This window comes from Saccostrea cucullata, unplaced genomic scaffold (genome assembly GCF_032062105.1).
Source record: "Saccostrea cucullata isolate Sc308-1 unplaced genomic scaffold, CSIRO_AGI_Scuc_v1 ctg875, whole genome shotgun sequence".
Classification (NCBI taxonomy): Eukaryota; Metazoa; Mollusca; class Bivalvia; order Ostreida; family Ostreidae; genus Saccostrea; species Saccostrea cuccullata.
This window is the reverse complement of record NW_026941560.1, coordinates 1-62500: the sequence shown is the minus strand read 5'-3', so window position 1 is coordinate 62500 and position 62500 is coordinate 1. Positions and strand designations below refer to the sequence as shown.

At 33.7% G+C, this 62500-nt stretch overlaps 2 protein-coding genes across 3 annotated transcripts; both read right to left on the bottom strand.

The window, feature by feature from the left end:
- Window positions 1-11027: 11027 nt before the first annotated feature.
- Window positions 11028-15910, bottom strand: LOC134258051 (uncharacterized). The gene is made up of 6 exons (XM_062740611.1): window positions 14913-15910; window positions 14687-14833; window positions 14442-14499; window positions 14234-14273; window positions 12700-12868; window positions 11028-11315 (listed from the first exon to the last, which is right to left on the bottom strand). The coding sequence occupies exons 1-6, from the start codon at window positions 15768-15770 to the stop codon at window positions 11148-11150; spliced, it is 1440 nt and encodes a 479-aa protein (XP_062596595.1). The 5' UTR covers window positions 15771-15910; the 3' UTR covers window positions 11028-11147.
- Window positions 15911-24353: 8443 nt separating this feature from the next.
- LOC134258047 (probable N-acetylgalactosaminyltransferase 9) lies at window positions 24354-41558 on the bottom strand. 2 transcript variants are annotated; one of them, XM_062740604.1, is made up of 11 exons: window positions 41205-41558; window positions 39162-39328; window positions 35939-36116; window positions 33079-33279; window positions 32073-32190; window positions 31524-31611; window positions 30879-30976; window positions 30338-30472; window positions 29831-29938; window positions 25375-25503; window positions 24354-24622 (listed from the first exon to the last, which is right to left on the bottom strand). In XM_062740604.1, exons 1-11 carry the CDS (start codon window positions 41531-41533, stop codon window positions 24470-24472), a joined length of 1704 nt encoding a protein of 567 aa, XP_062596588.1. In that variant the 5' UTR covers window positions 41534-41558; the 3' UTR covers window positions 24354-24469. The 2 variants fall into 2 exon arrangements, with proteins under 2 accessions (XP_062596588.1, XP_062596587.1); XM_062740603.1 differs by lacking the exon at window positions 33079-33279 and adding an exon at window positions 34758-34961 and having other exon boundaries at window positions 24355-24622.
- Window positions 41559-62500: the final 20942 nt, after the last annotated feature.

Here is a 62500-nt window from a genome sequence, read left to right as displayed (position 1 = left end):
TCTTGGCGGGGATAAAACTATCCCAGTAGGTCTAGAGACAAGCTTACTCGAAATGAGACAAGTTCACGTACACATTTTAATCAGAAAAGCTGACATAGACCTATATTATGGCTTAGGAGAGCTTTGAAAAGATGTTTATTATAGCTATCGAGAACAAAAGGATTACATTGAAAAAGGTTGAATATTGGAAAACCATAATCGGATGGTTACCGTGTACCTTACCCAAGAGAAGAAATCAGCGTCTGGCTAGAAAGTAAAATCACTCAATTGGAATCGGGGTATGCATAAAATACCGAAACTCTCTCAGCACTCAGAAGCAGTTTTGTGGTAAATATTTTCTCTCTAAGAATCAAAATGATGTTTCAAAATTGATATTGTTGTTAATTTCAGTTCAAAAAGAGTCTCAAATTTGTATCAAATACATGTACAACTGCATTTTTATAAGCACTGGTTTTGATGCAAAACTTATCAATGATTTTAATAAATTTTGAACACGATGCATTTTCTAAAGACGTTGTTGTTTCTGCTGGTTGTGAACTCTGAATTCCTAGTCTGTACTGCAGAGATCTACGTGTCCTCAGACTTCGCTCACCAGCCTCGTTTTGACGATGTGTACTTACCCACAATTCACCTGATGGCCACACATAGTTCTGTTACTTTACTGTGGTGTGTTGTGATTTGTAAAAACGTTCCCGGATGTTCATCTGTTCGTTATCACGTGACAGAAAGAGAGTGTCACCTGTTGAATTTCTGTCTGATTTGCAACATTGGGAAAACAGAGATGGCCTGGCGATATTTCTGTCAAAATCAGCCACCAACGATTTTATATGGTAAGTGCACCTTTCTTTTTTAATTAAGTTTCAGTTATTCCTATAAAGTCTAAATTTACCTGTAAATAAAAAAAATGTCAGATTACCTTGCGATTTTCACTACTGATCACCTTGTAACTAACAATCTTTGAAAAAGAAAATCCTGTGAGAGTTTTCCCTCTTATCAGAAGAATTCTAAAAATAAAATCGTACGCCTGATTTCTAACTTTCATCAAAATTGCAAGGTGGTCTAAAATTTTTGATGTTTTCTTCGCTTATTTATAGTTTTGATATTTTACGCGCCAGGAAAACGTCAGAACCGGCACCATTCCTGGCACTTAAAGTATCAAAATAGTAAAAAACCAAGAAAACGTCAAATATTTTGGACTAATAGCATAAAAGAGACTGGTCTACATAACTGAATCTTGTTATTACTAATTACTTTTATCATCAATTTTTCTTGAACTTCTCAGACCATACTAAGGAACGAATAGCCTTTCATACTTACTCAGGCGACGCAGTGAAGGGATATGGCGACCATCTTATTTTCAACAAAATCCTCACTAACGTGGGTCAAGGTTACAATTCTACATCCGGGATCTTCACGTCACCTAGAGACGGCCTTTACATCTTGCCATGGAATCAACAAAGCAAGAACTATAATCACTACACCACAACATTTCTCTTCGGTAGAGGTCAGCCAGTAAGGAAACTGCAGAGTCGGTTTGGAAACCCAGCGTCTGACTTCGTAATGATTCGGCTACGGGTCGGGGACTCGGCGTATGTCTGTAGCGATTACAGGAACACATTTATCGGCGCTACCTCCCAGTTCTCAGGATGGATATACGAAGAATCAGAAGGTAATAAATTTGTATTCTTATCGCAAACTTTAAAGGTGCATGGATACAAATTTGAAGTTAATGACTCAATGTACAGTAATCAAAATCGAATGGTAAACGCAGTGGATTTTGAGCAAGGTTTCCGAAAATTAAGATTTCTTCATCGTCGGAAACCCACGGGTGATCTCGTCTTTACTTATCACCCGTGGGCAAACTAGCTGAAATATCGCCGTAAAATATACTAATTTGTTGTTTTTAGTCAACCAATCAGAAAGTTGGAACTCTTCAATTTTGAAAGATACGTTTATTACTTCGCTATTTATGGTAAATATGTTGACGCTCGTTAAAACGTGCGAAGTTTGATTTAAAACAATAAAAGTCAATTCGTACAGGTCACTGACATTAATATCCGTCAGATATTATGAAGGAGTACCTCTTTCTAACTGCAAAATGCACCGGTGAGTGGATTTATCAGCTGTGTTAACTACGGAATGAGTTTTTTTTAATGTTTTTGGCAATGCCGAACATGCATACGTAACGTGAACTGTGATTCGCATCGCGACTCTGTGATGCGGCCAATCAAATGACCCATGCATATTTAATTACATACGACGATTTTTCGGCGAGTTTGCCCACGGGTGATAAGTAAAGACGAGATCACCCGTGGGTTTCCGACGATGGATTTCCTTCTGTTTCTTGAGGAAACAAGTTTCATTACCCTTAGTTGTATGGGAGTATAATTTAATTTTGGTTGTAACGCGTCATTTGATTGGATAAAAAATTAATTTTTTAAAATTGAATTACCTGGGTTGCCTACGTCACAATTATTAACGTCAAAAATGTATCAATCCGCTTGACATTACGTTTTAAAATTTGTAAAAATTTTTAGGACTTGTCTTGTTTCCTATTCTTAATGATTAAAAATTAATTTATAAGGAATGAATTAATTAGCAACTCAAGATTTATAAACTTGTATAACCCGGGTTGAAGCAGTTTAGGTTTTTATTTATAATCCACTTCACAGCTTGGGTTGCTATTTAATTAATTCCTGAATTAAAATCCCCGGAACCTCCACACAACTAATTAGAATACACCTTTTACGATGTCTATTGCTTTACTTCCAACTTTACTCCCAACGTTTGCTTTCTACAATAAATTTATACCTCTTTCCTTAAATGCTTTCTTCTATAATATCAACCTTAAGGATTCGGTCAGTATAGTCTTCTGAAAAAGCATCAGTAAGCAGACTTTTTAAATTTTAAAATAAATAAAGATGAATATAAATAAGCAAGTGAAAACCTGAAATATTAAGACTTGTTCATTGCTGTTTGTAATAAAGCAATGCATGTTCTATTTTTAGATTCCTGTGATGTTCTGTTTCATGGCATTGCAAAAAATGACAATGAAAATGCCACCCTTTTCTATGAATCTTCCTTGATTCCTAGAAAAATTTATTCCGAACTGACTACGGAGTCAAATGGCACGTGTGTTCTCATGTCACAGACGGGTGCTAACAGGGGAAAATTGTCTTATGTACGTTACGTCATTAATGAAAATGACGTCATGAACAGTGTCATTGATGGCAGGCCTGAAAATGACGTCGATGTTTCCTTGGTAACGGTACAAAAGATTAATAATAAAACCAGCATTTAGGTTAGAAACGACAAAACGCGCTGTTATGATTGGAATTCTTTGACGGCGTTTTGTCTCTCGAAAGGTTTGTATCCTGTGAAGTATTATAAGTTATCCAGGTCCAGTCAAGGGTGTACGGGGATTTACTCCGTGTTTTATTCCATACATCCCGAGGCCGAAGGATGTATAGAATACAGCCCAGGGTAAATCCCCGTACATACTTGATTGGACCTGGATAACGAATTAATTTTCTATGTACCAAAATAAACTCTTTGTAAACATAAATCCAATCTACTGTGTCTCAATCTATCGATCAGATTTTCCACGTTCTATACAATGCATCATGACGTCATGTCATTTGTTTTTCATCATAGAAAAAACTATGCATTGTGGCGTCACGTTTTATGTACCCCTCGCTCAAGTCGGATATGCACGGAAATTTACACCCGTCTCTGTTACCAATCAAAGCTTGTGTTACAAGCTACATAGGAAATAAAAGTTTTATGTTCATAAATTCTTCATTGTTGAGATTTGCATATAACTACATTAGTGTTTAAATGTTGTGTTTTATGAAATACTTCGATCATTTGCAATCTTTTAAGCATAAAACTCATTAATGTTAATGCAAAAAGATTCATATATCTTAATATTTGTCTCCTTCTATAACAGAATCTGATTCTGACTAATATACTCAGCAAAAAAAAAAAAAAAAAAAAAAAAAAAAAAAACGCAAATTGTTTTACTCATAAAAGAAAATTTGAAAAAAGTAGATGGAACAACTACCTTTTTAATTATTGGATACCTGTGATCTATTTAAAGGACAACATGGTGTTTTAAACCCCAAGTATTGAATTATTTCCCTTGAATAATCATGTTTATGAAAAAAGTGTTTTTCTTGATTTCTTGTAATTTTTGGGTCTATTTGCGTTCATATTTTGGAATTAAAGAAACAATAAGCACTATCATTAAACCCATATTTAAGATCTAATAACAATGCTGATGCTGCAATTTTACGCCTGAAACGCAACACGGGCTAACTATGATGATAACCGAAGCTACGCAAGAGGAGATTGCAACTGCATTTAGTGCATCAAAATGACATCAACTTGACTTTTCAATTTGCAACATAGGACATGTTTGATTTTTATCACAACATACTCTAAAATAACTTAAATAAAATAAGGTTTAAACTGAAAACTTAGCTTTTCATATAAATCTGAATATGCGTTTCTTTTTTTGTTGAGTATATGTTATGATAACACTTGTATCTATCCTATATATCTATGTTAGAATATTTCTGTCCCCAACATGCAAATTAAATTATATCAATTTGAGATAAAAGATACCACAGAGTCGGACACGTCTGTTTCATACTTGGATATTTTACTTAAGGAATGAAGCTAATTTCAACTTATGTTATACGATATAACATAACTTGGGGCAGTTTACGCTTTATAAACCGCGAAGCGGTTTATAAAAAAGCGTAAACTGCCCCAAGTTTTGTTATATCGTATAACATAAGTTGAAATTAGCTTCATTCCTTATAATTTAATTTCAGTGTAGACAATAAGACAATTTTTCCTCCAGAATAAGGCTTCAAACTGAGCATTATTTTAAAAGTAACGTCAAGCGGATTAATACGTTTTTGACGTAACTCATTGTGACGTAGGCAAGTTATGTTATCCAAAATATTATATGTTCCTCTGAATGATTCAGCCAATGAAATTGCTTGATACAAGTGAAATTAAATTATTTTACGTTTATAGTAATCTAACAACCAAGCTCTATAATAAACGCGATGACGTTAACTTTTCTACCGTCAACTTCCCTTACTTATGCAACAATATACCTTCATCACCTGCATACAGAGTGTATATATTTCAGTTGATACGAGCATGCTCCACGTATGAACAATTTCTAAAGCGAGATAACTTATAGACAAGCAAGTTGATGAAACAAGAATATCAGTAGTCTCGATTAAAGTCACCATTTCTTAAGTTCTATGGTCGATATAATGACCTTGTCAGCAACTACAATTCATCATTGATTCAAATGCTGACTGACATTTTTCATACTAATTGCATACATACGCAGAACAAATACTTACGTATCGAATCAACTGAGAGATAAATTCCGTATGTAGGTATATTGCTACATAAGAAAGAAAAGTTGACGATTGTAAAGTTAGTATCCTAGAGCTTGGTTGTAAGATTACTATGAACGTCTTTTTCAAGTAAAATATCCAAGTATGAAACAGATGTGTCAAACTCTGTGGTATCATTGATCTCAAGCTCATTGGGATTTATCGTATTACATAAAATAGGAATTGCTAGAATTGTTAGTTGCCAATACGTCGTCGATATATCTAAATGTCTACTTGAATGCCACAGCAAATGTGTTTTCTTTTCATGTATAGTATAAGATTTGAGACTTTTCGCATATAGTATAAGATTTGAAACTGCTTTATATGAATACAAAAAAAGTCTGGTAATAACGGGGCACAATTGGTACGAGGTCCATGGGAATTCTAATAGATTGTTGGAAAATCTGGTCTTCAAAAACAACATAGATATTGTCCATCAGAAACTCAAACATCTTTTTGATGTCAACTTCAGAGTACTTTTTTGTACCGAATCAGAGTGTTTTTTAACAATATTGTATAATTTTGCAAATGACCAATGACAATGTTAGTGAATTTACGAGTTTTACATTTTTATTGAAAAACAGCTGTCAATGGCATTGTATAAAAACGTCTTGACTTAAATTTATCTTAGGGAATGATTGTGTATAAAGTTGAAAAGTCGTCCGTAACTAAGCTATTGATTTTTGTAAAATCTTGTGATTTCAAATTGTGGAAAACTTCCTTGGAATTTTTAAGTATCCACATCTGATTCAAACCACTTCTTGAATATATCATTGCACACTACTCTTGAAGTTTCTCCTTCACTACTGTCAATATCTTAATTTGTAAGGAGTAAAAAAAGAGGCTTGGTTGAGAATTTACTGGAACCCGCTATATATCTTTGTTTTTAAGGGTTTTTATGAAGTTTAGAAATCCAAATAGATATGGCAGTTCAAGTTTATTTTGGTTTTTTAGGATATTAAAAATATTCAAAACTGATATGATTTTGAAGAATTTCTTCCTTAGAAAGGGAATGTATGATACAAATATCTCAAAAGATACACATGATTTTGACTCTAAGGACTTTAGATACAGAAAATCTTATCAAAATAAAATTGGAACCGCGCAGCTCGCATCAAGATACTGTGAACATAAAACTGTTAACTATGAATTGTAGATCTGTAAAAAATAAGACTCTTGCTATTTCTGATATGATAGTTTCAAACAAAATTGACATAATGGCTATCACTGAAACTTGGTTGGGTAGTGATATTGATAATGTGGTTTTGCAAGAGCTAGTACCAGAGGGATACAAATGTATCCACATACCTAGAACAAATCGAAAAGGAGGAGGGGTTGCAATGATTTTTTGCAAAAATATTAAGGTAGAACAAATTAAGTCAGACATTGAATTTTCACATTTTGAACATCTTGATTGTATCATTTCTTCTCGTGCAACAAATTCTCGCATCTGCATTGTTTATCGCCCACCTATATCAAAAACAAACAATCTGAAAATGCGAGATTTTTTCGAGGAATGGTCCTTATATTTGAATCAGCATGTCATCGCACCGGAGGAGCTGTTCATGACAGGTGATATCAATTTGCATCTCGAAAAATCTGACGATCCGACTTCCAGACAATTCCATGCGATACTCCAGGAGTATGGTCTTGTACAACACATATCCGCTCCAACTCATAAGCATGGGCACACATTGGACTTCATTATTACACGTGAAAATAGTCATATTTTGACGAATCCCCCTACTGTTGACGACCATTTTCTTTCCGATTTGCGGGGCTTATCTACAGTTGATCATAAAGGAATAAATTCATCGCTATGTCTGTCCAAACCACCTAAAATGCGGAAATCTGTGTCGTTTAGGAAACTCAAAAACATTGCTATTGATAAATTCGGAGAAGATGTCATAACTTCATTATCGAAATATCATCGTGATTTATCACCTGATGAACTCGCACAACGATATGACACAGATATGAGAGCTCTAATTGAGCAACATGCTCCATTACAAACAAAAACCATTGTTGTTAGACCAAATACAGAGTGGTTCTCTGAAGAACTTCGCGATTCAAAGCGAGAAAAACGCAAAGCTGAACGCGTTTGGAGACGTACCGAATTGACTGTACACCGTGACATTTTTCGAGAAAAATGTATCGAACACTCAAAATTGTTGTTTCTAAGCAAGCAGTCGTATTATTCGAACAAAATTATTGAATGTGGGTCGGATAGTAAGAGTTTATATTCCATTACAAATAAACTCATGGGTAATACGAATGAAACACCCCTTCCGGAATGTATTAGTGACAATATCTTATCAAATGAATTCAGCAAATATTTTGTGTCTAAGATTCAGAACATCAGATCATCTTTGTTGTCATCAAATTCCATGAATGACCATCATGCCGATGCACTGTCGTCTGATGTGCCATTTACGGGTGTCCCATTGAATTCATTTGAACCGACGTCTGGTGATGAGATCAGGAAACTCCTATTGTCTATGCCACCAAAATCATGCGCACTAGATGCGGTGCCAACATCGATAATCCGAAATTGCGCTGAACAATTCGTACCTTTCATCACTGAATTGGTGAATAAATCATTAAGTCTATCTGTCATGCCGAAGGAATTCAAACAGGCTATTATTAAGCCATTATTGAAGAAACATAACCTTGAAACGAACGAACTAAAAAACTATAGACCTGTTTCGAATTTATCATTCCTCTCAAAGGTTATTGAGAAAGTCGTTGGAATTCGCCTAGAACATCACCTAGATTCAAACCATTTGCACGATACTCTACAATCTGCATATCGTTCTTATCACTCAACCGAAACTGCACTGTTGCGTGTTCACAATGACATCGCTACCGCCTTAGACAACAACTCTTACGCTGTACTTGTCATGCTCGATCTTTCGGCCGCGTTCGATGTTATAGACCATCAGATTCTTTTCCATCGTCTTGAATACTCATACGGGATATCCGGTTCTGTGCTATCATGGATAAAGTCCTATTTAACTGACAGGAGTCAGAGAGTTTCGGTAGGTGCAACCTTATCAAATGCGGAATCGCTTTAAATCGGTGTGCCTCAGGGCTCGGTTCTTGGACCCCGGTTGTACTGTTTGTTTTCGAAACCTATAGGAAATATATGCAAGCGTCATAAAATGCGGTATCACTGCTATGCAGATGATACCCAAATATATCTCGTTATTGAGCCAAACGAAGACTTGAATAATGTGGCCTCATCTCTTAATGCTTGTCTAGTCGACATAAAACAATGGATGTGCACCAATCTTTTAAAATTAAATCATGAAAAGACTGAATTGATGTTCTTTTGTCCAAAACATAAAATAAAAGACGTTTCTACATTCAATCTTGTCTTTGGAGAGAGCTCAATTAGTGACTCTCCTTTTGTGAAGAACCTTGGAGCCTATTTCGACCAGACTCTAAGTATGGAGAAAAACTGCACTTCAATAGTTAGAACATGCTTCAATAATATCCGGAAAATCGGTCGCATCCGTCCGTACATCACTGACGACGCATGCAAAACCTTGATAAATTCACTTGTGACTTCCCGGCTCGATTATGCAAACTCGTTGATGTATGGCATAAATAAGCAACTTGTGAATAAACTGCAAAAAGTCCAAAATACTGCTGCGCGGCTGATAACTCGTACCAGGAAATCTGATCACGTGACCCCAATCTTGAAAGATCTCCACTGGCTCCCTGTCCAATACAGAAGTCAATATAAAATACTTTTGTTTGTATACAATGCATTGAACAATCGTGCTCCAAATTACTTGTCTGAGCTTCTCAAAATATACTCTCCTTCCAGGTCCTTGCGTTCACAGTGTTCTTTTCTTTTGGATGTTCCTAAAGTTAGAACTGTTACGTACGGCAGTCGTCGATTTGACTACGCCGCCGCCTCACTATGGAACTCTCTCCCTCTGTGTCTTAAAAATTCCAAATCTGTTTCCGCTTTTAAAAAAGGACTCAAAACTCACCTCTTTGAACGAGCTTACGAGGGAATGTAAATATTGTTTTTATAGTGATATATATATATACCTAATGTAAAAGGACACTGAACTGATCTTAAAGTTTTTAATATTTTTTATTTCGTGCTCTAGTGATCGAGTACAGGTTCCTTTAATATTTATTATTATTATTTTTTAAAATGTTTCATAAGTTGTAATTTTTTTAGAGTGACTCCCACGCAACGTAATTTTTTATGGCCTTTTAGTACACATAAAGTCTTTTAGATATCCTATTTTTATGCACAAATATGTATCATGTATTTTTTAAAGTAATTTGTTCGCCAGTTTGTAAGCTTATATCTATTTTAATGTGAAGCGCACTAGAGTGTCATTATTATAATGCGCTATAGAAATTATTGTATTGTATTGTATTGTATTGTATTGTACTCATTATGTAACTCCAACGTGTTGATACAAGTAAAAAGAACACCAAAAAATGGCTAGAAAATAATTGATTATACGCAATTAAAAAAATTAACTAACTAATATTTGGGATGGAGCTATGTGTAGAAATATGTCTTTAATTCTTTACTATATATAAAATACATGTGTATAGACTAATGCAAATCAGCTACTATATATCAATTCCTTCAAATTTGAAAAAAATAATTATAATTGCTGTAATTTTAAAAATGCATAAATTTACGTTTTTAAGGCATAAAGCATATCAGATGACGCTTAACAGTCTAAATTTTATTTTGGTATACAGGCTATCCAGCCTTGAATGTTTGGGTAGCAGGGAAGACAGTTAACGATTTGACAGATAATTTCGAAAAAGCATCAGTTAACGACAGGGGCATATCTAATGAATCGGACGGGACGGTTTACGCTCCGCGGAAGGGAATATATTTCGTGAGTTAGACTGTTCACTCCTCCAACGATACGACTGTTACGTCATCTCTTGTTTCCGGTGATGATATAATCCGTAACCTGACTACAACATCACTTCCGGATCTTCACGCGGTGACCACTTCTATTTTTATTCTTCAATTAGAGAAAGCAGAGACTTTGACAATTAAAATATTTTAAAAGGCGAAATCGGATATTTTGGACTTGACTTTACCGGGTTCATGATTAGACCTATTGATTGAGCTCTAAGATCTAGAGAGTACTTCAATAATTACAGGTATGTTAAAAAGCAGTAATAATTACTAACATTGTGTAGTTTATGAGTGACCTTTTTGAAATTATGATATATTTAAGTGTGTTATAATTATCTGGATTCTGAATAAAAGATATCGTATTTTCTGTCGTGGTTAAAAGTTTCACAATTTGCAAATGTTGATCGTTTGATGTTATAGAGAAATTGTGATTCTAGTAAGATCAGATTTCAAATAAAAATGGGTATAAAAAAGAAATTACTTGAAAACTATTTTTTTTTTTACATTTTCTATTTTTAGAATTTTAATTTTAAAATTGGTCTATTATACCATTATATGTTTCAGTATATTACTTACATAATCAATTCTTGGAAGCCAGTAAATCAATATGGTAAGAAGATGCCAACCGGTTTCCAAAGAATTATCTACACATTTTATTTAAAAAAATCATGAATAAACTAATGACAAAAATACAAAATGCATCACTGATTTATTGAGAGTTCAATATACATGCATCACGTTTTTCGTTTCATATAATATAATAAATATGTTTTCCTATGAAGATAAAGCTCGGACAAACTATTTGTTTGAATTTAGGGTTCATTTGTCTCGAGTGGTTTGTACTCATGTGTCCGTGACGTCATACGATGACGTTTGATGAAAAAGATCACAAACACAGCAAGTCCTACCACCATCACAAAGACAGCCGTTCCGAATCCTGCCACAGCCACAGGTGCCGAGCGTATGTCAACAAAACCGCTCTGTTAATTACAAATTTAAGCATTTTTTTTTAAAAATCATCATTTTAAATACATAACCAAAATTCCAAAGAATGAACAAAGAACGATTTCTAAATTATGAAAATGAAGAAAAATATTAGAAATCCTCCATTCTGCATGAATCATAGAAAATTCAAGCTGAAAGAAACCCCGTTTTTCTCATATGTCCTCTTAAATGGTAATTGTGACGTATTGAATTTGGAACATGGAATTCTCTTACAGGTAATTTACAGCACACACGTCTCCTTTAAATAGTTTATGAAATATGATTTTTCAAAGGATTTTACAAAACATACCCAAAACTGAAATGGGAAATGGCTGTGGAAACTTTTTTAAAGGAGAATTATCCCTGTAGTAATTTATTTTGAGACTTTTTCTGCTCTCAACATTTATTGATATATTTATGACGTCATATATTCAGAAGGGTCCTATTTCATACTATATATTTCTCATGATTCATCACATTCTTTAATTCATGCTTAATCAATTTCAACATTTTTTTTTTGGCTTTACCATGAAATATTTTCAAAAATCATATGAAATGTTTCCTCTATATATTTTATATCTGAATTCATTATCTTTTGTCATGTTTGTATATTCATGACAGGTTTTTTTTTTTTCATTAAAAACTTTTAAAATACATTCTAAAATAAAGTGATAAACATGATAGGAAATGAAAAGTAAAATATGAGGAATATTTTTATGTCATAATTATATGCATTTTAAATGATATAGTTAACAAGATGTGAAGGAAAAGTGTGATATGATGAAATTATTTCTTTATCATATGTATATACTTCTAAATAATGTGATAAACATGAAATAAAAAGTATGATATGAGGAATATTTTTCTTTGTCATACATTTATATGCATTCTAAATTATGTGGTAAACATGATATGAAATGAGATATATGATATGATAAAATTATTTCTTTGTCATGTTTATATACATTCTAAATAATGTGGTAAACTTGATATGAAAAGAATGATATGAGGAATATTTTTCCTTGTCATAATTATATACATTGTAAATTATGTAATAAACATGATATAAAAAGTATGATATAAGGAATAAATTTCTTTCTCAAACTAATATCTATCACATTTAGATGCATCCTTTATTATGATATACACATGACAAAAAATGAAAAATATGATTTGATGAAATTATATCTTTGTCATATTTCTATACATTCTAAATAATGTTGTAAACATGATATGAAAAGAATGAAGAATATATTTCTTTGTCATAATTATATGCATTCTAAATAATGTTGTAAACATGACATGAAATGAAAAGTATGATATGAGGAATCGACGGAAATTTATTTTATCTAAAAGATTCATTTTAGACAGACCGCTTACCCCTGGGGCCTCGTAAGCGTCAGTCTGGGCCGTGGGAGGGGTGGCGATGGGTAGTGGTTCATCATCAATCATAAAAACCATGTCACGTGATACACAGGTATTGTTCTCGTAATGACACATGACCTTTAATTCATCTACGTCATCAACAAACCATAACCATGGTTTAAAGCTGAAATGAAAATATAAATCATGGATCAAAGCATTCTCAATCATAAATACATTGTTTACAGGAAACAAATATTTTTATAGCTAATTAGACTGTAAGTTCAATAAATAATATTCTGTATTTCCGAGAATTGATGAGGTTATAGATGCATGATATACACTGTACAAATGGTAATTTAGAAATACCTGCATGTTCCAAATGCCAAAGTGTATTTATCATTATGATCAGAACCAGAGAAACTTATTTCTTTACAAAATATTATAATTAATTTATAAGCAAAAATTTTATATATGATAAAAAATGTTCTCTTTTAATTAATACATCTCCGTAACATTTTTATTCAATTTCTAATTGTTTTTAGAACACAGTTTTGATATGATGGAAAATTAGTATTCATATTGTGTGCTTATATTTTTCTTTCTAATGTTTTCCTTTTGGGAAATTTATATTGACCTGACAAATAATCTATACAAATGCAAAACGTTTAATGTAGTGAATTCTTCATCCTTTCTCTCATAAACCTTTCATTTTTTTGGCATATTTTGCTTACGACTTTTGGACTTCCTCCCTAAGCCGTTTTTAAGAAAATAGCGTATAAAACTGTTTTTGTGTTCTTGCAAATTTTTGCTGTTCTTAGGCCTTTGCAGTTTTGTCAAGGACTTACAAATTTGTTTTGAGGGTTCAAACAAGTTTCATGATCTGTTTTAATTTCAGAAAAACTTGGATAACAACAATTTTTGATTTTTTAAAACTAATTGTTTAAATTTTCACTCATATTTCATTAAAAAATTGTTTACATTAAAAACCCTTTACTTAAACTACCCCCGATATGATGTTTATCACATTTGTTATGTAACTAACATTTCATTTACACTATCAATGCATTTACTACAGGTACATAGGTTATATAATTTTTGTTAATTGAAATCATCTTTTAATGTGTGTAAAAGTAAAAATAACACAAATATATTGAAATAAAATTTTAACAACTCTAGGGGATTTTACTCAATTTACCTCCATTTTTAACGCATCTGATCCCTTGTTTTCCTCTCATGTTTGGGAAAGTGGTCACATGTTTCAATTCATTAAAGATTCATATTTCAAGTTTAATGTCATTGAAAGGACTTTTGAACGCCCCTCGTATTTTTACTTGCACTCGTTTTTAATTGAAATCAAAATTTTAAATTAATAAACTATAATTTTCCTTAAATCCACTTATAATTATCTTGTGCTAGTAATTTTTTATAGAATATATTGTTAGAAAAACTATGACGTAATAAATGTCGTAATGCTGTGAAATATCATTAAAACATAAAAACTTTCAAAACTTATTACATTTGGTAAAAACCATCTGTACTTAAAGTTTACCTTAATATCATTCCATTTACACTATCATCATTTTCAAATGCTGTATTCAAATAAAAATAAAACATGTAAAAAAACAAAACCCATTCTACTTTTGATCAAAAAATTAAAGGACATAAATTGATGTAATAATCTCTTGAAATTTTCTTTATCTCCATCTGTTTCATATAAATAAATGAGTATATAAATAAATTGTTGGAAAAACTTTCACTATATATATATGCTTCAGTAGTTCGACATTGATCATTTTCAAATGCAGTATTTAAATCCTGTAAAAAGCAAAACCCATTCACTTTTCAAGAAATCACTACATAAAATTGATGTTACAATAATTTTGATTGAAAAACCCCCACTAGAATACATTAACTATACATTCATTTATAATTTTTATAAGGTTATCTGTTTATTTTTCGACTTTTTTGTTTAATTTAAACCAACCGAGAAGTAAAATAATACCTGTTTATTGTTCTCTTTTCTCAGAATATCCATTAATGTCACGTGTAAAGCAGCAAGGATTTGTGACGTACATTGTATATCCGATGATGACGTCACTTCCCTAACAGAGCACATCAATCTTACACTCTCAAACATAAAGCTCAGTCTCTAAAGGGAATAAAATTGTAAAATTGATGAGCTTTTTCTGAATTGAACAAACTGTTATATTTATAAGAAATAAACTTACCGGTCCAATGGAGCATGACTCAAAGTGCTGGACAGCGCTTTGTAGACATTTCAAGGAGACTTGATCGCAAGCCTCGGCAAACATGGCCGAATTCATAACCATGTCGGCTTTCTCCGTCATCTTAGCACGGAATATATCAAATTCATCTCGAATGCACCACTCACCGCTTGCACAGTTTAGCAATAACTCGGTCATTACGTCATCAGAAAACAAAACGTAATACAAATCCCAGATGTTGGCAATTTTCACCAAACTTGGTAGGTCGTCATTACAAAGAGACTGTAAAATGTCTCTTGCTGCACAATTCTGAGTAACGTCTGTCGACTTGAGTGTTGCTGTGCTTGATAAGGTATTGGTGTTTGGCGTACTGTTGTCAGTGGCAGAAGTCTTAGAAAATATATCTTGAACTTGGCTTTGTAATGAAGCGCCAGTATCGTTGGTTATAGATCTATTGGCGTTATTTAGAAAGGATAACAAGGACTGTAAATCGTCATCATTTGAATCACTTCCTCCCGTTCCCTCAGTCGTCATGGAGACGGTCCAGTTGAGAAATGCCTGTGACGTTGAAGTTGAACTGGAAATATTTAAAGTGAAAGTAGTATTCGAATTGATCGTTGTTGACGGTGACACGTTTGTCGATGTAAGTGGCGGATTGGGTGTGGTGGAGGTGTTTGAAGAATCCACATTCTGTTCCTTCTGTAAATCGTTAAAAACTTGCTGAAAGAAACTCTCGTCCCCTGTGTCTTCGTCACAAACAACAATCGGCGGATCCAGAAACAACAATCCTATAAAGTAAACCATCCACATTCTCCGGCGCGGATCCAGTAACAAAACTCTTATAAAGTAAACAATCCACATTTTCTGGCGTGTGTCTTTGAGTATTAAGGGGTAAAGTAATAAAGCATTATAAATCCTTACATAACATGTCGGTTGTTTGTGCGACTTTAACTAAATGCGTGATATCTAAACACACTTAGAACATGAAGAGCAAGAGCAGCAATGAAATCAACTTGAGATGTTCATACAAATTTTTTATTGACAAGACAGATCAATAGATGATAAAAACAATCCATTGATTTGGTTCTTTATACTTAGCATGATGTACGTGTAAACAATACAATGTAAGGTCGCTTCTACTGATTATTACACATTTTCTGTCAAAATAATTCAGCGCCGATGTCTGATGTCATTAATACTAGTAATAATTTATATTTGCAGAGACAAGTATTCAAACTTTAAATTGTTTCTTGTAAAAAAACAACTTTGATATTTTCTCCTTTAATCGGATAATATTGATTTCACCTTGACTTTGGGAGAGATAAAAAGCGTTCGAAAAGAAAACGTGTCGCCTCAATCAATTCCACGACCACTAAGTCTCAGCGATGACACAGTGAAGTCTTTGTAGAGATTTCACGTGCGGCAACACATGGGTTTAATCACAAAAACCTGCACAGTGTACAATAATGCTAGAGCATTGACTTGGATTTCTGGTTTATATTATACATCTATGGCATGCAGTTTGCTGATTTTGAGCCAAATGGTCCTATGCTTTTATATATATCATAAAATACAAATGTAAAAATATAATTATCAAATTTGTCCCAAAATAATTTTTTAGATATTCAAGTGGTAGTTAGAAGAAGATTTCCTCATAGCCATTTTTTTCTCTAATCTTTTACCCTTAAGGTAGGATTCTTATCTGTTTTCTGACTAGATGAATTATTCAAAGTATATTTGCACATATGTCTTATATATTTAGGTTAAGAAATTTAAAAGACAGTATTTTTCTTTCCTCGTCACAATTGTACAACTTTAAATAGAAATGGTAAACTGCGTTTGAAATCTAGCAGGAACTACCATAAATCTGGAATTTTTTATGTCGATTTTATTTTGCGAATCTGGGTTAAAATGCTGTTTATTAATTTTTACGTTTCAAAATTTGCGAATGACCACTACTTTGTTTATATTTTCTTAATGTTGAATTATTTTTAAGTAAAATATTTTTGCGAATGCAATGAACTCGCAAATTTGCTAAAAATTTATCTACTGCAAAAATTTCCATTACGGTATATGCTTGGCGGATGGTGGGGGATGAAATATCTACTTTTCTGCCTCTCAAAATCATTATAGAAATATGAAATTAGTTATATATAATTTTTACATAATCAAAGACTTGAGGAACTTTTCAAATGTAAGTTAAATTAAAAATAAGGGAGTCAAGTTTCAAAATATATCAAATACGAGCGCTGTTCAATAAATAATGTCCTGAACTCTATGACATACAATACAGATACCATATGACATTAAACTTGACTTTCATTCATTATTGAATCTTTACTGAATTTATAACAGCTTATGTGACCACTTTAATTTCATCGCATAGTTTCATCGTGAGAAGTTGGGAAACAAGGGCTATTCGAGACACTGCATTATAAATGAATGGTAAAGAATCAGTAAACTAGAGTGAAAATAAAGGCTACATTAAAGCTGCTGTAATACTTGTTAATAATCCCAAAGAAATATTCACTGTCACAAATATGTGTCATTTACAGCAACCGGTGCCTGTTTTATAGACAAATGAGCAGGTGGATTTCAACGATAAAAAATTATATGATGGGCATCAAAAATGGGTACTCCCTTGCCAACAAAAATTATAACAACTTATGCACTGTTTGCCAAATTTCAACAATTAATATTTGATTAAGTATGATTGACTTTAAGACACATAGCAGATTTGATAGACATCATATCGGGCGAAATTTACACTTTTTTTAAAGAAACGTTTGACAGTAAAAAAGCTTGGTACTCAAAGGTCATCCTATATTTTGAAAAATGAGTAAAAATGACAGCGTGTACGAATGTCTTAATTATTTTAAAATATCAGTAATTGTAGTTATCCACGTTTGTTTTATATCTATTGCTTAAAATCATCAAAACAAAATTTACCATAAGATGTACTTGATAAAAACGGCGAAGGTCTGACAAAAGCAAAGGTATGCAAGAGCACAAAGTCAGGTTTATATGCAATTTTCTTAAATATTACACTGTAGCGATATTAATTGTTGTTCAAATTCATAATTGGGGAGACAGTTTAATATCTGAAGGAGTCTAGAAAGCAATTTTTTGCAAAAAATTGAAGTTTATTAGAGGAAGGACCCAGAATCAGGAATCCACTACATTGAACGTCTTCATGACAGCGTCCATACCCGCATGCCCTGAAGAGTAAAGGGGTTTTCGGGATAAACAGAAAGTTAATGTTTTTTCACATTAACAATATTTGCAAGATCTTTGACCTTTTGACTTGTTTCTATTACCAAACTTGAAAAAAAACCCAACTTTTTAGAAGTCAAAAACAAGTTTAGGAAATCATTGGATCTGCCATTTTCCAGTATACTAAGGGTCATACCAAAAAATGAGTTCTAAAAACAATCAGAAATTGGATAAAAAATGTTACGGACATGTGTTTGAATCAAAAGAGATTAATAAGTAAAATCATGAAGACTAAATCATTGAAGAGCGTCATTTGCTTCTATCGGAGAACCGAGGACATTATTTATTGAACAGCCCTCGTTAATATGATTTTTCAAGCAAAGTAGAATTAAATTAGCTTTTAAAAGCTTCCAATCTAAGAACAGATTTGAGGCAAAAATCCGAAATAAGTGTTTTTTCTCATTTAGTAAACAATAAAAAAAAATTGTTTTTGTATCATTTTGTATTTTTATGTGACAACTTTAAAATATGTGAAAATAAGAAAAAATTAAATAGAGGAAGAAGATAAAAGAAACTAATATATCCTAAAAATTAAAGAAAAATAGAGAAAAATCGGATGAGTCAATTTCCAATTTAATAATATTAATTATGTCGATTTGGTAATATCATCTTATAAGACCTATATGGTAGTATTTTTATAAGCAAAAGGAAAAAAAAATCAATCTTTTGTAAAACAACTATAGGGATCGCATGATTGGCAACAGTAATTTTTTTATTCTTAATGTCCAGCGAAAAGTTCGTGACCTTGACCTAACCTTACCTCTAATACAAAAAGGACAAATTTAATCTCACTGATACTATCACTTAGTGAAATCGTCTTCTTGATTCTGTGAAAATTTCATTAATTAAATACACGAAATATAAGTAGAATCCTACCATAAGTACATGTAGAACCCATTTCTCAGGGGTAGCCAAATTTACCCCTCCTTTTCTTCTAGACAATCAATGTTACATTTTAAATGAAAATCACAATATATTTCTAATGAAAATTAGAGTGATGTGCAAATTTAGATCGTCACAAATCCACTTAGATATTGTCAATCAGAAACTCAAGCATCTCTTTGATGTCAACTTTAGCGTACTTGTGTGTGCAATCAGAATGTGTTTCAACAAAATAATATTGTAAATGTCCAATGACCAGGTCAGTAAATTTACGAGTTCCATTTTTATTGAAAAAGCAGCTTTCAATGATATAAAAAGTCTGGACTTTAATTTATCTTCGGGAATGGTTGTATATAAAGTTGAAAAGTTGTAATTTTTTAAGCTGTTGATTTTGGTAAAATCTTGTGATTTCAAATTGTCCAGAAGTTCTTTGGAATTTTTGAGTATCCACATCTCATTCCTATCACTTCATGAATATATTGTTGCACAGTTCTTTTGAAGTTTTTCCTTCACTTCTGTCAAAATCTTAGTGAGGAGTAACGAAAGAGGCTTGGTTGAACATTTTCTGGAACCCGCAATGTATCTTTGTAAGGATTTTATGAAGTTTCGGAATCCAATATGTATAGGGTACTTTAAATTCATTTTAGCTCTGTGGAATGTTAAAAATATTTAAAACTGACATATAATTTGGAAAAATTTCTTCCTTAGAAAGGGAAGTATGAGTATAAGTAGGATTACCACTTTTAGAACTAAATCCAAATTCTTCTAAAATACAATTTATATAATGAGCCTTACAAACGAAGACAATGTTGTTACCTGCTTTGGCGGCAGGGACCAGTACGAACTGATAGTATAATCTCCTAAATTCTTTTTTCACCTCTGGATTAATGAGTACAGAAGGATAGATGGTTTTCATATCCCCCCATCTTCTAATATGCGACATTAACATGGGTCTGATACATAAAGTCCATTCTGACAAGGTGTCAACGTCTATTTTTTCACATCTGGCCCATCGTCTGGAGTAATTTTCAACAGAATCTACAATATTTATGAAATTCCGCTGCCAGTTGAAGGGTCGGGGTTCCCTATATTTAGGACTTTTTAAAATAAATAACCTCAGGCCCTCATTAATTTTTTTTAATATAGTTTATCCAAAATAAGATTTGATTCAATGATCACCAGCGATCTTGCAACCAAAAATACACAAAAGAACGAGTCACATATGGTGTTTCAACATTTATTATAGTTCCCATGTATAATAAATTACATGTATTTGTGCATTTTTAATCTATGCATCACAAAACCATATATATATATAATATTTAAAATATTTATTAACATACAAAATCACTTCTCAAATGATGATATAATTTAAGTTAAAAACAACTTTCAAGCAACTACTGGCAAAACTAAGCAACAATAAACATTCTTTCAATGAAAGGAAGCAGGGAGCTTCCATTACAGACATTTTAATAACACACTGTAAATCATTTTCACCCCACATAAACAATGGGTGTTATAAATAAATGAATAATTGTTGTGATGGTGTAAATGCATATGTGTAGCAAAACTGAATGGCACAAAATTTTTGGGAACAAATCAAAATCAAGAAAATAATTTTAAATTGACCCAGGATTACCAGAAATCTGATGTAGAGTAAAAAAGGTTGAATAAAATATTGTGCCAATTTTAGTTTTATATATAATTACAAAAATATGATTGTTTTTAATATTGAGTTTTCATGACAAAAGAGCAACAATAATAATAGAAGAAAAAAAAATACAGTGATTGAGAGAAAACTGAAAAAAAATATCAGAAAAGGAAAATATGTGATATGTTTGCTGGCAATGGATTCAGACATTGTAAAAATATAAATAATCTAAATTTGTTTTCCATAGAATACAGGAAATGTTATACTATGTTTGAGACATAATTCAAAGCAAATTATCAAAAGAAAAGATCCCCCCCCAACAAAAAAACGACTCTCTGCCACAAAAAAACCTTTTGATTAAAATCACAAACAGAAAACAAGGATATAATCAAATACAAGCAAATATGGACCATGAAAATATGTGATGATTTATCATTTTTAAGAGTTGTCTTTCTTTTTTTCCTAGCAAGGGTTACATGTACTCCACCTTAAATATTTTGTAATAAATAGATGACACCATTGTGACTTTTCCAGTTAGCACAGATGTAACTGTACATACGTATATACAAAAATGCATATGCAATCCATAATACAAATACCCATATATATATTACATGTACAAATTATCATGTACAGACAAATTGAAATAACAGCTAGTCTTTATAATATCAAAAATAATACAAAATATGAGACATCTAAAAATTCATTCAACTCCACTACATATTTTGAATTTAGATAATTATAAAAATGGCAGATACCAGTGGCTTAAGTACTGCAGCAGTACTTTTTTCCGCAATTACTATGTACCCGGTTTTCTCTACTTAATATAAATGTAAATATAATGAACAAACAAAAATAATTGTTTTCCAAAATAACCCCGTGGAAAAAAGTACGTCTAAGTAATCAAAGTACAATTTTCTCTATAAAAATTTCAACAAACAAAAAAAAAATCTTTTTCCAAAACGGTGGTTGAGCAAATACAGTCAGTGGTTTTATACTTGAGGCAAAACGGAATTCAATGATCACAAGGGCACGTAATGGGTAACAACAATTATCAAGGGAGTCCCTATCACTCCCCTAGTAAACAACAAATTACTCTATAAAGCACACACACAGTCTCAATCCGAATAAAAAAACTCGGACAATGAAGAGCTTTCAAAAATATTGATGTCTGAAATCAAATTTAGATCGATTTATTGCATGAGATGCAATATACAAATGGAAGCAATGGGAAATGCAAACTAAGATGTTAAAAAGAAGAAATAAATTCAGATCTGAAAGCATAACTCTGCTAATGCAAAGTGAAGGTTAAAACATGAGACTGCTTTCATTCTATATTTGCTGTAGTTTGGAGAAATAAGCATACAAGTAACATCCTTTATCTAAAAATTTTTGAAACCATTCCAAAAATTATCTTTCCTTTAAGAAAAGCAATTATATTTATGTGACCCTTTAAACAATTAACACCAAAAAGTATGAAAAAGTTCATAATCAACTTTAATTAATTTCCAATTTAAAGAGAAATTGGAATTCAAACAGTTTGACTAAGATAAATCTATTCTATATTATTACAAAATCTTATTTGCTGACTGAAATTTATAACATTTTGTGTCTAAATGAAAGCTGATGTAGTTTTGTTTTTAATATCCACTACAAAACTTTAAAACAATTTCAAAAATAATTTTAGTTTTCTTTTTTAAGTAGGTAACAACATGTAAATGATTCAAATCAATATGGTCTTCAAACTTTTGTACAGTAACTGTAAAAAAAAATTAATACAAAATCAAAATAACTTTAAGTACAACAGAGAAATAACAAAATACAATGTAATACATCTGTGTATATATTTGCATACATTAACAGCTCATGTAATTTCTTTTGCCCAGTGAGCTTTACTGCGTAGTAAATAGACTGTTGATTTACAGATCTTCTACTTATATACAAAGATACATAGATTTAATAAATACTCCACTAATCTTAAATACACATAATGAATGATTATAAAATACCCACAATTTGTGCCCAGTGGTATATAATATGCTTGAATAATAATAAAATCCTCTAAACAAGCAGAAGTTGCTATTTTAATCATCTGTAAACTTTATTATGTTTATATCTGATTAAGACAAAATAATTATGGTTTTGTTTATATTGTACTGCTTGTGAAAAGAATAATTGTATTTTGACAATGCTATTTTTGAATAATGCTGACTAAGAAAATATTTTTTTTTATAATTACATGCATGTATAACTCTATAAATGGGTGAATATCACATTAGGCATATACAACTCCCCCTTCCATGTTTTCTACCTTTGCTTGCGACCAGCGCTAGCAATCTAACAACCAATTCCAAACAAGGCTACCTTAAAGGAGATGGGTGGTTGTGGCCATTTTTAGAACTTTCTTGATCTCCTTTAGAAGAAGAGCTCCATGTAAATATAATAATACAATAATAATAAAATTTTGAAATTAAATGTATGTACTTTTTTTGCCAAATGTACATTATATTTAAAAAGAATTACTGTGAAATCACTAATTTTTGTGGGGGTTCAATTCCATTGTTTTTGAGGTATGGAGAGAGAGACCCATAAATTTATGACCACCATGAAATATAAAATTTCATATGCATTACTACTAAACATTTTCAAAACACAAATCCAGATCCCCACAAACCAATATACACCCCCGTCCCCAAAGTTCGAAAATTTGACCCCACTAAAATATTTGATATTACAGTAAGTTATATCTGATGGTTTATTTGTTGACCTTCCAGCCACATTAACACTGACTTTCTTAACTTCTCACTTCAAAACTATCATAATAACTGTTTTACTGGAGATGTGGGAAATTTCAAATTTTCCCCAAGTAGCCCAAGCTTGATAAATACCTGAAATTTATGGTATCTATAAAGAGATATTAAACCAGTTAAACCAACACCTAAACAATTATTCTGAAAAGGTTCAAATTGTATTCAGATTTTTTACATACAGATAACGTTCAGACATAGGATAATTATCTGTATGTATCTGGATTTAACCCATAGCATGATCTAGATAATGATAATTGTTTATAATTATCTGAACTTAACCATATACATTATCTAGAAAATTTTCAGCATAACAAGATAATTATCAAGTATCTTGATTTATCCTCATGATAAAGATAATTTTCAGATATCAGACAATAATCTAAAAGTATAAAAGTTTAATCCTATGCATCATTTAGATAATGATAATTATCTGTAAGTATCTGGATTTAATCCCATGCATTATTTAGGTAATAATGATTATCTATAAGCATCTTGATTTATCCCTTTGCATTATCTAGATAATGATAATTATCTATAAGTATCTGGATTTATCCCTATGCATTATCTAGATAATGATCATTATCTATAAGTATCTGGATTCACCCTATGCATTATCTAGATAACGATAATTATCTATAAGTATCTGGATTCACCCTATGCATTATCTAGATAATGATAATTATCTGTAAGTATATGGATTTATCCCTATGCATTATCTAGATAATGATAATTATCTGTAAGTATCTGGATTTATCCTAAGCATTATCTTGATAATGATAATTATCTGTAAGTATCTGGATTTATCCTAAGCGTTATCTAGATAATTATCTATAAGTATCTGGATTTATCCTAAGCGTTATCTAGATAATGATAATTATCTATAAGTATCTGGATTTATCCCTATGCATTATCTAGATAATTATCTGTAAGTATCTAGATTTATCCTATGCGTTATCTAGATAATGTTCAAACGTCCACTTCTGTGAGTCTTTGTTGTTACACTTTTCTGTAAACACCAGGCCATTGTTTTTAACGTCTTTTTTATCTAGACACAAAACGTCGCCACTAGAGGATGTTCCTGTTATTATCATTTTGTCCTGCAAAAAACAATTCTCCAAGCTAAAGCACTGAAGTATCACTGTCTATATACATGTATTTCAACAAAAATAACAAAGACATAGGAAGCAGTGTATTTGGCTTGTTTAAATGACTAAATAGGAAAAACTACAATTTAAACAGTATCCACTATAAAAACATAATCTTGAAGTTTTGCAGGAAGTCAAAAATTATTTAAAATTAAAATATCTTTCTGAATAAAACAATCTAACCCTCTTTTAATATACTTCTTATATTTAATTAACTTTATTTTTACATCAATTTATGAATAGCAAGTCATTTATGGAATTTTTTTAGGTTTTGTGTGAGTTATTGTGTGTGAATCACACAGACTTGTCACATAGGTATATTTCATGAAGCGCGCTAGAAAAATATACCTATGTGCAAGTCTGTGTGATTCTCACACCAATAATTCACACTAAACTTAAAAACATTCCTTATATTTACATTTTAAATGTTTTGAAGCACCAAAAATATACTCAATATTCAAATTTCTCGCTGTCCTATGTCGTTATACTTTTACTAACGTCCCTGCATGTTCATTGTGACGTCAGGTTAGCACACATTTCTTCATTTACATTTCTACGTGTGAGTATACACGAAATTGGTTTTCAAATCAATTTTGCAGTTGGCTTAGTAGAAAAACACAGCAAATGTAAATATTATAATATGTATCGAGATCCTTTTCCTTTCAATTTTTACCTTGGCTAACCTTTCACCTTTTGACCCCTACCTTATCATGTTTCCATTTCTGATTGGCTGACCCTGTGCAGGGTTCTAATGGCACATGACCTCCCTCTGATATAACACTCAGACACGCCTCTTCTCGCCGCAGCTCATCATTTATACTCAAGGAGAACACCTGGAAAAATCAAAGGACTAATCAGACTTATACATGGGAAAATCAAAGTACTTAAAGTACTGGAAGACAGGGCTACGCACTGCAAATACAAATCAACAGTCAATGCTTTTTAATCCCTTTACAATACAATGATACACATTAACTGGCTGGGTCTTAAGGCAACATGTGTTTTTTTGGACCCTAGCTGCAGATCTGTAGCATTATGGTTTTATATATTAGTTTTTGACCATAACGCTACAGATCCAGCAATGCAAAAAATGTGCAATTCACGGCACAAGATTTTTTGCACACCATTTAGGAGAATTTCTTCCCTTTCCAACTTTGGTAAATCATTTACCTTACACCCCCTAATTTCAGACACATTCTTAAACCAATTTGTATATTTTATCTACCTCTAAACCCTTTATAGTCGCCTCTACAGGCAACAAACTGGCTTGAGTTGAATTGTCAGAGGAATTGCAGAAAATTTTAATTCAAGCAAGTTTATCACTTGTAGAGATGACTATAAAGGGTTGAGAGGTAGATAAAATACAGTCAAACTTGTCTTAGCGGCCACTTGAAATCAGCGGCCACTCCCGATGAACGGCCACTCTCGATTCCCCCCAATGGTTTTTTCTATATAATTGTACTTGAATAAACGGCCACCTGCGTAACGCGGCCAGCGGCCACTCGAATCCTGGCCCAAATCGTTAATTACACTGCAATAAGCGGCCATTTTGTCCAACGACTCGATTTTATCACGTGATATTTCACATGATTTAATCAGCTGTGACGAAGGTGGATTTTGGCTTGGGCAATTAAATACTGGTCTGTTTATCTAAACCTATTATACAGATTTGTGTTCAAATTAAATATTTTGTTCTCTATTATCATTGTTTGTCTTTTTTACTCAATGTTGAAATGGCTTCGCCAACTGTAAAACGGAAAGTTTTAACTTTAGTAGAAAAAATCAAAGTTATTGATTTAGACAAAAAAGGTGCTTCTTCCCGCAAGATTGCGACAGAATTAAATGTTGGGAAAACGCAGTTTAATAACATTTTGAAAAGAAAGACCGAATATATGGAGGATTTTCAAAATAACGTTGACCCAGAGAGAAAAGGGCGGAGACACGTCACTGGAAATGAAGAAGTAAATGATCTGTGCTGGGAATGGTTCAAGGATGCAACTTCGCGTAGAATAAATGTAACGGGACCTCTTCTACAAGAGAAAGCGTTGAAATTTGCATCTGATTTAAAAATTGAATCATTTAAGGCATCAAACGGATGGCTTGACTCCTTCCGTAAAAGACACAGCATTACTTTCTCTACTATGTCTGGTGAATGGGGGGATGTAAATTTACAAACAGTTGATGATTGGAAATCAAAACTTCCCGAACTTTGTAAAAACTATGAAAATAGAAATATTTTTAACATGGATGAGACAGGATTATTTTTCCACGACACTTCGCGACAAACTCTCTTCATTAAGGGACAAGACTGTGCCGGAGGTAAACGATCTAAAGAAAGAATTACAGTTGCTCTGTGTGCGTCAATGTCTGGCGAAAAATTAAAACCCCTTCTTATAGGTAAATCCCGACAGCCAAGGTGTTTCTCTAAAATCAAACCAGAATCACTGCCTGTGACATACAAATTTAACTCAAAATCTTGGATGAATTCCTATGTCATGGAGGAATGGCTAAAACAGCTGGACAGTTCAATGCGCCGCCATTTTTTCTTGCAACGCTCCATCTCATCCTAATATTAAACTATCAAATGTGGAGTTACAATTTCTCCCACCAAATACGACATCTAAAACTCAAACGATGGATATGGGCATAATTCAGGCTATGAAGCTAAAATTCAGGAAAAGACAGGTACATGTACATATAATTATTTTTCTTCTCGTGATCATGTTTTAAATGACCTTATAATCCATCTTTATCTATAAAACACATTATGTTTAATTTTTAGAATGCCGTAATTTTATCTTAGGAATGTGCAGTAGAGCGGAACCGTTTTACTCAATTAGAATTTACCGCTATCTTTACACTGTGTCGCTAGCTTTTAATGTTTTTGTAAGAGGGGGTGCAGCTATTATTATAATGAATCGAGAATTAATGTTGTTTCTGTTCATAATTTTTTTTAGATGAAGCACATGATTAAAGAGATGGATAAACACCCCGACATTTGTGGTACCGAAATTCTGAAACACATTACGATACTGGACGCAATCTATTGGGTGCATAGTGCTTGGGAAGAGGTCCAGACTTCAACAATACAAAAGTGCTTCTCAAAAGCTGGTTTTCTTTGTGAAAACATTGATAGTGATGATGATTTCGACGATGACGATGACGTGCCGCTTTCAGTTTTAAAACTGGCACATGACATGTTTGGTTGTTAATTCAATGACCTATCTGAGATGGATCAAACACTGTCAACCTGTGACAATTCAGCCAAGGACTGGGACAGACCAGCTACCGATCTGTTGAATACATTGGAATCTGATGGTAGCGAAAGTGAAAGTGATTCTGATAATAAAGAAACAAATTGTTGCTCTGTCACTGAATTTGCCCAGTTTCATGGTAACACAAGATTGTTGTCATTTCTCATGAGTGCATGTGAATATTTGAATGACATGTCTTTGAACAGTAGCAAACAGAAACCAATTACCTGTTTTTAAAAAAGAGACACAGTGACACAAGTGGTATTATATACATGTATATACCTGGCCATTAAAATGTACCCTGTTGTGTAATAAATTACAAATTTCTCCATGTGTTAATTTACTGGCTCCTAGAAAACTGGATTTAAAGGCCACCTGTGATAAACTTTTGCAACTTCCCTAAGGTGGCCTCTTAAAACAAGTTTGACTGTATACAGATGTACTTAAAAATGTGTCTAGAATAATGAAAGGAAAGGTAAATAGTTTAACAAAGCTGGAAAGGGGAGAAATTTTTCCAAACAGTGCATAAAAAATCTTGTGCTGTAAATTGCACATTTTATGCATTATGGATTTGTAGCGTTATGGTCAAAGACTAATATATAAAACCATAACGCTACAGATCTGCAGCTATTTGGACCCAAGAACCAAATTGTTTGCATGAGGTGATTGGGTGGACGGCAAAGAGTTTGGTTCTAGAGATGGACATAACACATTTTTGCTGTTCCATTTTGTGTGTTTTGTTCTTCCTTCAAACTGAAACCATCACTTTGTATGGGCCTGACAAACTACAGGTAACTCTTGATGGCTCGACATCTTTTCTAAAAATATGTTTTTTTTTCCCTATATAACTAAGCAAATTTACTCTTGATTTCTCGAACTCTTGATCTCTCGAAACCCTTGATCCCTCGAAGTAAAATTGCAGTTCCGCTGTGCATATTCTATTGAAATTCACCCTTGATACCTCGAAGTGGCTATGTGTATACAAAGTTACATAATTAGCAACTTTACCTGGACATTTAATGACCCCAGGCAGAAGACGCGGGTCTCGTGAAACGGGATGTTTATTCAGGTGACACTTATTCTGCAAGGTGATAATTGATTTATAAATAATCTTATGGTGCCTATGAGCTATCAAAATAATAACCATCGTCTGTATTACGATAATTCAGAAACGTATCACTAAAATTGTTTCACAATTGCAGATCATACATTATTGACAACTTTCAAAGTTTAACGTAATATGAAAATTCAGAAACATCCTCGCTGTCAATTAGACGACTTTTGTTTTACAAATACATACATACATACAAGATTTCGTTCAATGCACATGTTTGCCACTTTGGAAAAGTCACAATGTTATGTACCACGCGACGCTGGTAAATGCCGTTTTCATATAACGAATGAGTAGAATGATATCCGTATGATAAAAAAAATAAAAATACACGAACTGACGATGTACATTTTTTGCTTCACTCAGTTTAATAAATATTCATCTTAAATACGAAAACATATCGTTGTTTAGTTTAAAATACGGGTAAAAGGTACAGACTGCATGAAAATCATTACATCCGGTATGACTAATTTTAAAACCTGTCAAACAAACCCGGAGAAATCCGGACTCTTGAAAACTCGAACCCTTGATCTCTCGAAGTTTTTCCTTGGTCCCGCGGACTTCGAGGTATCGAGAGTTACCTGTAAATACCTAAAAACATCAGCAATAAGATGTGTGTTCTTTCTGCCAATCAGAAAACGTACCTCGATAGGGCTGGCCCCATCAAGTCTTAACTCTAATATCTTTCGACACCTTGGAGATATCGACATTTTCCAATAATTCATCATGTTGCAATAACAAAATTTACCTGTTTACAATAAGATGCATGTTCTTTCCGCCAATCAAAAGACATACCTCATTAGCGCTGGCCCCGTTCTGACAGCTGTATAGCCCCATATCAAACACAGTCTTCTCGTCCTTCTGTAGGGTGTCCAGACAGAGGTTACTGGACGGATTCCTCACCTGTTAATTACACACACACCTTGATATCACAAATATCCTCTTTAGTTAATTACAAACACTCTTTAATGAGAAATAATATTAGAAATTTTACCTTATCTTACCCATCTTTTAAAATAAAAAATGATCAAGCAATGAAAACATTGTAATACATATGATTGTATATCCATCATGCAAGAGTACATATATATAGACAGTTATTCAATTCATGAATTCAAAGTTTATACTTCATCTTGAGTATCTTTTTTAAATTCCCTTATAATTTAACATATTTTTAAAAATATGTTTTTCCTTTCAATTTACATCTCCATGGACGATGCATGTAAAAATTTCTGCTTAGAAATTAGAAATAGGAATTCAATAGTGATAAAAAGTGTATAATTTTTGTATCTTTCTGTTTACCATTCCCCAGGCGTGCACGTTCTCGTCTGGTATAAATTTTTCTGGGTACACGTTGTCTAGGTACCACTTGAAGCTCTTACACTTCAGCCTCTTTCTGAGTTCTACACGTTCTGAAATATCTCCGTAATCCTGGCCCTAAAACATATTCATAAACATCATTATCACATTAAACTGAATTTTAATTGTGGTGGAACAGAACAGACATGTACCTCATAACCTTGGCTTTAAAATTTGTTCTTTAATACTCTCTCATAACAATTATAATTTTTGCAAATAAAACACTAGTTTACATTGCACAACTTTATGATATTAATTTTGTATTATGTATGCATTGACAACATCATTAGTTTTTTCCCATCATTTTACTGTATCATTGGAATTTTAAGTGAGACACAGATTTAGCAAATTAAAACTATAGCTTAAATTATACTGAGTTCTAAGAATTTGCTCCCATTTTAAATTCACCCATCTGAAAGTAAGGCAAAAGGGGTGAGTATAAAACGAGGGTAAAATTTTCCCTGTATACAGAATATCTTCTCACCAGCAAGTCTTTTCTGTGAGTATAAAACAGTCTTTTATATTCATCCATCCAGACCTCCGCCAATCTCATAGAGTTAATACCATGTGTGTCCTTATTCCCTGTCATAACAAAGAGACTGTCAATAAAAACAAGCGCCTTATGATACAGTAACAGATAAAATTCAGAGTCTAGTACTTCATTACCAGTGATATCTAGAATTGATTCATCAAACCTGACTTTATCATTAACGATACCCTTTTCAGAGTGTATGTCTTTACCATTGACATGAAGAATTTATCAAACCTGATTTTATCATATTAAATGATACCCTCACACCTGAAGTTCAATGTCTGCCATTTTCAGTAATTCATGCAAGTGATTTTACAGAACAACAGTCAAATCTCATTATCCTGAACTTTTGACCAAGAAAAAAAAACACTTGATATCAGAGAATTAAAGGTATTGACAGAGGTTTAAAAAGTCATTTTGACATGTTCATGGTATTCAAGTGTTCCAAATACTGACAATTAACTATACCAATTTCTTCATGTTGTGTTGAGTTTGCTTGCAACTGAGCAATTAACAAGTTTCGTCAACCTTTCAGATCAGAGGCTGGCCATTGTTTAGCTACACATTACATGATATTGTACATCACAGCTTAAATACCTGGAAATGTATAAGGATGACTTGCTCTGAAGATGTGACCCACTCTGGAACATGGAATAAATTCTAATTTTCCTCCACACATCCACGTCTGGAATAGATTGAAATAAATACATAAAATATATAAAGGTATATCTTATGAAAACAATTTTTAAAAATATGTTTAATTCCTACAAGAAAGAATCAAAAAAGGATTGCAAGCATGAATACATTAAATTTGCCATTATAACATAGCACAAAAAAGTCACAAGTAACTATCTATTTCATTAACCAATAACTTCTTAGTTAAGTTTACAGTTGCCAGTACCTTCTTCCATATTTAAGTTAATGAAAAATTTGTACTTAAGTTACAAGAAACTTATTACTTATGTTACCAGTAATTTCCTTATTAAGTTACATGTACAACCCTCGTACCACTGGTTTTTAATCTATATTGCCAGTGACTTTTAATTTACATATTAACTAACCATTACTTTCTTACTTTAAGCTACCTGTAGTTTTTATCTATTTTTCCCAGTAATTTTTTATTTTATTTTACCAATACATTCTCACCCTAAAGGAGATTTCCAGATTTTCGCCGCCCCAAACGTCCATTCCGGGATCGTATGCTCCGATCTCAAAGAAGTACTTCCTGTCTGCAGCAAACAGTCCACCCGCCATTGTGGGTGATCTAATCATAGTGACAAAGACATAAAAACCCGAGAACGCATGACAGAAATATATATACATGTATGTATGTACATGTATAATTATTACTCTGGTCAGAATCATCACACTGTGACTGGGAATGAAACTGAAAATTCAAATTACAGTGACATGTATTAGTATGCAACTAAATTGAACAGTGATACAATGATATTATTATCATACGTTAACCGTCAGTGACAGCAACTATACTCTGTGCAATCAAGTTCTGAGGCCTGTTCAACAAAGCAAATGTTCGCAAGCGCTCGCCAAATTCCTTATACCTCCAATAGAAATGTTCTCTAACTTTCACTCTGTTGAACAAACCTGTTTTTTTTTCTTTTACAGATTTCTTATAGAAGATTAATTCTAGTTCATAAAATAGAAATAATAATAAAAAAAAAACACACAAAATGAAGCTTTAAAGAGTTATGGTCACTGAAATTTTTCAAGTTTATTTGTAAAGATTCTATACTCTTAATTAGAAGGAAATGAGTATCTAAAATTAAATCTTTGTTATGTCCAGGTTTTTGTTTTTATCTATATAACATAAAATGACTTGCTCTTTTTAGCATATATAATCATAAATAATAATTGCTTTATCTATAATCTATTCATTTTCTCTGTGTGTGAGCTCTATCAGAAATCCAAATCAGACATGTTTAATCTAAATGGCAATTATTATGAATAAAGAGAAAAAAAGACTTGGTCAAGGAAGGCTACCTACATTATGTAGTAGTAAGACTATGATTAAGTTACTGACTTAAAACCCCTCATTACATATTTTATTACATTGTTACAAATTAAATGTAATTTTCATAGAATGTAACCTTGACCACTGCACATGCTTCATGACCTTTGTAACCTTACTAACCCTACAGGGTCTGTGTACTTCCTGTGAGTTTTGTCTCGAATTGGAACATTCCTCCAAGTAAAGTGCAGACTCCAGGAAAATCCTCCAACCTGGTAACCCCCGTTTTTGGAATATTCCAATGTTTCAGCATCAATGGCATCCACAATGGGACAAAGAACACTGGTAGGGGATACCTTAATTCTGTGAAGGATGGGTTCTATCCTGAAGAGTTCACCAAAGGGACATAAATCTTACACATCATGTATATATAATATATTACTACACTAGTGCACCCATGGTCTCTGATTCTGTGTCTGTCTGATCCCTGCATGTAATCTCCACAGAATTTTGAAGGACTTTATGAATGAAAACATTTTGAGTATTCATCTAATACAATATTTTCCTGCTTTCTGTTTTGCCCCCCTCCCCTTCACATACACACAATAATTTCTCACTTGGGCTTGAACTTCCCATTGGTATGCACAATTTTACATGACTTACTTTTGTGTTCAATTCATGTCATGATTTTAAAAACCATATCTGCTAAAATTGACACTTTTATGATGGACATTGTAGAAAAAATATAGTTGGACCAGGAATTCCCCCCTACAATACATCAAGTCAGGTGCTCTCACTGATCACTCGCTGACTGAGCTATATGTAAGTTACCCAGGTTGATTATTCTATTCAATGACATGTGGATCAAAATATTAAACTTAAAAAAATTACGGCTATCTCAAACAATTCAACAAGAACATGTTGTTTATTTATGCAAGATGTCCTAATTTCAAGAACTAAATGTAGGGCAGAAATAAATACTAGGCTGGTTTTTGCTAGAGGACATTAATACACATCACTCTAGGACTGTCTGTCAAAAATTAAAATACATTTCCCTCATCTAGACAGCTGACATTAATGTAATTACTGTGACATTACAGTGGTTTTATAATTACTGATGTTTAATAATCTCACATGAAGAGAGAATCATTAATTCTATGATCTACATTTCTTTAAACTTAGGTTATCAACTGAAAATCGAGTTATTTATATTAAAAATAATCCAGTGATAAATCATTAATACAAAAGCAGGGGCTTTCTCTGAAAAAGAATCTAGAAAAGCTTTATAGGTATATAACACCCTGTGATATAATGGTGAATCGCCTTTAGCCATTTGCACACGTAGTAGGCTACACACATATATAAATATTATATGTTTCTATAGTGAAGCAAATCATCCCATAAAATGTGCCACAATGGCATTATTGAGTGTAATTGATATTAGTAAATTAATACAGCAAATTGTTAAAAAAGCACATGCTAGGTTTGCTGAGGCTATTAAGTTAACAATACTCCACCAATAAAGAAATTTGTTTTCATGCTGATAATCACACATGCTCAATATACTCAATGCTCCACTGACTGAACCTGCAGATTTTGTTGTATTTACTCATGAAATGCAGAGAGATTGAGTGCAGAAAATGCAAAAAATAAAATCATATTTGAACTTTGAAATTTACTATCTATTAATTAAACATGCTTGAATAAAATTAACAATAATGATAAATAAATCATTCATTGATTTTTTTTACTGCAAGTCAAATGACTTTCAACAGACATTGTAGGAATTAACCATTGAGTATACTGTAATATGGTTATACTGCATTATGTATGGATTTTAATTCAGCTACACACGTGGATACCTAATGGGTGCTATGGCTGACGACCGTCGATCCTGTTCGTGTTTCGGTATCGGTCTCCAGGAGAAGTGGAGTGACCACCAGAATCCCCCGACTGAGAACGAGCCTGTCCCCCCGTACTGTAGCGTGTTCTTGTCAATCAGGTCGATCTCTGGACACAGGACGGCCGACCGGTCCTCTCGGATCCGAGCCAGTAACGGCTCCAGCCTGTTAGAACAAAATTACCGCCCACTAAATAACCAGGCAGAATAACCGCCCACTAAATAACCAGGCAGAATAACCGCCCACTAAATAAATAGGGAGAATAAACCACACGCTCAATGACGATGCATGCTTACGCCACAAAATTACCACCAGTACCCATGTAACATAATGTAACTAAAAAAATTTATACATAAATGATAAAAAAACATAAGAAGCCCAATTGAAGCCCCACTGCTAGGTGAAAATACTGTCCAAATCAACAAGTACTATATACAGAAACATGTATACTTATTAAATCAATATCAAGTGATAACTAAGGAAAGTTTACTCAGATAAAAAAAAAAATTTCACCAAAAAAATTGACATTTTTTAAACTTAACCTATGTTTGTAGAGCTACTTCATTCACTTACAGATAATGTCAACGGTACACTAAATTGTTGATTTTGTCCGTCATTTATCTTCATGTTCTATAACATTGAGAGACCCAATAATACATGAGCCACAATGTCCGAGTGAAACTAAGACCATATTTTTCTGATACAAGTTATACATGTAACTTATAAACTATATAAAATTGATGAATTTGATAAAGTGTTTAGGTACTGTAGTAAAACAACTGTTAGTAATTTCAAAGGCTAAGGGTACCATCAAGTGAAAAGTGACACCATCAATTTCTATGTGGACATTTATGCAGCAACTATCATATATTGAGAAGAATGATGTGTTTTGCATTTAAGAAAGGCTACATAATCATGTCATTTAGTCTCAGGTCAACTGAGAATATATAACCATACAATTAATAATAAAGTAAATATTTCAATTCGACAGAGAACTGCCTGTGTAAAAACAATGCAGGGACAGCTAATCAGAGACCATGGTCAATTAAAAAAAAACTTAAAATACAGCACACAATAATCTTTTATCTCTAAGCTGAGAAACATCGTAGCGTGTTTTATTATTTTGAAGGTAGCTAGCTTACCATCCGGGGCCGGCTTCACAGTGTGAATCCAGGAAGATCAGCACGTCGCCAGTAGCCGCCTTGGCTCCCGCTAGACGAGCTCGGATCAATCCGCTACGCTCCGTGGTACGGATGATTTTCACAATCCCGTCAGGCCAGGTGTGAGCGACATACTCCCTCAGCTTACTGCCCAGCTCAGCTGTAAATAGAGAGGAGAAATACAGAGTGTTGTATGATAACACATATAGCTCAGCTGTAAATAGAGAGGAGAAATACAGAGTGTTGTATGATAACATACATAGCTCAGCTGTAAACATAGAGAGGAGAAATACGGAGTGTTGTATGATAACATATATAGCTCAGCTGTAAACATAGAGAGGAGAAATACAGTGTTGTATGATAACATATATAGCTCAGCTGTAAATAGAGAGGAGAAATACAGAGTGTTGTATGATAAAATACATAGCTCAGCTGTAAACATAGAGAGGAGAAATACAGAGTGTTGTATGATAACATATATAGCTCAGCTGTAAACATAGAGAGGAGAAATACAGTGTTGTATGATAACATATATAGCTCAGCTGTAAATTCAGCTGTAAATAGAGAGGAGAAATACAGAGTGTTGTATGATAACACATATAGCTCAGCTGTAAACATAGAGAGGAGAAATACAGAGTGTTGTATGATAACATATATAGCTCAGCTGTAAACACAGAGAGGAGAAATACAGAGTGTTGTATGATAACACATATAGCTCAGCTGTAAACACAGAGAGGAGAAATACAGAGTGTTGTATGATAACACATATAGCTCAGCTGTAAACACAAAGAGGAGAAATACAGAGTGTTGTATGATAACATACATAGCTCAGCTGTAAATAGAGAGGAGAAATACAGAGTGTTGTATGATAACAAATATAGCTCAGCTGTAAATAGAGGAGAAATACAGAGTGTTGTATGATAACATATATAGCTCAGCTGTAAATATAGAGAGGAGAAATACAGTGTTGTATGATAAAGCTTAGCTGTAAACATAGAGAGCAAAAATTATACAGTGTATTGTTATACATAAAGCTCAGCTGTAAACATACGTGAAATACAGTATGTGTGTACAGTTCAGCTATAAACATAGAAGAGAAATACAGTATGTATGTATGTATGTATGTATGTATGATATAGCTCAGCTGTTAACAGAGAGGAGTGATACAACTTGTGTATGTACATGTTGTTCAGCTCTAAACAGAGATCTTAAGTATTCTGAAATCCTGTCTAATATAATCTAATTTTTAAATCGCTTTCTGAATCAGTAAATGTGAATTTCAGAGGTTATGATAGAGAATAGAGAACTTGAACTCATGCAAAAGTACAGTTCCCCTCCCCCCATTCCCCCTGCCCTGCATTTTACCCATAAAACATAAATTATGTTGCCAAAAACCTAAACAAGTTGAATGACAAACCAATTCAATCTTTGAGGAAAGACACAATCTTGTGTCAAGGGTAATTTCACAAAATGGAAATAAAAATGTCTTTTGCTTTCCTTGTCAGAATTCTGTGCCACTGTTTAGGCTGTGTACAAGAAATCATGACTTCTTTGGATTCGGAGCAGGTACATGTTTAACTAACAAACTATACTGATGCATTAAGCTGACAAAAACCCGAGTGACATATACATGATATACACTTGAATGTTGACAGAGGTGTTTTTACATACTGAAATAAGAATTTATGCAAAATTTTGTAGAAACAAGGTGCACTCCATGTCTTGATATGGTAATATGCATTAATGCCGGTTCATTTCTGAAAACCAAAATCTTAAACATGAGAAGGAAAAAAAATTAAAATCCTGAATAGTGTTACATGTGTAATTTCAACATAATTTCACTGAAAAAATCAGTAGAATAATTGGCTATCATTTCATGCTTTAGCCAGTTTGGCCATGGGTAATGCCAGGCATGTAGCATCAGGGGGATCGGAGGGGCAGGAGAGGGGGGTGGTTAGTCCCCCTCTTTTTCCCAACATAACTTTTTTCTATTGAAACTGTTCATTGAAAGACCATGCCCCCTCCCCCCTACTTTTTTGTTGAAGAATAGTCAAATAAGACCAATGTAAGTATTATAAATGTATGAAAAAAAAATTGGTGCTGAAAGAAGTTCCAATGTAAAAATTGAAATTATTATTTCATTTTCATTACATTTTGCAGCAAGTAAAACAAAAATTTTCAGACATCAAAACAATGAGACATCAAGAAAAGTTCATTATAATTTTTCTGTTTATATGATTTATAAAGAAAAAGAAATATATGGCACTAAGCAGCCTAAGTGTCAGTTTATTTATCCATTCCATTAGTTATTCAGTGTCCTTAAGCCGTCATGCACGGGAAGCAGTACAGGTCTCTGTCCCTAGGTGCTACAGTTCAATGTTGACAGCCTGCATAACATTATTCAACAGAGTCGTCCATCAAAGAACTGTGTAGGTCTATAAGAATTCAATGAACTTGGGTTAAACTAGCGATATCATTTCCTTATTTATATGTATAGTAATCAGCATGACTTACAGAAATTCTCTGAAGGGTTAGAATAATATAGTAATTGCATATGTAACGGTTGAGGAGAAAGATGCAATGGACCAGACCGGGATTTGAACCCGGGCCAACTGAATCTCTCGTCAGGTGCTCTACCAACTGAGATCAAACTCAGCTGACCGCCACACATACATTTACCACTTCATTAGGGAGGGTTGGAATTAATCGATGGCTGGCTGGTTTACACAGCTAATTATGCCACGTACATGTAACTTATGGTTGCACATGACACATTTCATGTATGTGAAATATACGTATCACATACATGTATGACAAACATGTTTCACGTATGTGATACAACCTTCATATAACGTGTGTGACTACATACGTTTCATATAACGTATGTGAAACGTGGATTTGGAATTAACATATGTGTTACATACGTGAAACATGCATTCAGAATACACATATGTGTTACATACGTGAAACGTACGTGTAACATATGTTAAGTGCAACCATAAGTTAGATGTACATGGCACAATTAGCTGTGCTAGGCCACTTAATTTTTAATCTGGCCTTAGGCTAGTATACTGCTGAAGGCACCTGCCTAATGGGCCAGGCCACCTTAAAAATAATGTTTGCTTAATACCCAGTATATACCCACTTAAATACCCAGAAATGCCCTATATAATACAGTCGCATGCAACCAATAAATTGTACTCACGTCTGTCGGAGTAGTCGTCCAGTAGGATGACCTCGTGTAGATACTCGGGAGGTGACCGGTTGACCACGCTGTGCGCTGTCCGGAGGAGAGGTGACCAGGCCTCGTTATGGAAGATGATGACAACACTGGCCGTGGGGAGGTCTCTGGGGTACCGCACGCTGTGACATCTACAGAAAGAAATATATATACGATATAGATCTATAAAATGTCCTGGTGGGGATTGGGTGGGGGATGGTGGGGAGTGAGGGTGTCACTAGGTTTTCGCATGCTGTGACATTTAGAGAAAAAAATATATACTGTATAGATCTGTAAAATGTCCTTGGGGGGAGGGGGTACCTAGGGTATCGCATGCTGTGACATCTACAGAGAGAAAAATGTAAACCACACAGATCTACAAAATGTCCGTGGGGGTGTGGGAGTGGGGGAAGACACTGGCTGTGCGGGTTAGGTCCCTATGGTTCTCATGTTGTGACATCTACATCTATTATAATAGAATGTAAAATATCAGATATACTATACAAAGGCTGGGAGAGGGGGTTGAAGACACTGGCTGAGGTTAGGTCCCTAGGGGACAATTTGGAACCTTCAGAAAGAAAAGAGAATAATCGTATGTCTATACAATTGTCACTTTTAAAGTTTGATATAGTCCAAACTGTGCAACTCATTTACATGATATAGAAAGACAGGGGAAAACTATAATTCCATCCTTATACAGCATTCGCAATGTTCACAAGTCCTCTTTTTGTTAAAGTAATTATTGTTACATTTTCTGCTATTATTCCTGTAACTCATATATCTCATTATACTGAGGAAATCTACTGAATTATACAGAGGAAATCTACTGTACTGAAAACGTGAGCATCACTGCACCCATTGTCTGTCTTTGTCCCCAGCTTGTAGACTGACTTTACATTCCTCCTTTACAAAAGAGTTTCTATAAAATTGCATGGCCATCATAATAACAATTAGGTAGACATGAATTCATTTATTCATGTTTTAAATTCTAAATACATAATTATGCCTATATTTTAATGTTCAAAATGCATATTTTTAAAAGTAAAAAAAAAAAAAACACTAGGCATTATCACCAAAAAATGTATTTCTTCTTACAAGTAAGACCAAAAAAATAATATTGTGTAGTTTATAATGTTTCCTTTTACCCAACATACCCTATTTTTTTGCACCCGACCCACAGAAAAAAAAAACAGCTCTTTAAATCGTGTTAATACAATTAGGGAGACACATGTACACAGTAGCACTGTTTAAGTACAGAACTTTGATTCTAACTGTCAGTTTTTTTTGTTTGTCATGATAAATAATTCAAAAAGAAACATTCTCATTCATAACATGCAAAACTCTGACAGGTTTCATTAATTCATTCTATCTTATTAGTGCAGTGAAATAATCCTAAAAGACAGCAAGTAAACTTAAAAAAAAAACCCATACTAAACCATCTCTTAGAAAAGGTTTTGATTAAGTCCACATTAATATTTTATAAAGAAGCTGTTAATCTGTTATTATACCATTCACTGTTACGGGTTTGACAAACGTCATGTTGAGCAATAAGCAGAAAATTTATGACATCAAACTAGAGGACGGCTTATCACTGTTATTATAACATCATTATCTTCATTCGCATTTCTTTTATAGCAATGCCTTCATCTACATCGCTAATAAACACACCTGAATTCATCCGACAGCTGACATGACATTAAAAACAAGCATATCTTCAATTAACATTCACTTTTGAGACAGTTTGTTTTAAATAAATTTCAACCAAATAATTACAGGTGTTCATAATGAGGTCTTGTTGAATTTTAGTGAGTGTACTTAAAGTCTCTGATTGTCATGTTTATTTGATATGTTTTTATCCTACAAAGAGTTGTAATACTGTTAAATGCATGCTTCTAAGCTCTTTATAAGAAATAAACCCACAAGTTGCATTATGTACCTGAATTGTTTTTAGAAAACAAAGAAAAGATTTAAGGAAAAAAGGACATTTTCAAGAGAGCAAAAAAATAGGGAAGAAAAAACAACCTATACCTCGAGTCCCTGACGTCAGGCACGGATCTGTCTAAAGCAATCTTATCACTGGCTATGATATTAAACGCCTCTTTCTTAAACAGAGAATCGGCTAACGTCTTCTCCTCTCCCTCTAGAATCACCGCCCGCCCTTTCTCCCCGGGGCCTTCACGTGCACCCTCCTTGGCGCGATAGTCCACGAATCTTTTCCTCCTGAGTTGTAAAATTTCATCATTGTCCACGGAGATTTTGGAGAAGCTGTAGTAGAAATATGACGTCACAATGACCAGTGCCAGTACTGTCAGGATTTTCCAATCTAAACGTTTTCTTCTACCACAAAGACGTGGCATCTTCTGTTTATCGCTTTTGTAAACTTAAAGTGAAAGTAAGACCTAGTATTTAAAACTGGATACGTAGTAGGGATAATATTCCGGATTTGTCGTGTCGATTTTCCTCTCAGAAAAACGAACAACAAACAAACAGATTCAAAGAACTGTGGTCCCCGCTTTCGATGTCTTAGTGGATGGGATATGTCATTATTTGTGGCATATTCTCAGGTGTTTGGGGACGGGACCCCCCCCCCCCCCTCTCCGGGACTTTTTTTGACTTGAAAAAATTCTGTGATATACATATTCACAAATATCTGATATTTGGCTGATATCAGAAGATATGAATTTTAATAAAGGGCTAGATTTAGCTTAAATTTGGGATTTTTCAGTTGTAATAGTATACTTTGTGAATATGTCGGGTAGACTTTACTTTACCGGTCCCCAGATCCGCAAGATCCTCGCACTCGATCATTGGACTATGACATAACAATTACGTCACTCAACTGAAATGGGTTAAAGAGCAAGAGCCACTTTGGGCCTTATTCGGCCCTGAGAAATTCTGAAAAATCAAAACCGCTAGATTTAGGTTGCAAATGCAGTATCTATCACTTGGAGTGTTGGTGACCACGTATCTATTAATCATGACGTAATATGTGACGTAGTTTATATTGGGTTTCAGCCACCCCGATTTTTTTTTGTATAATCTATCAGTTTATATAGTTTATATATCATATTGTTATAGAAGTTATGATCAAAGAGAGATAACTGTTGAATTTGTGTAAATCCGGAATGTGGGGTATATTTTGGGTTAGACTTTATTACTACTGAAACCCGCCAAATAAACGTAACGTGCTTCACCTCTCCTGTTCTTTATAGATTCTGCCAGGCCAGAGTAACATTTTGGGGGCTCGTCCGGGATCTTATCATGGCAGAGTTGACAGAGGAGATGTTGGAGGTGAGATCAAAGCTGATGATGGCACCACTGGACGCACTGAAGGGAATTCTGGAGGAATTCGGGGAGACTGTTGATACTTCCAAGAGTCGACTAGGGTGACTATGCAAGCAGATAAATTCTTCTTGAAGGAGATGGAAGGCGCACAGCCTGGAACCACCTTGCTTTCAGTAAAATTTACTTTAGCAGAGGCAGCTAAGAAAGAACTGGAAAAAAACTGAAAGTGTTAAGGACACTAAGTCTCCAGGGATTTCTGAAGAAGAAAAAGAAAAGAAACCAGAAGTCAAGAAAGAAAATCCCACAGCTGTAAAGCTACATAAGGACTTTAAAATCAGTGGTTGTAAGGCAGGGATATCTTACACAAGTCTAATTCGACAAATTGAAACTGGTAAACAGAAGGGATATTCGGAGGTTGATATCATTGATGGGGTGATCAAGGCAGTTGTTCCATCCTCGAGTCTTCGTAGTTACCTTGATGGACGACCTGACATAAATCTGGCTACTCTGAGGAGTATTCTAAGAGGACACTATGCAGAAAAAAATGCTACCGAGTTGTACAGTGAACTTGCCAGCGCGACCCAAAATCCTAAGGAAAACCCTAATGATTTCCTTTTGCGTGTCATGGACCTCAGGAACCGAATTCTGTTTGCTTCGGAGGAAGATAACAGTGAACTCAAATACAGTCCAGAACTGGTTGCTGGTCTATTCAGAAGAACAGTTTACACAGGATTACGAGACACAACACTGCGCCATGAAATGAGGAAACATTTGGACAAAGTGACTATATCAGATGCAGAGCTCATGCATGAGCTGAATCAGATTCTTATACAAGAGAGTTAGAGACTTAACAAACTCCAGTCTAAACACTCAGTGTCTCAAATTAACTCTACCTTGGAGATCAACTCTGTGAAAGAGGCCGTGAAAAATGACCTTGCAAGTGAAATTAAATCTTTACGACTCGAGATGAACCAATTGAAGGAACTTGTAGGACGTCCCCAAAGTGATGTGAGGACGCCACCAGTAAACCCAAGGAGCAGACCAGGATGTGCGGACTGCCAAGCCACCGGCAAGCGTTGCGACCACTGCTGGACATGTGGTGGATCCGGTCATCGTCGACAACAGTGCCCAAACAGGAAACCTCAGCCGTTGGGAAACCGCAGCGGGTCGTCTTAGAGGGACAGTTGGCGGCCCAGCAACAGAAATGTCCCGCGAGTTGCTTATCATGTCATTGTCTATTGTCTAGTGATACTATCAAAGTTTGCACAAGTTGTCATGTAGGCACATATTGTAGTGTAAATTGTCAAAAAGCACATTGGGTTGAACATAAGAATATTTGTAATGCTGTCAAATATATGAACACCAAATTTTTTGCTGAATGTCAACCTAACAATTTTCCTACAATGTCTGTAAATGAAATCAAAGGTGATGTTTATGATATTGGGCCAAACATTGTAAAACTTGTCAGTAAGCCATGTCATGTTTCTGATTTATTGAATGAGAAACCTGTGAAAGCATTGTGGGATACAGGGGCCCAAGTTTCATTGTTAAGTAAGTCATGGGTCATGAATTATTGTCCAGATTTATTTGAAAGTGTTTAGAGTGTTGAAGAATTTTTACAGTCAGAGAAATTTTCATTAGTGTCTGCCTCTGGCTCAGATATACCTATTGAAGGTGTTCTTACTGTCAGTTTAAAGTTCATACAACAAGGAAGTGCTATTCATGTGCCTTTTCTAATCACCAATGTGTCTGGTATGAATGAACCCATTCTTGGGTATAATATACAATACCTGTTACAATCTTTATATAAAAGTGATGCTGTTGACTTGTTAAAGTGTACTCTTCCAGCAGCTGATGAGGCTCAGGTGAACGCCCTCTACCGAGAGTTGAAAGACACAGGAGACGGAACACTGGGAATTGTCAAGGTAGGACGCAGGAATATAACTGTACCAAGACAGTCTTCGGTCATCGTCAAAGTGCCATTCAAGGCCAGACAACTTCAGCATGGCACTAAGGCTGTCTTCATTCCGTCTCAAGAATTGGATACATATGGAATTACATCACAGGAAATGCTTATCAATGTGAAGCCAAAGCGTACTAGACACGTCAAGTTGTTGTTGGCTAATCCATCCAAAATGGACAGTCATCCCAAAATGACACGTTGAAAGGATTTGTTCGTCAATTCACTTTGAGACTACAGGATCCAGTAGTGTTCAGACAGTAGTAAATAAAGTGAGTACTAAAAACTGTGAAAAGTGGGATCCACCTGTTGACCTCTCAAACTGTTCCCTTACCCCAGACCAGAAAGTGAAAGTTCAGGAACTGTTGAGGGAGGAATGTGAGGCATTTACATGTGATGATGATGATATCGGTTGTGCCGTGGACCTGCAGTTGGAGTTGGAACTGATGGACAAAGAACCAGTACATAGTTCTTACATGGCTGTACCGAGGCCTCTGTACCAAGAAGTAAAGGATTACATTGCCAACTTGTTACAGAAACGCTGGATTCGACGATCAACTTCTACCTACTCTAGTCCAATTGTGTGTGTAAGGAAGAAGGACGGATCACTCCGTTTATGCGTCGACTATCGGAAGCTAAATGCAAAGCTGTCCACAATCAACATCCAATTCCACGAGTACAGGATGCACTTGATTCCTTAGGAGAAAGTCACTGGTTCTCACTCCTGGATCAAAGCAAAGCATACCATCAGGGTTTTGTGAAAGAGGAATGCAGAAAATACACTTCATTTGTGACACCATGGGGACAGTATGAATGGAATCGTATTCCATTTGGACTCACAGGTGCTCCTGGAATATTCCAAGCATACATGAATGAAGCTCTAGAAGGACTCAGGGATAAGTGTTGTCTCCCATACTTAGATGACATTTTGGTGTACAGTAACTCTTTTGAGACTCATTTGAATGACCTTCAGTATGTGTTGCGTCGTATAAAGGAGAAAGGACTGAAATTGAAGCCTAGTAAATGCCATATCTTTCAGAAACAGATCCGTTACTTAGGTCACCTAGTCACTACACAGGGTCATACAATAGACCCAAATGACCAGGAAGCAGTGTTGAAATTAAAGGATCAGAAGTTTCAAACAGTTGGAGATGTACGGAAAGTGATGGGGTTTATTGGATATTACCGGAGTTATATCCCAAATTTCTCCCGTAGAGCAAAACCCATCTACGATTTACTGAAAGATGACAATGACGCACCCTTATTGGGGAAGACGCAGAAGAAAACCAAGTCCCAGAAATCAGGACAGAAGAGTTCATCAGTGCGGATTACATGGACAGCTGAACACCAAGGTATCTTGGAGGATCTCATTGACGTCCTACTTCACCCACCAGTGATGGCTTACCCTGATTTCAACAAACCATATACTCTCCACATTGATGCATCACAAATGGGTTGGGAGCTATCCTTTGTCAGAAACAGGATAATGACAAGCTGGCTGTAGTTGCTTACGCGTCAAGGACACTGACACCAGCGGAGCAAAACTACCACCTTCACTCGGGAAAATTAGAATTCCTAACACTCAAATGGGCAGTGATAGAGCGATTTAGAGATTACCTTTACTATGCCACTCATTTTGAAGTGTACAGTGACTATAACCCATTGCGATATATATTCACCGCCCCAAAGCTAGATGCTACGAGATTAAGTTGGGTTTCCATGTTGGCGGATTTCCGATTCCATATCCACTACAAGCCCGGTGTGAAAAACAGTGATGCAGATGGACTCAGTCGCATGCCCCTTGATGTATCCAAGTTTACAGAGAGTTGTTCCCCTGACACCATTGATGCATAGTGACAGCAGTAAGGTTAGACGAGACAGTTTGTAGCAGTATTTGTGCATCAGTGAAAGAGGCTGAAGCTGAGGAAGAAAAACTTCAGGGTTGAACCTTTTCTTCTATAAGCAGTGCTACCTTAAAACAGGAACAGATCTAGAGTAAGGACCCAGACATTGGGCTTATAATTCCTTTTGTACAAAAGGGGACAAGACCATCAAAGAAAGTAACCAAAGGTTGGAGCCCTGCTTCCAAGTGTTTACTAAGAGAATGGCCAAAGTTGAAGATGGTCAATGGACTACTTAGGAGGGAGATTTCACTACCTCGAGAAGGACAAATACAACAACTTGTACTTCCAAAATGTTATAGGAAGATATCCCTTAAACATTTACATGATGATCTAGGACACTTAGGAGCAGAGAGAGTATTGAGTAGTGCAAGAGATCGATTCTACTGGCCACACATGGGTTCAGAGATTGAGCGATATGTTACTCAGGAGTGTTGTTGTATTAAGGGCAAAAGACCACATCTTCTGCGCAAAGCAGCACTACAACCCATAACTACGACTTGTCCATTGGAACTGGTATCAATTGATTTCCACCATCTGGAGCGCTGCAAAGGGGGATATGAATATATTCTTGTGGTGATGGACCACTATACCCGCTTTGCCCAGGTGTATGCCACCAGGAACAAATCGGCCAAAACCGCAGCAGAAAAAGTGTTCAATGATTTTGTGTTAAGGTTTGCAATGCCTAGCAGACTTCACCATGATCAGGGACGTGAATCTGAGAACAGATTTTTCTTTGAGTTACAGAAGTTGTGTGGAATTCATCAATCTCGTACAACCCGCTACCACCCCCAAGGAAATGGCCAAGTGGAGCGTTTCAATAGAACGTTGTTACAAATGTTAAGAACTCTAGAACCATCTTTCAAATCTGACTGGAAATCTCATTTAAACAAAGTCGTTCATGCATACAATTGTACGAAGAATGAATCAACTGGATATGCACCATTCTTCTTGTTATTTGGACGTCATCCAACATTGCCCATTGACCTCGTTTTCCCAGAGCTACAGCATTCAGAATCAAAGAGGACTTACTCACAGTATGTCACTCAGTGGAAGGCTCGCATGGAAGAGGTTTACAAATTTGCTTCGCAGCAAGCAACGAAGATGTCTGAGAAGGGAAAGCGTCAGTATGACAAGGCACTATTGAGCGCACGATTGTATCCTGGAGACCATGTACTGGTGAAGAACCTTTTGGAAAAAGGAGGGCCAGGGAAATTAAGGTCATACTGGGAGAAGGATGTGTATGTGGTACTAAAGCAGGTAAATGAGGATACACCAGTGTACGAGGTGAGGAAGAAGTCAGGACAGGGTGGTATCAGGAGACTTCACAGGAACCTGTTAAGGCAGTGCAATTCTCTACCTGTAGAGACCTGTCCGGACATAAGGAGAAGAAAAAACCCTACCAGTTAAAACAAACCCCCAAACCAGCAGCCCCAGTCTATGATGCTGATGGCAGCTCCTCTGATTCGGATGGATCAATTGATTTTGGAGGGATCTCTTTAAATCCACATGCAGAACCGTTTGTGCCTCAACAGCATATTACAGAAAATGATAGCTCAGACTCAGTAATTGAAGTAGAGAATCCTCGTGACTCTCATTCTGAGGAACCTGTTGTGATTTCTGACAGTTCTGGTGACAGTTTTAAGTCAGCCCATAGTTCAGATAGACAATCTAAAAGTCAGGATGATCAGGAAGGCCCAAATTCTGAGGATAGACGTGCGGAGCCAGATGTTGACGAAACCAGTGAGACTGAAGACTATCAGTCAGAACGACCTAGGAGAACAACCAAACCTCCCAGGAAGTTTACATATGATCAGTTAGGGAAACCGTCATATATACAGACCATTAAATCAGACTTTGAAATTTTTATGTAGATTTTCACATATTAGAAGACTGTCATGTTTTACAGCTCTAAGGGCAATTGCCCTTGTGAAATAGTTTTGTACTAGTATATGTATAATGTTATGAGTGATATGAATCACATACTGACTATAGCTTTTATCAAGTATTGTCTAACTTTATTAGTTAATGGTTGTTATATGGGCCATGTATGTCATGCATGCGGCAGAGTATATGTAACTTTAGTGTCTAGTTTTATGTATACTTAGGACATTTTAGAGTGTCTGTCTGCAGTTTGGCCAGTTTTAGACATTTGAGTATAATAGAGCAAGTCGCATATGTGTGTTGTTAAAGGGTCTATGTAATGATAATGAACTGTTCTGTGGAAAACAGAAGTCTGATAATATTGTTTCATTTTAATTACAAAGAGTGTTTCATTGTAATTGTTAATGTCGGGACGACATTCAATTTAGGAGAGGAGTGTGTGACGTAGTTTATATTGGGTTTCAGCCACCCCTATTTTTTTTTTGTATAATCTATCAGTTTATATAGTTTATATATCATATTGTTATAGAAGTTATGATCAAAGAGAGATAACTGTTGAATTTGTGTAAATCCGGAATGTGGGGTATATTTTGGGTTAGACTTTATTACTACTGAAACCCGCCAAATAAACGTAACGTGCTTCACCTCTCCTGTTCTTTATAGATTCCGCCAGGCCAGGGTAACAAATATCCCATCAAGTCAATTAATTGCGTCAAATGCGTCATTGTCCTCATATCCTGTAAATTCATTTGAAATTCAAAATGACCTAAAATTGAAGCATTTTTTTCAATATTTCACATTGAGCACAACCTCTGATCCAAAATATGCAAATATGCATAATGAAAGCTCTGTTTCTGAAGATCAAAAAACATGTTTTAGTTTTTGGATCGTGGGCTGTGCTCATATTTAATTCTTTGCTGAAGGTAGTCAAATACGCATGTTTTCTGCAACATTCAAGAACAATTGCAATTTCTCAAGCCTGTTTTCCAATATCTGGATGTTCAAAACGAAATTTTATTATAGAAAATGAAAGCACCAAGTGTCTACTTTATTTTGATATATGAAATGGGAAAGAGGGTGATAGTCAATTAATTGATATCAGTACAGGGCCATTTTATGCATAAGATGGCTCTTGCTCTTTGCACACTATTCGACTGATTAGGGTTAGTCTTGCACCCACCTAGCTGAGAGATTAGGGTTAGTCCTTGCACTAGTATTCGACTGCGGATTAGGGTTAGTCTCGCATCCAACCGAGAGATTATTAGTTATCCAGGTCCAATCAAGGGTGTACGGGATTTACTCCGGGTTTTATTCCATACACCCTGAAGCCAAAGGCCGCAGGGTGTATGGAATACAACCCGGGGTAAATCCCCGTACACCCTTGATATATAGGACCTGGATAACGAATGTATTTCCTTTGTACCCATAAAAATTCTTTGTAAACAGTGTGTCTCAATCTATTGATTATAGATAACTGAGTAGTGAAATGCATCGTGACGTCATGTTATTTGGTTTTCATCATAGACAATGTATGCATTGTGACGGATATTTACACCCGACTTTGTAACCAATCAAACCTCATGCTACAAGCTACCGTCCTACTAAATAGAGAACCCTAAAGAACCCAAAAGAACTTACAGTTTATATGGTAAATTATGATACATTTTACATGTTTTATGCATAATTTGGTTGATTTTTACTAGATAAATAATATTCTATACATAAAATCAATTAAAGAGTTATTTCATGGAAGTTTTCATCAGGAAAACGTAACAAAATAGATGGTGAAATATTTTATGACATTTCGATCCCGATTGAATTTCAAAAACATTGTTTATCAAAATAATAATTTTTATCACGAAATTTTACAATTATTTTTCAATGTGTTTCACATTATTTTTTTAAATTAGATTTTAATGATATGTATAATTCTTAACGATATACACTATCTAAAACATATTTATTAATTTCTTTCTAGTTTTATCACAAAAGTTATTACGGAGTCTTAAGAGATTATAGTAATCTGTTAATATAAGCAAAAAACTAGATAGGAAATAATAGGGTTTACAAAGTCCTCGCACATAATTCGACTGATTAGGGTTAGTTTAGCATCTGCCCAGGAGATTTCGTCTGAACGTCTTAGTCCTTGCATACTATGCGATGGATTAGGGTTAGTGAGTCGTTCTTTTAGATAAGTTAAGAAATTCAGTTCTTTCTGTAATTTTTCCAGAATCATAATTCAGCTTCAAAGGCATTTCGTTTGTTTCTTTACATGGAAGAATGGCTAAGTCCGAAAGATATGACACTAAGCATGCGCCACACGCGCTTCGTTCAGAATTAGCCTATTCTTTGTCGATTTTTTCCATGAATAAACAATATTTATTATTTTTTTTTTCAGAGAATGCAGGGTTAAAAACTTCGTTTAAAAACGAAACGAAGTTGGAAACCAAACTTTTTAACTGTAGAATTCGATTTTGGGGTCAAAAGGCCAAAAAACCTAGTATTAAAATTTTCAATAGTGGTCCTATTTCAATAGTGGTTGCAACCTATGTTTGTTATTGAAATGCACTCTCAACCACCATTGAAATAATTATTTCAATAGTGGTTGTTATTTCAAAAGTGGTTGCAACAATGGCATATTAGACCACTATGAGAAGATTGTTAAAATCAGACACCTGACCTGATATTGTGCATTATTTAAAAATATAACCAATTGATCTTTTGCAGCTTATAAAGGCAACATTTTTGTACTAAAATTTAGTAAAATATTTTGATACCTGTATATTTGAGTAAAATGTGATATAAAAATATAACAAACATAGCACAGGAATAGAAAAATTACATGTAAATTTGCAACATGTTAAGTCCTCTCTACAGAAAATGTATAATTAAATTTTTACAAAAAAAATCAGCAGAATAATTTAAATGGAACTGAAATAAAACATGTCAATTAAAATAAGGAAATTCGAACCGGCGGCTTCAGATATTTTGGCGATTTTAAATAAAGAAATAAAAAAAACGTTAAGATTCAATAGATGACGTCATTTTATTTGACCTCTTTCTATGGCCTTGACGTTTATTGTACAAAAAGAATGGAGACTCTTTTCAGATGTATCCAAATATCAGGTCTCTACTCTAAAATGATCAAAAGTTACTTGCATTTAATAACAGACAGTCATAAAGTGATTGGCATATAAACAAGATCCAAAATTGTAGACTTCCGAATGACCAATACGAGGGATGATCAAAAAGTTCTCAAACTTATTTAATAACTTCCATAAAAAAATCAATATTTGATTTCAGTGTTAATTATATTTTAAATTAATCCTCTCTGATGACACTGTTCTGCTCATGCGTGAAACACGTGATCTGCCCCATAGCGTTCTGTCACAAAAGCTGAACGATTTTTCCGAGTTTAATATTGCTTTCCATGCAAGTCAATTCTTACAACAAGAACAGTTTATTTGTCAGAAATTGTCTAGTCTCGGCAACAGAATCGGTGGATAAGAATATCATTTCCCAAAATCTTGGTTCTTTATTTAGTAGCCTTTCTTTACATCCAGTGACATAGTGAGGTAAACATGGTAAACATTAACTGGGAAATATATCATGACAGTGCTACAATTTATTTAAATATTTGACCTTTAATTTTCCTTAAATTTCGACCAATTTAAAATTTACAAATTATCAATGAATCTTTTCTATACGTGGGTATTCTATTTACTTTACTTTTCTAACTTTTTGTGCAGTGCAGCTGTATACGTGTACGATAATGAGGGAATTGACACAATTTGCAAAATTTCAATACTTAAAATAAACATATATCCATATGTCAGAAATTAAAATAATATCTGTCAACTGTCAAGATTTAAATGATGCAATGAAAAGAAGAGATGTCTTTCACTACTTTCGACAAAAAAAAAATGTAGTATTCTGTGTCTTATCGACACTCATTTTATAGACGAAATGGAACAAATCATTAGAAATGAGTGGGGATATGAAGCTTATTTTAGTTCTTATATGTCAAACTCAAGAGGAGTTGCAATTTTGTTCAACAATAATTTCTCATTCAAGGTTCATGATCAGTTTTTAGATACCTCTGGTAACTACCTGGCATTAGAGATTACTATAGAAGGGAAAAAAAATTACATTGATAACTATATATGGACCAAATGATGACTGTCCAACATTTTTTGAAAATTTATCCAATATGATTTCTAGATTAAAGAATGAGGTCATTATTACCGGAGATTTCAATTTAGTTTTAGATCCAGCTAAGGACTATTCTAATTATTTACATGTGAATAACCCTAGGGCAAGACAAGTAGTACTTGAGATAATGAACACATATAATTTAGTGGACATCTACAGAGAATATCATTTTGATGACAAACGATTTACATGGAGGAAATCTAATCCTTTAAAACAGGCAAGGCTAGACTTCATACTTCTTTCCAACTCTCTTTTAAATAGTGTAAAAAAAATGTGACATCTTAGGAAGTTATAGATCAGATCACTCAGCAGTGGTTTTACATCTTCAAATTAATGAAATAAAGCATGGGAAAGGTTTATAGAAATTCAACAATTCTCTTTTGAAGGAACCTGACTATATTGAAATGATAAACAATCATATTAATGTAATTAAAAAAACAATACGCTGTTCCAATATACCTAGAAAATTCTATAGATGAAATACCAAACTCTGAAATTCATTTAACTATTAATGATCAATTATTTCTTGAGACGCTATTAATGGAATTAAGAGGTAAAACAATATCTTTTGGAAGTTATGTTAAAAAAAAGAATATACAGAGAGAAAAAGATTTAGTGCAGGATATATCGAAACTAGAAGAGGAATATGAGTCTTCTATAGAAAGATTAACTGAGAAAAAAAGAGAATTAGAACAAATAAGACAACATAAATTAATGGGAAATGTGATAAGGTCTAGAGCCAGATGGATCTGTGGTTTTTTATCCAACTTTTTCAAATTAGGACGCGGTTGTGGACAAGGGGACCAAATTTCACCATATATATTTCTCCTCTGTGCGGAGATATTATCAATAAAGATTAAAAACAATAAAGACATCAAGGGAATTGAAATAGGAAATATTGAATTTTTAATGTCACAGTATGCTGATGACACAATGATAATCTTAGAGGGTCAATAAAGTCACTTCAGGCTTTAATGAAGGAAATAATTGAATTTTATAATATGTCAGGACTAAAGATAAATCGGTCAAAAACCCAAGTGGTATGGATAGTTAGTAAGAAATATTCTAATGATAGAGTTTGCCCTGATATGGAATTTATCTGGACAACCAATTTTAAACTTCTTGGAATTCATTATGATGTAGATCTTGCAAAGATTACTAGATTAAATTATGACAAAAAAACTTGTTAAAATCAAATCAATTATAGATCAGTGGAATAAAAGAAACTTAACACCGATTGGGAGGATAACTCTAATCAATCACTTCTTGTATCTCAGCTTAACCATTTATTTATATCCTTACCAACCCCGCAAATCAATTTTCTGAAAAACTTGAGCAATATACTTTTCAATTTTTTATGGAAATCAAATGTTGATAAAATTAAAAGGAATGTTGTTACACAGCAATATAAATATGGTGGTTTAAAAATGATTGATATTGGCAGTTACATAAAAGCTTTGAAAACAACATGGATAAGGAGAATTATTAATGACAATAACTCCAAATGGAAAATTTTGCTTGAAGAAAATATAATTGATACTAACAAACTAATAAATACAGGATCTGTATGTTAATCAAACTTTAAGAAGTGTTTACACAATCAATTTTGGAAGGATACTTTCAATGCTTTTCAGGAAATCCAAGATAAATCTGAAATTACAGACTGGATTGAATATGTTAACCAACCTTTATGGTTGAATAAAAGTTTTAAAATTGGAAAACAATCTGTCTTTTTTAAATTGTGGTATGAAAATGGTATTACTCATGTGTTAGATCTCCTAGATGAACATAGCAATTTTCTATCATTAGAGGATCTACAAAATAAATTTAAAATTAAAATAAAGTATGTAACTTACAATGGTATAAGACAGACAATACTAGCAGACTTAAAGAAATACAATTTTTATAGAAATGGATTAATACAAAGACCAATGATTCCTTTTAATATCAAAATATTTATTATTGCAAGGAAAGGATCAAAACCTATGTATGATATTCTAAATAAACCAGTTATCAAACCTTCTGGTAAAAATAAGTGGGCTCGATATTTTGAAATAACTGATATACAGAGGAAAACAATTTATAATCTTCCATTCCTGGTGACATGGGATTGTAAATAACAATGGTTTCAATACAGAGTTAATCATCATATTCTAACTACAAATAGTCTCATGTATAAAATAGGTAAATCCGACACAAAGTATTCCACTTTTTGTGAAGATGAAGAGGAAACAATTTATCAATTAATCTGGGAATGTAATGTAATGTTGTTCAGCAATTTTTAAAAAAAAATCGTACGTTTATGTCAAGCTAAAGACATTGAATTGAATTTCAATGCAAAATCATTTATTTTTGGTGAAAAAGATGAAAATGAAAATTTAGAATACTTCAACACTATGTTGATATTAATGAAGCATTATATTTATAAAGTTCGTTGTCAGAATACCTGTCCATCTATCCAAGGTCTTTTAAATTTATTTAATTCATATTTAAAAGTTTTAAAACACACTTTAAAAGATGATAAAAAACTGACAGATTTTAATACTTTCTGGCAGAAATGGAATGTTATACTTTAATTAATTTACCTTCTTTGTAATTATTATCATCAGTTTATTTTTTCAATTTCTTTAATATGCTATTAGTAAATCCCTCAAAACTGAACTGCACTAGACTTTCCTTAGCTCCCCCCTTTCTGTTTTTTTCTTTTTCATATGGTAAGCTTAAAGAAAACTGAATTTGTTTTAGGGCACAATATGTAAAGATAGAGCTTACCTGCCTCTCCCCTATCCCACTCTCTTTCTCTTCCTCTTTCTTAATAAACTTTTACACTAGTTTTATATGTTTCAAATATAATAAGTCTTGTTTGATTTTGATTGTACATATATTCATACAGAAGTTTGTAATGCTTGTGATATGTGTGAAAGTTTCAATCTTTATCAAATAAAAAAAAAAATCATTTCCCAAAATCTGCAAAGCGACCATCAAAACTAACATTCTCTGTCTCGGGAAAGTTGTTTATTCAAGGTGGATGGGTGCCTCCTTTTCATCTTATCTAATTTTTAACATGTTAAAATCCAAAGTAAACGATATGTACGGTATTTAATAATTATATAATTAATAAGATATTCAACTACTTTCAAACTGTAAATTGGAAGTATTTGATAACAAATTGCTTAATTAAAAACACATTTCTTTTAAAACTTACTTTCACTGAGCAACAGATTAATTATTTTTAACCTTTCCCTTCCTTCACTAAAAACCGTTCACGGTAGCCTAGTGGTAGAGCGTTCGCTTCGTGATCGGGAGGCCCGGGTTAGATTCTCGTTCCCGGCGCCGCGTCAAACCTAAGACGTAGCGACTGTTCCTTCGCCAAGCGCTCGGCATCAGAAGTGAAAGTCACGGGTCTTTCGGATATGACCTTAAAAACGTAGGTCCCGTGTCACGGTAGGCGCTGGCACGATAAAGAACCTTCACTGCTCAATGGCCTTGAGTGCCGAGTATAGGTCTAAATTTAAAGCCCTTCACCGGCATACGGTGACGTCTCCATATGAGTGAAAAATTCTCGAGAGGGACGTTAAACAATATACAATCAATCAATCAATCCTTCACTAAAACGATCAATCCAATCATTGATTTGATTTCTAGGAAGTCTTTTGTCTTAATTAACTGTGTACAAATTATTATACGCTACGTCAAAAGAATTTCCAAGATATATCATATTTACACTCGTTCCTTGATCGAGTAAGACTGAGACAACCACTTTTTGTCACAAGTGATCAATATAGTGACGTCATTTTCATATTGTGACGTCACGAACAAAGAGCAAAACTTTTTACATCATATGCTATTTATAGAACTCGTGTATGGCTATGTGTGTACCAAATTTTATTCTAATCTGAATTGTGGTTTTGTAGATATAGAGATAGTTGGCGAACTTTTATATAAGATATATATAAGATTCTCTAATTTTTCTTCAAAATATGATTAAAACATGTCACAGCTTATTATTTTCCTTACAAAGTTCCTTGATTATTGATATGATAGTGAAATTATTCTTTTTTCTGAAGAAATTTATAAGATATGCGTTAAAACAGATTTCCTGGGTGTTGTGTATATACTACTTTAGTTGGGGACCTTAATTGTGTTGTTTGGTAAGCCCGACTCGATCTTTCACATTCGTGTCTGAGAGAGTAACGAACGACAACTCCGCACGGGAGATTACGTGTTTTGTCTGATTGCACAGTTAATGTGATACGTTGTCTCTCTACGTATACTAGTATTACATGTATAAGATGCCCCCGTTTGTACTATGAGGGTTTCCTGAGTAATTTGTATCAAGTGTACTGCTGTATAGTCTACGGTTTACGTGGTAAATTGAGACAAGAGATCATACAACGACTTTTTTACAACACTTTTTATAAAAACAACATAAATCAAATAATCATTTCTGAATCAAGTTTAGCGATTTCGAAATTTAATAATCAGGTTGAAGAGCACATTAAAACAATACAAATTGTCATAGAAAGGCCTCTAAAGGCATCTGATATGGGATCAGGTTCCAACTAGGTGGAAGTATCCCGTGTTGACGTGTCACACCCACTATGTGCTATTTATCATATGCCAAACAGTCATATCGGTACTGGTAAACAAATCAGTACGTAATAATAGCCTTACAATTAGTATTTAAAACGTCGGTAAGCTCAGAGTTAATGATTCAAGATTTGTTATATTTCTGGACATGATCATTGTATCGACCATTGATAGAACTTGTCAAAAAGTGACTTTACATGAGATATGTAGTTGATATTCTTTTTTCATCAACTCAAGTTGTTTGTCAATAGCTTTCCTCGTTTTAGAAATAATTCGTACGTAATGCATGCTCTTGAGTATCAAATCAACTGAGAAACATTAAAACCATATGTAGCTAATGAGGGTATATAGCTGTATAACTAAAGAAGTTCATGATTGAAAAGTTATAAAGCCATCCCTTTTATCATAAAGCATTGTTGTTAGGTTACGAATGTACTCGTACATTTTACATCTTTATCAAGATATATCAAATTTGTTAGACCCTGTGATACATCTTTCATTTCAAACTCAGTGGGATAAATCGTGTCTCCATATGAATAGATGTAACTATTGTTACATTAATTTCCATAACATCAAAGAAAGAAAAACATTTTTTTGGTTTATTATTATTGTAGATTTCGTGCTCCTTGGAATAACAATGCAGTAAACCTCTTTCCTGAGTTTGCATACGTTTATTATGCTCATATATTGTGGCAAATTGTGGCAAAAAAGTGTTTCGGAGACCGTTTTATATATATATATATATATATATATATATATATATATATATATATATATACATATGTTTTCATCATGTTTCAGATTTAAATCACTGAACAAAACTTTTAGTCATACGAGATAGGGCTTCAAACACATTTTCTCCCAGTTCAATTCATATTTCATATTAAAAACTTAAAAGGATTAGGTATCACATTTTAAAATATAGCTATCTAATTATAATAATTACGGAGAAGTGCAAATGTAGACAGTATATAAAATATGTTGTAATTTTTTTTAATCGATTTTGAATGATCTTTGATGAGTCAGAATGGTGTCAGGTATATAACTACCAAATTTGGCATACATAACTATAATTTAGTTTCAAGCCCAGCTTATTAATTCTATACAAATATAATTAAGTCTATACTACAAAACATTTTTGTTTGTTGCGTAATGTCCCTCTCAAGAATTTTATACACTTGCCGCTGGAGAGCTGCAAATTTATATCTATACATAGCACTCCAGACCACTAAGCAGCGAGGGATCTTTTTCGTGCCAACATGTACACCTACTGTGACACAGGACCTTGATTTAAACGGTCTCATCCGCTGGACCGGTCTCGACCTCCCGCAGTGGATTCGAACCCGCGACGTAAGACATCTGCTCCTACTCCGAGAAACTGCAGCAGTCGCTTTAACCACTACGCCACGCGGGCGACCTACATTGTATGTAATATGTAAATATACATATAGTTTAATTATTTGGTATATGAAATAAATGACGGTTAATTGATAGGATTTTTCCTAATACCATTCACAAGAGGTTTAGCAAAAACAAGCTGCGAATACTAGTAGACAGTGTCTCCTCTCATTACAAGAAAAAAATGTGGATATAATTTATTTTATGCTAGGGCTTAATAACGATTAAACATTTCGGTTTTGCTTCTTATAATCAACAAGCATTCTGAGAGTATTGCATAAGCAATACATGTCCGCTACCGTGTTCCCCTTTTTCTTCAGGATGTCATTTTATTATATGCAAAAGTTATGACCAAGGTAAAAGTGGTTTATTTTGAGGTTGAGAATGCCTTAACGATTAAGCATTTCGCTGTTAGGCTTCTTATAATCAATAAAAGATGGGTTTTTAAAATTTTCCCATCTTGTAATTGGTCATCTGATAAATTACTTTGTTAAAATCATACTAATTTTACACACATATACCCCGAAGCTGATATTAAAAAGGTTCTGGAGTTAATCCTCAATGACAAACATTGTAGTGGAATCACATTGGGCACTAATTAGAAAAAGATGATGGAATTCTAATAAACCATACCCTTTATAATAATGAGCCGGTTTTTGAAAAAAAAAAAACGCCACGTATTTCATGCACTGGAAAATCCATGATAATAAGCCGGTTTTAAATTCAACAGAAGGAACCTGGAAACTTTTTGTTAAATGGTCAACACAGTTTACTTTTTCAGTTTCCATGAACAAATTTTAATTCCAACATTTTATCACATACATAAACAAATTACGTACTCAGATTTGCGTAAAGATGTCGTGCTCGGCGTTGGAAGTCAATTTAGGTAACGCTAACATAACGTTTGACAACGCTAACAATTCAGTCGACGCTACTTTTTCAACTTTCATTCTTTGATATGAAAAAGTAAATAAACATAATACGATGTAAAATATACGATGCTGTACTTTGAAAATGATTAATTTCATGCCATTTTGGGTGCATTTTGTTGGAGGGAAATTCTGTGAATAATGTGCCCTATTTAATAAGGAACCTTGACAGAAATAAGAAACTTAAAGATATCATTTTTTATCTAAGTGTTATTGAGTGATCAAATGTCGTAGATTTCGCGTTCCTTCGAATAATAATGCAGTTAATCTTTTTTTGAGTTTGCATACATTTTCTTTATTCATAAAATATGGCAAATAATGACAAAAAGTGTTTCGGGAAGCGCTTTACATGTATGTAAAATTTATCATGTTTCAGAGTTAAACCACTAAACAAACCTGTCAGTCATAAAGGATAGGACAATGAACATATTTTTGTCCCAGCTCAATTCATATTTCATATCAAAAGCTTAAAATACAATCTAGGTTACCCTGAGATTATTTTTAACACCATTTTTATTGAAATTGTCCAATTTTTGTTTTTTTCTTTTCTAATATGTCAAAGTTGTATTAATCAGTCAGATCATTTAAAATTCCTTCAGTCTCCCCGTGGTTTAATGATGAAAGAGAATGAAGATAATAGACAGTGATCGATCTCATAAAAATTCTAACAATATAAAAATCTATAAACAGGGCTTTTCCGCTTTTTTTGTTTCTCCATGCATCAAATAATAATGGTTTAAATAAAAGCAAAAGTGATTAATATATTATTTCGATGAATAGATAAGATAGTAAGATAAGTTTATTGAAACAGTTATGCTCTTTTTTATTGAAACCAATTAAGCCAAAAATAGACAAAGATTTGATATTTTCCTCATTTGTCTGCGCTGTCTAACATATCGTATCAATATCTGAGTTTGAAATTAATATAATGATATATTTATCAGATAATATAATTCATTTTCTATATGTATTCTCATCTAACTTCTAAAATAGATTAATGATGAACAAGTTGGCAGTCTATTCTGTTTACAGTTTCAATAAAAAAATGAAAGTCAATATTCAGCGATAAATCTCATATAAACCGCAACCAATACAAATCTGTAAACAGGCATAAAAACTAACCAACAAACCAACCAACCAGACAAACAAACAAAATAAAAAACATCAAAAGGAAAAAAGACCCCTCCCAGAAAAGACGCCCCCCACCCCCCACCCCCACACACTCGAACCCCTAGAAATTCTAGACTATCACGTGACTATGATGAGTAAGCATCTTCTGTTGATGGGTCTTACCCTCCGTATGTATTTGATAAAAAAAAAAAACAGAACATCAAATATAGAGATTATATCCTGGACTGATCAGATTTTCTTACATTCATTATCGTTCATTATAAGCCTATGTTTGCAAATTAAACGGTAAAAAAGTGTTATAAGTTGTTATAAACGTGACATAGCTAGTAGGTAAATCGTTTTCCATATAATTAAAAATCGGAAAAAATGTCCATGGAAATGCTTAATTCAGTTAAATGAATCCTTACCGAACGATAACTGAAGTGACTAAGTGGCAGGGATCCAACATTCTGTGAAATTCTGTTACATTATATGACATTCTGTGACATTACATGACATTCTGTAAAATTCTGCGACATTCTGTGGCATTCTGTGACATTATATGACATTCTGTGACATTATATGACATTCTGTGAAATTTTGCGATATTCCGCGAAATTCTGTGATATTCTGCGACATTCTGTGACTTTTCAAGGCCTTTTAGTGAGCACTTAGTAAATTAATGGTGCATGTTTGCTTACAGAAAGTGATGTGCATTATAACACAATTGTGCATTTTTTTTTTTTACCAATATCTTTGTTCCCTCAGTGCAGTCTTTGCTTGATCGAAAAAAAAACATTTTCAAAATAATAAAATTTTTGTGCTAAATTATGATAGACGAACACCACAGTCGGCACATCACTCATCTTGAAACTGTTTTAGCCCGTCGATTATCAACATAAGAGTACATTTAAGTATAAGCTGATTCGTTGATTTTAATTTTTATGAGTATTCATGCCTCTCAGGCAAAGGATATTTAGGGAGTCTGAATACAGGAGTTTAGATATTAATAACATCAATACGGGTGAGTTTATTTTCTTCTATAGTTTTCACATAACTTTTCAGATGTATTTATACACTTCTCAATGTCAAATCCAAAGTATCTCACATTAATTTGGGTATTGTAATTTTTTTTTAGATTTACTGAATGTATTCTAATTTCAAAATCATTGCACATTTATACGTTTTATGACAATAACTTCTTTTAAAAAATTTTTTTAAAATAAATTTCTTTCAGGAATAGTGATCCAAACCTTTATTGATATTATAAATCGTTCAAAAGTTTTTAAAGTCATTGTAACTCTTTAATAATAGAGGGATTAACAGAGTACAATTCAAAACTACGTTGAGTATGTCTTTGAGTTTGTGCTTCGGTTTTCATTTGAATTGTAGCTATTGAATGCTACAAGTTTTCTACACAGTTAATAAGTTGAAATAAGAAAAATATAAAATTAATATATGCGTTTTCTGTTTGATTAACCTTGAAAATATAGTAGAAAAAAAATCAGGTGTTCGTGATTTGATTCTTGAAGTTTAAAGTGCTCGAGGTTGGGGGTCAACAAATTAACCACAAATTAACCACCAAATTTAACTTATTTTTTTAGATACGGCATCTTAAGCTGTCAATTATCATTGGGCAAAGAAAAAAAATCATACATTTTAGTTTTAAAATTTGATCGTTTTTGTATATCTTTATATGGAGCACTTCTTCTGAAGGAGATCGAAACAGTCTGAAAATGTCTGCAACCCCCAGCCCCTTTAATTAATGTCTAAAACAAGTTTTGAACTATCATGTCTCTACCTAAGATTGATTGATTGATTGATTGATTGATTGATTGATTGATTGATTGATTGACTGTATGTTTTACGTCCCATTCGAGAATTTTATCAATCGGGATCTTAGTTGTCTTTTTAATATCATCTTTAAAGTGTCTTTTTTTAAGAAAATAATTTTGCATATGACCGATGATAAGTTGGTTGAATTTAGAAGCTCTTTTTTTTGTTTGATTCTAAAGCCTGTGATATTTCTAACAGAAGGAAATTAGGTTTCCCTTA

Bases quoted from the DNA above. Each gene is read 5' to 3' on its own strand.
- LOC134258047 (XM_062740603.1), bottom strand. From the start codon at position 41,533: ATGCCACGTCTTTGTGGTAGAAGAAAACGTTTAGATTGGAAAATCCTG. The intron at 31,612-32,072 runs GTGAGAATGTAT...AATCTATTCCAG, and splicing joins ATCTGGAAATCTCCTTTAGG to ACGTGGATGTGTGGAGGAAA. The intron at 30,473-30,878 runs GTGAGAAGATAT...AATATGTTTTAG, and splicing joins CTCACAGAAAAGACTTGCTG to GGCCAGGATTACGGAGATAT.
- LOC134258051 (XM_062740611.1), bottom strand. From the start codon at position 15,770: ATGTGGATTGTTTACTTTATAAGAGTTTTGTTACTGGATCCGCGCCGG. The intron at 12,869-14,233 runs GTAAACTTTAAG...TTTTCATTTCAG, and splicing joins GTAAATGGAATGATATTAAG to CTTTAAACCATGGTTATGGT. The intron at 11,316-12,699 runs GTAAGCGGTCTG...TGTAATTAACAG, and splicing joins ACGCTTACGAGGCCCCAGGG to AGCGGTTTTGTTGACATACG.